At 45.6% G+C, this 71,782-nt stretch overlaps 3 protein-coding genes and 1 long non-coding RNA gene across 4 annotated transcripts in view; 1 reads left to right on the top strand and 3 right to left on the bottom strand.

Moving 5' to 3' along the window:
• The window catches only part of LOC127329800 (uncharacterized), a 1,786-nt gene extending 694 nt beyond the window's left edge, over positions 1-1,092 (top strand). Inside the window, exons 1-2 of the long non-coding RNA XR_007869018.1 lie at positions 1-782; positions 884-1,092. The exon at positions 1-782 is cut by the window's left edge and continues 694 nt beyond it. This is a non-coding gene — a long non-coding RNA (uncharacterized lncRNA). The remainder of the gene's footprint in view (positions 783-883) is intronic.
• Positions 1,093-6,239: 5,147 nt separating this feature from the next.
• LOC127328281 (ricin B-like lectin R40G3) lies at positions 6,240-6,992 on the bottom strand. The gene is made up of 2 exons (XM_051354891.1): positions 6,849-6,992; positions 6,240-6,739 (listed from the first exon to the last, which is right to left on the bottom strand). Exons 1-2 carry the CDS (start codon positions 6,990-6,992, stop codon positions 6,506-6,508), a joined length of 378 nt encoding a protein of 125 aa, XP_051210851.1. The 3' UTR covers positions 6,240-6,505.
• Positions 6,993-45,370: 38,378 nt separating this feature from the next.
• Positions 45,371-46,515, bottom strand: LOC127331465 (ricin B-like lectin R40G3). The gene is made up of 3 exons (XM_051357645.2): positions 46,215-46,515; positions 45,980-46,102; positions 45,371-45,870 (listed from the first exon to the last, which is right to left on the bottom strand). Exons 1-3 carry the CDS (start codon positions 46,470-46,472, stop codon positions 45,637-45,639), a joined length of 615 nt encoding a protein of 204 aa, XP_051213605.1. The 5' UTR covers positions 46,473-46,515; the 3' UTR covers positions 45,371-45,636.
• Positions 46,516-49,322: 2,807 nt separating this feature from the next.
• LOC127331464 (ricin B-like lectin R40G2) lies at positions 49,323-51,024 on the bottom strand. Its single transcript, XM_051357644.2, has 4 exons — positions 50,661-51,024; positions 50,168-50,560; positions 49,733-50,084; positions 49,323-49,655 (listed from the first exon to the last, which is right to left on the bottom strand). Coding segments are annotated over exons 1-4 (1,026 nt in total). The 5' UTR covers positions 50,940-51,024; the 3' UTR covers positions 49,323-49,653.
• Positions 51,025-71,782: the final 20,758 nt, after the last annotated feature.

The raw sequence follows: 71,782 nt of genomic DNA, 5'->3' as shown, positions 1-71,782 counted from the left end.
AAAAAATGGCTACCACTAACCACATGGTTAGGGATATCCTCATCCCCTGAATCATATCCCCTAAACCAAACAGCCCCTAAGGAAAAAATCTGCCTAGTTGGGCCCGATGTATGATACCCACTGCCTATCCACCACGTCAGTAACTCGGCAAGGTTCGTGATAATGGTGGAGACATGCGCGGCAACATCTTAAGGGCGCGATGCAAATCTTGGCGGGTCGCCGCACGCACGAGCTCTCTTTATCATTCATTCTCCAACAATTAATTGATTCTCAAATATTTTTGAAGGAGATCAAGATGCAGATAAGCAATATCAATGAATAGATAGGCAAGAATTGATTTTTCTCCAAGATTTGACAATACAATAGTAATGCAAAAGAATTAAGGAGACAACTCCATTTTAGGCAAGACTTAATTTCCCAAGATTTTCCTTTTTCGTCTTTTTAAGGCAGGACCAAATATATAGGCAAGAATTAATTGCCCAACATTTTGTTGTCTCAGTTTTTAGGTGTAACCAAATAGGCGAGACTTAATTTCCAAAGATTTTCATTTGCCTCTATATTTATGCGGAACCAAATTAATACCAAATAATGCAAGGCTTAATTCTGCAAGATTTTCTTTTTTCCTCTATATAAATCTGAGCAAAAGGAAAAACATTATAGTAGCAAAAACTAAACAACAAGGACTAGCTAGTCTCTTCTCATGGCTCTTATGATCCACACCACAAGGAATCTAAGCATAGCAATTACGTTGGTCATTTTTACGACGATGGCATGCCACATAAGTAAGTGTTCTAGATTTAATTATCATTTTATGTATTTAACAATTTGCCTTTTGCGGTGTTCATTACTAAGTTGTGTCTATTATTATGACTCTTTTTCCTAGATACTGAGGCTTTTAATCAGGCAACTTGTTACGAGATGCCAAAATGTGAGATCGAGGAATGTCGAGCGTACTGCAAGAACAAAGGTTACAACATTAAAATCAGCCAATGTGACGAAATACATGCAACTCACTATTGTTGTTGCGACGATTAAACCATATATGTATCATCTGATGGAGCTAATAAATGAATAAACTATACTTTTGGTTCTTTTGCAACTGTCTTGTATGCATCTAGTACCTTTTCAGTCTTTGAGACTTCCAATAATTTTACACATCTTGAGACAAGGAACTTTGTTTCGTCACGCAGACTTTTGGCTCATGGGTGCCACCCTCCCTCATAAATCTATGAGAAAATTCCTTATATGACACTCCCTTAAAATCAGGTTCCTTAGGTTACTTATTTGACACCGGACCATTTTTTTCTTCCCTATATGACATCTTTCCTTACTTTGTTGAAATTTTGACAGAAAGGATCACCTGCCCAACGAAATGCTAGAAAAAAATCACCTTCGACTTTTTTTTTTTGCCAAAAAGGACCATCTCCCGGTGGCGGCAAGGTCTGCCAGGCGACACGTGGTGCTTGCCGCTGTTGCTCGTGGCGGCAGGCCCCGCCACCGTACTCTTCGGTGGCACGTTAGGGCATCTCCAGTGGCGCGACGCAAACGGACGCCGAGCGACCGTTTTCGTCCGTCGTGACCGGAAATGCGTCTGGGGCCTACTCCAGTGGGGCGACGCAAAGTGACCGGGCCATCCGCGGAGACGCAAACCTGGTCCAAATATGCGCCAGGTTTGCGTCTCCGCGGACGCTCGGCGGTCGCGGAATGTGTCCTCCTTGGGTACATCCGGGCCCGGTCGGCAGTGACTAGGTAAGCAAAAGATTTTTTCATTACTATTGATTGGCCAAAAGGACCATCTTTACAGAGATGGTTAGTCGAGTTAACCTAAAACTACAACGGCCGTACCTACTCGCCGTCGCGCAGCCTACACCGGCCTCGGTTACTCGCAGTCGCGCCCTACTACTGGCCGCCGGAAGGGCCGGCGGCGTCGTCGAAGCGGGAGCGCTTCGCGCACTCCGCGCGCCGCGCACGCCGGCGTCTGGACATCTCGTCCTGCCGCCTGCGGCGTTCGAGGGCCTCGGCCAGGGCGCTGTCCCACAGGGCCGTCGCCAGGGCCTCCTCCGCCGTCGTTCGTCCCTCCTCCTCCTCCGCCGCCGGACCGCCGCCTCCGCCGCCCGGGCCTCCTCCTCCGCCGCCGCCTGGACCGCCGCCGCGTCCTCGTTCGCCTGGACTGCCGCCTGGATCGCCGCCATGTCGGCGACGAAGCGGGCCCTGTCCCTAGCCTCCGCCGCCACCGCTTCGTCCCTGGCGGCGATGGTGGCCTCCAGCTCGCGGTTCTCCTGCTCGACCCGCGCGGGAGAAGGGCCCCTACGCTGGAGCGAGTCCAGGTCGGAGCACATTAACCCCCGAGCCATGGCCATTGATGTCTACTGGAGCTTCTATTCTTGTAGACAGTGTTGGGCCTCCAAGAGCAGAGGTTTGTAGAACAGCAGCAAGTTTCCCTTAAGTGGATCACCCAAGGTTTATCGATCTCAGGGAGGAAGAGGTCAAAGATATCCCTCTCATGCAACCCTGCAACCACAAAGCAAGAAGTCTCTTGTGTCCCCAACACACCTAATAGGTGCACTAGTTCGGCGAAGAGATAGTGAAATACAGGTGGTATGAATAAGTATGGCGCCAGAAAAGTGCTTGCTGGCGTGTAGTTGATGGTGGTAATATTGCAGGCAGTAGAAACGCAGTAAAACAGTAAACAAGCAGCGATAGCAGTATTTAGGAACAAGGCCTAGGGATCATACTTTCACTAGTGGACACTCTCAACATTGATCACATAAATAAATAGATAGATGCTAGACTCTACACCCTCTTGTTGGATGATGAACACCACTAACTGTGTAGGATTACATGAACCCTCAATGCCGGAGTTAACAAGCTCCACAATATTCGATGTTCATATTTAAATAACCTTAGAGTGCATGACAGATCAACATAACCAAACCATGTACTAACATAGCATGCACACTGTCACCTTCACGCTACGAAAGGAGGCATAGATCACATCAATACCATCATAGCAATAGTTAACTTCATAATCTACAAGAGATCACAATCATAACCTACGCCAAGTACTACACGATGCACACACTGTCACCATTACACCGTACAGGAGGAATAAACTACTTTAATAACATCACTAGAGTAGCACACAGATAAATTGTGATACAAAACACATTGCAATCATAAAGAGATATAAATAAGCACTTTACTATGCCATTCATAACAGTGAATAAGTATTCTGTGAAATATAGCCTAAGAGACCCACACGGTGCGCACACTGTCACATTTACACACGTGGGACAAGGAGTCTCCGGAGATCACATAAGTAAAATCCACTTGACTAGCATAATGACATCTAGATTACAAGCATCATCATATGAATCTCAATCATGTAAGGCAGCTCATGAGATTATTGTATTGAAGTACATAGGGAGAGAGATGAACCACATAGCTACGGTACAGCCCCGAGCCTCGATGGAGAACTACTCCCTCCTCATGGGAGACAGCAGCGGTGATGAAGATGGCGGTGGTGTCGATGGAGAAGCCTTCCGGGGGCACTTCCCCGTCCCGGCGGCGTGCCGGAACAGAGAGTTCTGTCCCCCAGATCTTGGCTTCGCGATGGCGGCGGCTCTGGAAGGTTTCTCGTACCGTGGTTTTTCCGTATCGAGGTTTTAGGTCAGGGACCTTTTTATAGGCGAAGAGGCGGAGTCGGAGGAGCGACGAGGCGGTGAGAGGGTAAGGCGGCGCGGCCAGGGCCTGGGCCGCGCCGGCCTACCTCCTGGGCCTCCTGTGGGTCCACTCTGGCGACTCTCGGGTGTTCTGGATGCTTCCGGGGATTCTAAGATGCTGGGCGTTGATTTCGTCCGATTCCGAGATATTTCCTTACTAGGATTTCTGAAACCAAAAACAGCAGAAAACAACAACTGGCCCTTCGGCATCTCGTCAATAGGTTAGTTCCGGAAAACGCATAAATATGACATAAAATATGCATAAAACATGTAGATATCATCAATAATGTGGCATGGAACATAAGAAATTATCGATACGTCGGAGACGTATCAGCCATCACATAGCTGTGGGCTTCCTCCTTCTCCACCCAAGCCTGGCGGCGCTGGGTGTCCCCAGCCATGGACTCGAAGGACGCGAGCAGAATTCGCCTCCGCCGCCGCGACCTCCAGGTCCGCCTCCGCCGCCGCCACCTCCAGGTCCAGCTGCTGGGCCTCAACGCCGTCGGTGGCTACCTCCTCCTCCTCCTCCTCCGGGTGCAGCTGGCGGCACATGTGAACAACGTGCTCCCAATTCATGTGGTCGGCCATGGATGGATGGTAGCTTGAGGTGTGCCCGTCGCCCCCGCCGGTGTCCACCATATATAGCCACGGCGGGGAGGGAAACGGCGTTGGCGCGCAGGGTGTTTCCCGCGCGCGCGAAACACCGGCGAAACTTGCCAATGTATTGGGCAAGCGCGGGAACGATCGTCGTCGCGCGGGAACAGTTAATCGCCGGCGGCAGTCCTCGACGGGACGTAAAACGCCATTAGCAAGCTTGACGCTGTCCCCGGTCAAAAAATGCGTCAGCACCGCTGGAAGTACCCAAGACGCAAACGGTCGCCCTGGGCCACATCGCGTCCACAGACTGACGCAAACGGACATTTCAGACGTCCGAAATACGTCGGCCCGCTGAAGATGCCCTTAGGCGGGCAGGCGGCCATCGTCGTCCCGTTAGCTGTTGTCGAAGCAGTGGGCTATGCCGCCAGAGCCTGGGCGGCAGGCTAACGTGGCCCCTTGCCGCCAGCTCTCGGGGCGGCACCCCTGTTCGTCTCACGCGCATGATTATGTGCAGCACTAGACCATGTATGGCCTATTAAATAATACTAGTAACTTTGGGTGGGTTGGGTCTATGTAGACCAACGAAGGCCATCAGCCTAGAGAGCACACGTGGCCCACGTGGTCACGTTCATCCATGTATCTGAAGCATGCACTCCTGGTTACCATCAATATTTTAGAGCATCTCTAATGGGGTGATGCATTTCGGACGCTCAAAATATCCGTGCGTGTCTGTTTGCGTCTGTCTAAATAGTAAAAATCGATCGCGCGTCTGTTTAGGGTTAATGATGTGCTCACAATGTCTCTTTGGTTACATAGGCTTAGGTTCCACTTGACTAGTCAAGACCATGGTTAATCTAGGTTCAACTTGTACTACCCTATTCCCTTAGCATATCATTTGCTTAAGAGAACTAGTTATTACTTCTTTATCCATCAGAACTAGTTATTAGGAATCTTCCTAGAAATGGTTTTAGTTTTATAATGGCATGTACATCTCTTAAGGTTAATGTATTTGTTCTAGTTGGTTTAGGATTATCATAAACTCACCAGCTCTAAGTTAACTTGAGTTATATCCTAGAGCTCTAACTCAAGAGTTAATAATATCTCTAGAATGTTTGGTAAAAGAATAGACTTGAATAGAGAAGGTTAGGATAAGGAAGACTTGATGACAAGACTAGTGCGGATCTTCTTGTCATGAATTCAAGAATTGAGTTTAAGATATACCATGATGATCATGGTAAGAATTAATATTGAATAAAGACATGAAAAATATATGGATAATGATTTGGTTATTCTATTTCTTCTTAGATGTTTTTCACTTCATTTGAAGCAATGAGTGGTTTCAAGGAATGTCATGTTATGTTCTTTGGAAGATCTATATTTGATCCTTCCATTATGTGTTGTTGTAAATGTTCTAGTTCCATTTGATTTACCCCTACATCAAATCATCTTTACCCTAAGCAAAATTTTAGCAAATGTCACATTGAAATTTATAGCACTCAACTTGATGATCTACTTTAGTTCCATCAACTTAAGTGAAACTTCAATCACTTTAACAAGTTTTATTTGAATGTGTGAAAATTTTCCAAATTTTCTACGCATGAATGCAATGCACATGTCCATTTCCTCTCTATTTCTAGCATCTAATGCTCAGATGTTACACTAGCCTTTTATCTTTTACATGTGACTCAGTTGCCACCGTTCCGGTCCTTGGTGTATGCTGCAGGTAGGATCGATGCTCCACGGACCGGAGCAACTGGTGGTTCCCTTCGGTGACGGCTTGGTGGGTGCGGTGCAGCGATGTCCAGTGGTTTCACAAGGAGATTTAATGTCACCTCTAGTCTATATTCAAGGGTGCTTCTTCAGTTCCGGGTGTGTCTACTCCTGTTTTATATTTTATCTTTGCTTTGGAAGGAAAGCCTGTTTGAAGGAATCACACTCAAAGTTACTTTATTGACATACTATTAACTTATTATCATTACACGTACAAGCACAACAGCCAGCGTCTGGTGCCCGCACACGAGCTCTTGTCATCCGACCTTCTGTATATCATCAGCGTGGATCGCATCATCGGAAGGCAGTAGACGACGGCTCCGTTATTCTTCAGTGTAGGGAGGCATCGCTCTGCAGTAATACGTATGCTCCGTGCGGACCAAGCATGACTGGTTCAGTCATATTCAGTGGTTCCATCAGTAGTAAGGCTGGATCTTCCAGCGCTGGTTGTCGCCCTCGCACCACTTCCAGAGCACGACCTCGGTGCCGTCGCGGACGCCGCCGTGGTACTTGTCGCCGTTGAGGGCGTCGAAGTTGAGGTAGATGTTGTTCACCATGCGCACGCACCGGAAGCCGTTGCCCACGTCCCGGCTCTCCGTCCACAGCACCGACTCGTCCAGGAAGTCAGGGTTGTACGGCACAAGCCGAACCTGGATGTGCAATATATGTTCAGTTTCAGTCACATGTAGACAGTTGTACTTTCTTTTGTTATGCCAGGTTATGAAAATCAGAAATCAAGGGAGCCGGAAACTCGATTACAGCGTGGGACTGGCCAAGGGAGTGCTTGATGGCCTCCCCTGTGGCCTTGTTCACCAGGGCGAAGGCAGGGTACCCCTCCTCGTCCTTGATGCTGGTGCTGTGCCTCATGTCCTTGAAGCCCAAACGAAACCGTACGTCACCCATCGATGGTAAGCAACCCGCCTCACGCTCTGCTCGCGCGACCAGGAACCAACTCGATCAGCGGAAAACGTACTCGCTAGCGTACGGTCAACCACACAGTCAACTCGATCCGCAAAGGTACGTTTGATCCAGCCGCGCCCGCGCGCAGGTACGTCTGATTGTGCGATCGTTGACCCATCGGGACCGCGCATATCGTTCCGTTGACCCATATTGCGTGTCTCCTCGCTCGCACATCCTAACCTTTCCGTTCCGTGAGATTTGGTACGCACGGTCCTTTCTTTTCTCGCAAACACGTAGTACAAGATGGAATTAAGGGAATCGCGCGTCATTTATATTTTCTTTGCTAAGATCATTTTCTTCGGTCGATCGGTCGGTCGGTCGGTTAAAAGCGAGCCCTTTTTCTTCTTCTTTCTTCCAATCCTTGCACTACTAGTATCTACTAGCAGTAACTAGCAGTAGTAATAAATACTACACCACTAGTAGTTTGTCTCATTTTCTCTAATATAAAACGTAGACATCACAACTAGTACGCACGCCCTACTTACTCGACGCCTCCTCGCAGCCAAGTGATTAGTTCCCGGCGGCGAGGAGGTTGCGAGTGGGGATGGGTTCTCGCAAGACAGAAGGGTTCGAGCACCTTCTCTCCATTCCTTGGCGGCGATGCTTCGAGGATGCCGGTGACCGACGACAGTGGTGCTCCAGGACTGGATTGCTTTTCCACCTTTTGTTCTGGGGTGTTCTTTGTAAAGTTCCAGGCATTATCTTCAAATACTATGTTCTTTAGGGCAAGCATTGTAAAGGACCTGTATGCATATTGTACCCGTCACGTGTTTCACTACTAATATACCACCTACTGTTTCAAAAAAACTTACTCACAGCTACTGCGTTCCATTCTACTTATGCTAAATCGCTCTGTCGCCGTCTTCATCCTCTCCACCCGGCCACTTCATCACGAGGCAGCCAGGTGCGCCGAAGGTCCTTCGGGTCGCCCCAGGTGTTAATTAGGAAATGCCCGAGCAATAATTAACCTACTCATCGTACCATATCCCGAGGCGGCGCGTCGAAATGGTGTTCGACATCTCGTCAGGTGGTCATGGGGGCAGCCAAGTTGCTGGCGGTGAGAAATACGGGGCCACAAAGAGGCGCTCCCGCGCGGAACGCCTCCGTGGCTCGTAGCACTACACCAAGTATAGGCTAATACAACCACCCGCGTTCTATTGCCGGGAGTGAAGCTTCTTCTGCGGCTTGCTGGTGGGAACCTTGGTCGACCTCGCAACGGGAGCAACACCTCAGGTCGTGACAACGTGTTACCCCTGTCGCTTGCGCCTGCCGTTGAGGAGGGCACCTTGATGGGCAGCGTAGACCGCGAGCTCCTTGGTGGCGATGGATCGAGATTCGTAAGTTACACCCAACATGTCAAGTTCGATGACGTGTGCATATATGTGACACAGTTGCAAGTTTGTGGCAGCGGGTAACACATGTGGAGCAAGCTACTACATGCGGTCACATCCATGGGTCGATTGGTAGGTTATATGCACGCACACACATTGGAGCTATATATACATTGCTAAACACGTACGAAAAAAGTCGGAGCAAAACTTGTGAGCTGTTGGATCTGAGAGAATTGAAGGGTTGAGATGTCAAGTGCCGCGGATCGCTGACTTAGCTTTAGAATAAGAACCTGACACGCATCGCGTCTCGCCCGCGCGCGCCACCGAAATAAATTTGAAGTTGAGTGGGCGCGAGACAGACGAAATTTTTTGGGTCAAAAGCGCAAACCAAACCCACCCCACCGGACCAAGAAAGAGAAATTCCCCACACCCAACTCCATCTCCATGGCCGCCTCCTCCCTCACCCAACTCCAACCATCTCCATGGCCGACTTCTCCCTCCCAGCGCCGCCTCCTCCCTCACCCAACCCCGCCCTGCGCGCCGCCTCCCCGCCGTCGACCTCTCCCCCTTGGCCGCAGAGCTCCGCCTGAACAGCAAGGCATATAACGGGCGAAGCTCACTGCAAGGCGGGCCGGCGAGGCCGCCCCCCCCGTCCCCGGCGACCGCGGTCTTCACCGTCCGTCGGCTGGGCCTCTAGATCCGGCCACCGCGGCCTCCATCAGCCACCTGCTCGCGCGCATCGGAGCTGCGGACGAAGGCGACGGCGGCCGTCGCGGTTCCGCCGCCCAAGGGGAGCCACCAGGAGGACGCCGTCGAGCTCGGCAAGTTTGCTCGCTGCTTCCCCGCGACCTAGGTCAGACTCTCTCCTCCTATCATCTTGAGTTGCTTCTCTGCTGCACTATCTCATGCCGTTTCTCTTCTCCTGCTGCGCTGCTGCTATCTACCGGAGCTACTGCCAGCGGCCACCTTTCCGTGCTCCTGTCGCCGACCACCTCCCCAATAAGCTGCTGCTGGTGAGGCCCTCTTCTCCATGTAATTTTGCTAAACAAAATCTCTTTTTTGATGTTGAATTGGTTGGGACTTGCGTGTATGGATGCCAACATGTTTGAGTCAACGAATAATGCACATGCACTAGTATATGCTAAATTGCTTTGATCTTTTGATGTTTTCTGATGCATATGCACTACTGAGAATCTTGCATATTTTTCAGGTTCAGATCATACTGGAAGAGCAGATGAGGGGTGTGAAGGGGAGGTACCAGGAGGCGGTGTCGGAGGGTAATCAGGACGAGGAGGAAGGATGGTGGGCAACATCCTCAAATGCAGCGTGGAGGCACTCAGGTGGCTGAGAATCTACTTGTATACTGATTACAATTGTTCAGTATGGAGCTTCCATTTGTTCTTCTAGGATTGATGCATGAATTTGTTCAGTTTGAATTGCTTTCTTGGATATAGTGGATGTACTTGCTTCTGTGAAATGAAGCTTGGGTTTATGTCAGGTTTTCTTGACTTGTGTACATCATGGTTGTTTGAGTAAATAATTAGTAGAGTCTTGTATTCAGGAAGCTAGAGCCCCAGGAAGCTGTCAGTTTATACTTTATAATGATTTAAGCCTCCATATACATGCAATAGTTTTGCTGTTACAAATGGCCAGCCTGTACAAGTATGTATTGCTGCTTGTTTCTCAGTATACTTGTACAGTATCAATTGCAGTTTGGAATCATGTATTGCTGCTTGTTACTTGTATAGTATCAATTGCAGTTTTTTACAAATGCACAGACTTGGTCTGCCCTTGTTTCTTTCAGTTTGCCTAGGTCCATAGCTGTTTGTTGTATATCTGGTCTGCACCATTTTGAAAGATGATGTGCTATTTCATTTCAGGTGATGAAGGAGGATGAAGACTAAGAATGACCTGCTAGATTCTTCTACTTTCTGCATTTGGGCAACCCGCTTGGGGATGGTCTTGGCCTCGTGCGTGGGGGTCTGGTCCACCGAGTCCTCTGGCTGCTTTGATCAGGCTGTGGTGGTGCACCATGGTTGTCCCTTCTTCGACTCCATGTGTTTTATGGGGAAGTTTCTTGCTCCTCTCTGTGATCTCTAAATCTTGTTTAGTATTTGGACCTCAAATATGTGTGAAGTCTGAATTGCTTTCTTGGATATAGTGGATGTACTTGCTTGTGTGAAACGAATCGTGCTTCTGCACCTAAAGAATGCGTTTTTCCGTTTGCTTGTTCTAGTTAGGTGCATATCTTGTATGTTGGACCGCAGGTTGGATCCTCCTATGCTGGTTCCGTTCCGCCATGTAGCAGTCACCAGACTTCATGATGCATCGAGTCCTTGTCTGTCTGCAATTCAGATCATGTTTCAGATGCGTACAGTTTTACTGACAAAGTGCTAGCTCACATCACCTTGTACTACTTATACCTGTAGCTGTAGCATTTACTGTATAGCCAGTGTAGTCAAACATGGGAACAAAAGCTAGAGACACTATGTACTGCTTGCGCTCAAGAGACATCAAGTGCTAAAAATGAAGGAACTTCTCTTTGAGAAGTCATCTATATACACACTTACCAAAATCGATCCCCTTGGATTCAAAAGGTTTTATTTCAAATCCCCTGTCTATCCTAAGGGATTGCGCCGGGTTGCAGGCGAGCCTTCTGCAATTTTCTTGAGGCATCGTTCACTATATTTACAATTAGAGCTCCCCTGTTAATTCCTGAAGGTGCGCACTGAGAAATGATAATCCCCCTAGAGCTCATCTAGATACACACTTGCCCAACTCGAACATGCCAGATTTGATATTCCTGTATAAGCTACCTTGCTGTGATGTAAGTGTGCTCTACCTCTGAGCGAGATTGAAAAGTATGTTCTGGTTGCATCATACGTACTCAATATTTGATAGTTGTTGTCCACTAAAAATGATTTATTTGTTTCAATGGTGAATTGATTGGTATATAGACATGTTCATTGGTTGGGACTTCATGTTTTAGTAGTTGTCATATACTTTTGTTGGAGCACGCTGAACATTGGCCAACAATATAAGCTCATGTTGGGTTGGTCGTTGTGCTTTGTTTGCATATTTTGAGTATTATCCTCCTTTGTGATTTACTGCAGGAGGAGAGCTTGAGGATGAGCACAAGCTGCTGGCACAAAGGCAGGTAGTCTCAAGGTATTTTTCTTGCTGGGTAATGAATGAGGCATACACTTGTGTTTATTAGCAGCTGGCTTTAAGTGGTTGCTTTCCTGACCTTGTGATGGCTTGTTCTTGTTTGAAGATAATGACGACTAAACAGTGGCAGCGGTGGCCTTTTTCTTGGACTCCATTTGTCCCAATCACCGAAAATATTTTCCTTGTGGCTTTTTATGCTGGGATTGAACTTTGAACATAGTTGTTTAGAGCATTCAGTGTGAAATTCATATCTGCATCTAAGGAGCACTCACAGTATTGTTGCTGTTTGTCATTTCTCAGGTTTTTCTTCACTAATCATATCAATGTTAGATCTGGAGAGTTCTTTCAACCTTCTATGCATCGATTTTTATTTGATACCTGAACTTTTAAATATGCGCAAATACAATGATGACAAGTGCGTGTTATTTGAGAACCCGCAGCAGCACCTGTGCTTTCAGAACTACTGCTGCATGCATGTCTCGTTTTTTGGTTGATGTTTCAAAGCCGACGTGTGGCTGCTTGAGGCACCCTACTTTGTTTTGCAATTACACGCATAGTTGATAATAGGTTGGTTTTCTTCTTACCGGATAATGCTAGCGGTACCTTGTGTTGTGATGAAGTGGTTTTCTTCTTTACCGTGCATATTGAAACTGCTAGGGTTGGCTGTCATACTCTTCTTGATAGTTTATCAAGGTTGGTGGTGAAACTGTTGCATGTGTGTGTGTGTGGCTTTAGTAGGTACCAAGCTAAGTATCTGAATCCCATGTGCATAGGGAAATTACAGGAGCTTGTGTACATTGTTATTTGATGCCTAAGCATAGTTGCTGAACCACTTGCGTTTATGTGGTGATTGCTTCCCTGGGTGCTCTCTGATATATATGGTGTGACAATGCATTGGGATTTCAGATCCAATAACACAAGCATCTGTCTGTTGATGTCTTTTATTTAACTGTCTTGGGATGGATTTGCGTTGCTGTTTTGCATCAGAATTCGGTGATGTTTGTTGTTTTTGTTGGTGTGAAAACTTTTGTTCATGTTTTGGGTTGTGCTGCACGAGTATAGTTGTATTAATGTGTGAATTGAAGGATATATATGTTCGCTCTGCAGGTTGAATGACTACAAAAGGGGCATGGTCATGCCGACATTTTCCATTACATGCAGGTTGTTTTCTCATTATTTGCTATTTTTCTTGGTGGTATTATTGGTCCTGATTATTAAAAGCTGAAGAAACTTTGTTGATCTGGTGATGTGCAGAGGGAGATGACTAATCGTGGCCGCACAGTCTGGATCAAGGAGTGGCTGGAGCTGGGCAAGGGTGGCACGCCACTGATCCCGAGGCAGGTTTTCTCTATCTCTTGTGTTCCATGTGATGTTTACGAGTGGCTGAACTCTTGTGGTTCCAATCATTAGATATATACTGGCATGTTGTTTCTAGGGACATGGTTCTTGAGTAATTCGAAGTAATTAGCCTCGTGGATGGGCTTGTTGTGTGAATTCGAATTTTCTAGCATTTTTCCTCATCATCTTGCTTTAGTTGATGAGCTAGGCTGGTAGTTTGAATGTCTCTAGAGGTTTGCTGGTATGCATTTGAATGTCTCTAGAGGTTTTTGAGGTTTGATCTGCCATGCTATTGTGTTATAGGTAGCTTGGTTCAAGTCGGTGCTTTGGAGGATGAGATGACTGTGTGGGTTAATTAAGCAGCGAGGACAGGGGAGCAACTCCCTCCCCGCCCCCTTCTTTGCTGCATGTGCTGCTTTGGCCGTGGCTAAAAAATATCTTGGTCCTCTTGTGATGTCTAGCAGTCCGTTGACATGGTAGGCATTCTTGTGATGCTCCAGGTTGAGGAGCTTGTAATAGCAGTAGCACTGCGTGTCCTTTCCTTGGTTGCAATGTTTGATTCTTATGTAGCACTGTGCACTTGTATATTGTTTGCCATGTGCTCCGGAAAGTCCAAAATATATTAAAGGTCATGGCCAAATTTTCTGTAATTGGTAATGTTATCTGATCATGGATTTCTGTTGTGCATTTTCAGACCTGTTGCTGTGTGACGAAAACGTTTAAAAACCTGTGTCCAAATTTCGAGGACACATGGAACTATCTAGGCTGAGTTATTGGGTTGAATGAATTGACTGTTTTCTTCCATGAGAGAGCTCTGAAATCTTCTTTCTCTTAATTCTTCGGTAATATAGCAGTCGACAGAAACGGAGGCCTGCTACCCCACCGCGACTTGGGCTACGGCAAAGTCGGGCTGGTTTACTCCATCCAGCCCAGGAGAACGACCCTTGTCTGATATTTTTGACTAGATTTAGCCCAGCGCCTTCCTTTCCCATTTTGAAACATAGATTGGTTCCGTACCAGCTCGACCTCTAATAAGCTAGCCAATTCATGAAGTTAATAATGCTCCTCCCTCGCAACGATGAGAGCCACATGAAGTCAAAGGTGGCGTGCCAAATGATCTGACAAGAGGGTGCGTGGAACAACGTCCCTTATCAATCCTTGAAACTTTTGAGAAAAAAACTAGCCACTTAGTGCAAATGAAATCCCTCCACGTGTTATGCGTGGAAAGCCCAAAAATAGCAAGTCTGGTGATTCCGTAAAATCCAAACTTCTTGAGACAATTCCGACGGCTGGTCGCACACCCAAATCAGAGGTAGTGTGCAATATGTATGGCCGCAAAAGTGACATCTTAACGTGAATTGTTGAGTCAAAAACTAGGGCGAGAAAATGCGGCACCTTGATTTCTGGCGGGAAAAAGGCTCAAAACCTCCGTGTCGCCGTTGCCTCCTAGAATTTGGGCGGAAGGAGCATCGAACCTTCGGAACAACCCATAACCCTATTAGGAGGCTTCTGTGTAGCTGAGGTGGCGCATGGAACTCCAGGCATGAGGTAGTAGCATTCCGCGACTTGAACAATGCCCAAGAATCACGAAAAGTAGCCACCTTTGCGCATTCGCGAAGGGCATCCACCCCGAGGAGGCACATAAAGTGATACGTACCCACTTTCCCCACGCACCAAATAAGGTCACCGAGGACGCACAAAGGAGATGTGGCGCGTGGAATGAAAAGTGTGACGCCACCAATTCATGTAGTTCATAACACCCCTTGCAGCGTGACATGCACATGAAATCATAGGTGATGCGCAAAATGGTTAGACAAGAGAGTTGTGGCTTTAAAAAGTCTTCGTTATCTTGTGATATCGATAAGTCGTTTCCTTAGCCGCAGCTTTTGGTTTTCTTACCTGGCCGTGTGCACTTTGTATATTGTATGCCCTGTGCTCTCGAATGTCCGAAAAGTATTAAAGGTCCTGGCCACATTTTCTGTGACTGCTAATGTTATATCATAATGGACTGCTGTTGTTAGCTTTTAGATCTATTTTGTTGTGTGATGAAAGCATCTGAAAACAAGTGCTTGGAAACCTAGAGATATCTTGCCTGATTTATTGGGTTAAATGAATTGTCTCTTTTCTGCCATGGCGCACAATGCCGAGGCCGGCGGCGTACTCCGCTCAGTGCAGCTCACATACTGGCAGCGCATCCCCGTGCCGCTGCAGTTGAAGCTATCACATGGGTGGCACGTGGCGAAAGCCGGCTACGCCGTGCCACCTCCACCTCCTCCTGGGCCGGAGACGCGCGCCCTCATCGCCGAGCGGCGGGCGCACATGTCGCCGTCCGACTGAAGCCAGTCGTTGGACGCGCCGCCGGGGTGTTTCGAAGCGCAGCGCGCCATCGAGCTCATAGGTTCGGGCGGCCGCGACGCCGGCCGTTTCAACCGCGTCGGCCACGGGGCCTGGTGGCAAGGCTGGCCACGACGTCGACGCAACACTGGCGGAGTACGGCTACCACCTGCGCTTCCACGGTGACACCCCACGCGACCCGCTCTACTACCCCTAGGCGCAGTGCATGACACCAAAGGCGTCGCCTCTACAGAGGCCGCCAGCAAGAACCACGTCGGCCCACCTCGGCCACGCCTCCTTCTGCCAGCATCGTCATCCACGACAACCAACGCCGCATGGCTTTCGCCCCGGATTAGAGGACACCGGGGGCATCTGTCCAATGCCGGAAGGAGGAGGACGCTGGAACCTCAGCGCCACCTCCGCCGGTGAAGAGGCGATGGTGGGAGATGGAAGCGGAGGCGCAGGCGGCCCTCTGGGGCGGCGACGACCCGGAGGAATTCCCCGGGCAGCACTTCATCGTCGGCCCCTCCGTCGACGAGTACTACCAGCAGATGACGCTCGACCCAACGCAGGCGGCGGTGTGGTACGCCATGGACCACTGCGAGAACTTCGTCAACCTCGCCGCTCCTTCTGAGCCACCGGCGCCAAAGGAGGAGGAGGTCTCCTTGTCCGGCGACAACGATGGCGACGATGTGGACAACCTCGACTTTAGCGCCTTTGACGCACACCACCACTAGTTTTATTTTTGGTTTTTAGTTCAAATTCGAGTCACTTTTGTATAAAACTTGTCTAAATTCTTATGAATTTCACCATTTTTTTACATTTGAATTATATCGGGGCTGTTGTATGGGGGGCACCGGTGTGGGATGCCTCAAATGATCCGACAAGAGGGCACATGGAACAACGTGATGTATCGCACATGTTGCCTATATCAATCCTTCAAAATCTTGAGAAACAAATTTACCCATTTAGTGCAAATGGAATCTCTCGATGTGTTAATCACGAAAATCCTGAAAATCGCAAGTACGGGGATTCCGAAAATCATAACTTCTCGAGATGATTTCAACAGCGGGTTAAACGTCCAAATCGGAGCTCGTACGCAATAGATACGACCCCACCAAAACGACAACTTAACATGAAATGTTGAGACAAAAACTAGGGCGGGAAAAGGCCGGGACCCTAATTTCTGGCGGGAAAGCCCCAAAACCTCCCTGTCGCCGTAGCCTCCTCGAATCTAGGCGGGAAGAGCGCTAAATCTTCAAAACAACATGTAACCCTATTACGACATTGTCGGGTTATCGAGGCGTCGCGTGGAAATCCATGCATGAGGTAGTAGCGCTCTGATGACTTGAACATGTCCCCGAGGAAGCACGAAGGAGATGTGGCACGTGGAACGATGAGTCTCGCGTCACCAATTCATGTAGTTAGTAACGCCCCTCGCAACGTGAGAGGCACATGAAATCATAGGTGATGCATAAAATGATCTGACAAGAGGACGCATAGAACAACATGATGTAGTGTACTTGTCACGGAAAAGCCGTCGTTGAACCGGCGGGCATGTGCACCTGCCGGAAAGCGGGCTCCCATTGGTCCAGGGGGGCGGTGGGCCCCACAGAGCAGTAGAATACATAGGACTGGTCCACACTAATTAAAGAGAGAGAGGAATCTCCGGTGAGCAAACCGCCCCCACTCCGATCTTGTTTCCGCGCTGCCCCGCTCCGATCTTGTTTCCGCGCCGCCCCTGAGCTCATGCGCACCGCGGGGCCGTCCGCCGCCATCATGCTACCGCCGCTGGTCGCGGCTCCCTCCGCCGCCAACCTCCACCACGCGGAGGCGAGCGCCATGGCGGGGACAGGGGCCTTGTCGAGGTGGCGTCGGGGACGGGGCGACGTCGGCGTGGCGCGGCCGAGCTCGGGATGGGGCCGGCGTCGGGGACAGGGCGTCGTCGAGGTGGCGTTGGGGACGGGGCGTCCTCGAGGTCCGGGCTAGCTCGGGACGAGGCCGGCCGTTGGGGACAGGGCCTCGTCGTGGCCGGGCGTTGGGGACGGGGCGGCGTCGAGCCGGCGAGCTCGGGCGTGGCCGGCATCGCGGACAGGGCGGCGTCGACGTGGCGTCGAGGTTCGGGCGAGTTCGTGACGGGGCCGGCGTCGCGGACAGGGCGGCGTCGACGTGGCGTCGAGGACGGGCGGCGTCGACATGGCGTCGGGGACAGGCGGCGCTGAGGATCGGCGGCGGCCAGGTCCCAGGCGGCGGCGCGGCGAAAGTTTGAGGAGAGGATGCGATGGGGGATGAGGAGGACCACATATGTATTTTACTGTGGCATATGTACAGCACACTGTAGCAGTGGACCCCACGTACATTTTTTGGACCAATCAGATGCTGAATTAAGCCAGGTTCACATGCCGCCGGGTTCTATTAGTCCACTCTCACTTGTCACCCCCTATTAAGGGAGGAGCGCTTGGGAGAACAGGAGGGAGGGGGCTTTAATGGTGAGGGGGGATTCTGTGTGGCATCCCTATTACTTTGTGTCACCATACTTTTGGTAACCCTTATTCCCGCGCATGTGAGCCCGTGTGGCACCCATCCCCGTTGTTTCATGTGCACTGTGATCATCTGTAACAATATGGTCAAGATTCCATGCATCTTGGGATGCCTATTATGCGCATCAACTCATAAAATTGAACTCGTGTGCCACACAAGAGCTAGAGGTACATGGGGTGGCTGACAATGCATGTGGCGATAGAGTCTGGCGGCATGATGGTACACCTAAGTGGTTGGAAAGCCGATGAAAGTACTGTGTCATGAAAAACTAACGTCTTGATGCCTCCGGAAACCCACGGCTTCCCTAGACCTTCTTCACGCGTGGAAATCACGCCTATCATTTCAAGTGCACTATATAGACTCATATTTCATGCGATGTGGGGATACTTCACCAAGTGCACTTTCTGCTGTAGAAACTTCTCGATAACTTTCCGATGCTACTGGAATCGCCGCGATAATAGCCCGTATGAAACTTTTAGGACGCGTGGGTGGGCCCGTGCAACTTTTGGTTGGAAATTTTGAGTTTGCCAGGCATCACCCATTATTGAAGTGCTTGTGTTGTAGCCCATGCTGGTAACGGGTGGGAAACCAAGGCGGGATAACAAATTGGTTCCAAAAAATAACTAGGTTCCCAAAGATTGGGCGGAAAAAATAGACTTTTCCACTTGTGCAGTTTCGGAATACCATTAGTCCTCTTCTCTCGACTACTCACTCATTTTCTTGACCCATCATTGGTAGTATTTTAGTCGCCATCCCCATTAATCCTCGAAAACCCACCCATGTTGTTTGTGTGTTCCGAACTCGCGGACCTGTTTTGGAGGCCAGGGCGGCTTATTTTGGGCCCGTCGACGTGTTAATCCGTGGAAATTGCAAAAGTCGCAAGTTTTGGTGTGCAATGCTTGGAATTTTGAGAGTTAAGACTATCTAGTACTTGGAATGGTCCAAACTAGTTAATTCTTTTTTTGCTATTATGGTTATTGTTATAGAAAAAATTCAGTTGGCGCTATCACTACGGGGAAAAACACGCGTTGCCGTGCAGTGTAACTTTGCGGTGTGCCCCGCACGACAAAGGTTTCTTCGCCGTGCGCATGAAAAACGCACGACAAAGATTTTGGCCACGGCAAACACAGATACGAGTGCACAGCAAAGATACGATTCATGGCAACGATGGAAGAGAGCGCACGGCAAAGAAAGCTGCATGGCAAAGGACCAACATAACGCACCGCAAAGATAGGCTGCACGACAAAGGCGATGGGCACACGGGAAAGCACAAAAGGCATCGCCTTGCATGTCTTTGCCTAGTGTTTTTAACAAACGCACGGCAAAGCAAGCCTTTGCCTAGTGTAAGCGCACGAAAAATGTGTAAAAAAGGGATTTCTTCTCGGCTCAAAAGGCGTTGCATGGTATAGTTATCAATAAACGGACACTTAACCTAGTGGCAAGGTTGTACGCTTTTCCTACTTTGCGTCCTAGGTTTGAATCCTAGACCGGCCAGTTTAGGGTTTTTTTTATAAATAAAACATGTTTGGCACACGGCAAAGAAGCGACCTTTGCCGGACGGCGTCGCACGGAAAAGGCTCCGTGCAACGTTGGCGAGGTGCACGGCAAAGAAACCTTTACCGTCGATGGCATTGCCGTGCGGCATCGCACGGTAAAGTCTTTGCCGTAGTGTATATTACCCAGGTAAAGCCTTGTTTTCACGTAGTGTATATTACCCAGAGCCGTGAATGCACTTTCAATTGTCAAATATTTCACCTAATGGTGCTTCAAGTTGAGGCAAAATCTTGTACAAGATGGTTATATACAAAATTAAAACTAGCAGTGCTTTATATACAGGAATATTTTGTTACTCGAGAAGAGCCCAAGAAGCTGCCCAGGCTAGTCGTTCCCTAGCTCAGCTACTTACCCTAGCTTCCCAAGAGCTTCCTCGGCTGCAGTGGCAATTTATGCCTATAATTACATGTGCACTATAAATCATTAGTACATGTGTGTAGACTCGTATTGCATACAAACTTATAATACCTAGCTTCGAAAGCTTTGCAATGCCGCTGGTATCGCCGCGATGATAATCCGTAGGAAAAGGTTAGGGCATGTGGGTGGGCCGGTGCAACCTTTTTGCGGGAAACCAAGCCACGGCAACAATTTGGTCTCGGAAAACAACGAGGTCTCAAAGTTTGGACGGGAAAACAAACTTTTCCTCATCTGCAGTTCTGTAATACCATTACTCGTCATTCTCTCGACTACCCCCTCATTTCCTTGACCCATCATTGCTAATACCTTAGTTGTAGACCCCATTAACACTAGTAGAGAACATGTCTTTAGTCCCGACTGATTAAAGTCTTTAGTCCCACTTTTGCAACCGGGACTACGGAATCGCGACTAAAAGGTCATCCACGTGGGCTGCGGACGCGCGCCAGGACAAGGGACCTTTATTCCCGGTTTGTAACACCAACCGGAACTAAAGGCTATTCCGTTTATTTTTTATCCAATTTTTTCTAATTTTTTTCTACTCCATCTTTATTTTTAATTTTTTCTTCAAAATTTCTACTATTTTAGTTATTTGACAAGTTTAGTCTCTCTAACACTTAATCTCTAGTCAAATTACTTACTCGGTCACCCATCCTCTCACTACTCCGGTACTAGCGTGCTTAACTTCCCAATTCCTTCCCGTCCAGCACGGCGCATGCATGCATCAAGCTTAGTAAACTAGCTAGAAGTAATTTGCTAGTATTTTTGCAGGGAGGAGGGTGGTGGTGGCATCATAGTCACCAGCCTCATCCGGACGGAGGAGGGAGGTGTTTATGCTGTGGAAAATATAGAACCCTAGAATATTATGTGTTGTATTGCCATGACCCTTTGGGGGTTTATATAGAGGTACAAAGGGAGGGGGTAGACTTGTAGTACAAGATGATCAATCCTAGTTTTACGTATACACCCCTACATGTTATACATCTAACATCCCCCCTCAGTCGTAGCGGGAGTGAAGCGGACGCTTGCGACTGAATTTGAAGTCTCGCGCTTCCATCATCTTCTCCTCCTTTCATCACCGGCGTCCCCTTCTGGTACCTCCTCTTCCCTCCCGCAGTCACAGCGGGAGTGTCGTGGACGCAAGTGACGACGCAGATGCTGTTGACTGGAGTTCTTGAGTTGCCGTAGATGTTTCGTTGATGTCGATGTCGAGGTAGCCGAGCGTGATGTAGCCGTGGTCGAAGTATGGTCGATGTCGTAGTCGTCATATGTGGTGTAGCTGTATTCGCCGAAAGCGCAAAAAAATTGCGCGTTTTTGGTCTTGGGGTTTTAGGTTTTGCGCGGCGGCGGCAATAATCTGTGGCGGCGGTGGGGTTTTTTTTTCGTAGCACGGCGGCGGCAGCGGGTCTGCGGCTGAAAGATCATATCTCATATTATATGTAGTTTTGGTGTTGATGACAATGATAATATATGAACATTTCGGTTTATAAGATTTGTAGGTCATTACAATCTCTAGATGCTCAAAAAGTGAAGAGTATGCAAGATATTGGAAGAGAAAAGAAAGAGAAGAAGAAAGAAAGAAAAGAGAAGGAGAAGAGAAAGAGAAAAGGAAAGGAAGAGAAGAAGGAGCGGGGGCCCTGGGCGGTACCGCCGGCCTGGCCACGGCCGGAGGCTCCGGCCATGGTACCGCCCATGGTACCGGGGGCGCGGCGAGCAGCACTGGAAACATCCAGGGGGGTTGGGGCACCCGGCGGTACCTCGGCCGGTACCCCGGGCCGGAGGCTCCGGCCTCCCCCCCGGACCGAGCCCTCCAGGCCACGTGGCGTTCTCCTGGTGGCCTCGCGCGCGCGCCTAGGACCGGTAGTACCGGCCCAAGCTCGCCGGTACTACCGGCCACCCCTCCCCAAGTCTCCAACGGCCGAATCAGCTGCCCCTTTTTAAGGGCTTCTTCTCCATTGAGCTAGGGTTGCTCATTCCCCCTTCTAAAAAGAGATACACCATTGTTGAGCCACCAAGAACTTCGAATCCATCGGATCTCCTTCCTCAACCACCCAAATCCCTTGTGCTTTGGAGAATCGACGGAGAAGACCCCGATCTACATCCTCACCGAAGCGTTTTTCATTTCCCCCTCTTATGCTTGAGGGCCCCCTTGCTAGTGTTCCTCTTTGGATCCCTAGTGGTTGTTGTTGATGTATGCTTGTTGATTTGTTGTGTTGTAACAGATTTGGGAGCCTCCAATTTGGTTGTGGATGTGTGCCCCAAGAACCTTGTAAAGGCCCGGTTTCCGCCTCGAGGAAATCCCTTAGTGGAAGTGGGCTAGGCCTTCGTGGCGTTGCTCACCGGAGATCTGAGTGAAGCCTTCGTGGCTGTTGGTTTGGCTTTCGTAGCAACCACACTCCTCCAAACGTAGACGTACCTTCTTGCAAAGGAAGGGAACTACGGGAATCATCTCCGTGTCATCGCGTGCTCCACTCTCGGTTACCTCTATCCCACTCTATCTCTTATATATTGCGTAGCTATATCTTGCCTAGTTGGTAACCGTGTCATATAGGTAAATTCACTTAGTTGCATATCTAGAGAATTTACCTTTTGTGTCAAGCCTAAATTGAAAAAGAACTAAAAATTGGTTAGCACCTATTCACCCCCCCCCCCTCTAGGTGCGGCATACGATCCTTTCAATTGGTATCAGAGCCTCGGCTCTTATTTCGGGCTTAACCGCCTAAGAGTATGCCGGACGAGGAGTCCTCGGAAGGGGCCGCCAAGATGGTCTCCGTGGAAGACTTCAATTCGTTGAAGTCCTCCGTGGAAGCCCAAATGGAAAGCATGAAAAAGATGATTGCCGAGCTTTTGGCTCCGGCCCTTCCCAAGGCTCCTAGTGTAGAGGTTAAAGACACGGGTGTGTTACATGAGGGAGAGGCTTCGGACTTACCCTCATCTACCAAACCCGTGGAAGGTGATAACTTAAACACTATCAAATCCCCCATTGCATCTCCCAAGGGAACTAGTGAAAGTGAGAGCTACAATCGAGTACCTCCACCTTTCCAATCACCTGATATACCGGTTCCCCATCCTCATTTGAACATTAGGGGCGACCCACCTAAGTTTTCTATTGAGGATTTCGATACTTGGCAATTTGAGTTCCGCTCTCATGTTTGTAGTGCCTCCAATGAATTATGGAGAATCATCAAGGTGGGCTTCAAGCCATACAACCCCGACAATTTGACTAGAAGAGAAGCCGTTGATAGTCAACTCAACAACACCGCCTTGCACATGATTCAATCAAGTGTGGGGACAAAGGAATTGCATCGTGTCCGGAACTACACCACCGCCAAGGAAGCTTGGGATGGTTTGACCGCGAGTTGCATTGGAAGTGAGAGCACACGGAGGAACAAGTATAATGCTCTCAAGAATAAAGCCGAAGGGTTCTTGAGGCTACCGGATGAAGATCATGAAGATATGTATGGAAGACTTCTCACCGTTGCCGATGCCTTCCGGCTTATTGGTGCCACCCACATAAATGACTCTTGGATCAAGGAGAAGTACATTGAATGCATGATGCCATTTGTACCCATCGATGTCAAGACTCTTGTGGGGAGGGAATGCTATTCCTCTCTCACCTCTCAACAAGTCGTGCACGAGATGCAAGCTCTCAAGGTGCTTGAGGAAGCCTCTCATGATTCTCGCAATCGTGCTCTTGGGATGGCAAAAGGTTCCAACCTTGCCTTGGTGGTCAACTCCGTCGATGAAGTGACCCCTCAAGAATCTTATAGGGCATCTTGGAGCATGACCTATCCGGAAGATTTGCAATGCCACTACCATGACCACATGGCCTTCCATGCAAAGTCGTTTTGGATTGATCCCTCCAAGGCCAAGGAAGACAACATCAAGAGGAACAACAAAAGTGGGTTCACAAGCTTTGGTCCAAAGACAAGATCATGCTACAATTGTGATGACAAGCGCCACTTCATTGCCGAATGCCCCTATGAGAATAGAGAGCTTCATAATGGGAGGCTCATTCCCAAGGACAAGAGCAAAGATTCAAAGGGCAAATATTCAAAGCCCCTCAACAAGAAGTTCTACAACAACAAGACCAAGAAGGGCAAGAGGCCCTCAAGAGTTGTGCTAGTAACAAGGGAAGAATATTCTACCGATGAAGTGGAAAGTTCTAGTGGTGATGAAGATGAAGAAAGCTCAAAGGAATTGGCCGCCATCGCCACCACCAACACACCCTCTTCATCTCTCTTTGAATCTCCCAATGAGAACCCTCATATCAAGAATGCACATTGCTTCATGGCAAGGTCCTCCTTGGACACACCTATTGTGCTATCAACTCAAGAAGAGTATACCTCCGGAGATGATGATGTTGATGATGAAGAAGATGCAACCTCTAATGGATTGGTCGCTCTCGCCTCCCTCTCCACTAACTCTTCATCACCAAGTGAATCCCCCAATGAGGTCATTCATGTGGAGGAAGAAAGTTGCCTTATGGCTAAATCCTCCGAGGTATCATCCCCTAACCCCTCTATGCCTAACTTATCTAGTGATCTAGGGGTTGATGATGATAGTCTAAAAGTGAAACAAGAAATGCTAGAGTTTGATGATTTCATTCTTAACCTACAAGGTAACACTAAGAAGCATGTTTCTAGCCTCATGGTTCGTATAGCTCAACAAGGCGATATGCTTGAGAAAAAGGGTCAAATAGAGAGAGAAGACTCTCTTGAAATCCATGCTCTTAAAAATGCTCTTGAGGAAAGTCAAGAAACTATAGCCTCTCTTGAGGAGAGGCTAGAAACTCTTGAAGAGCCTCAAGATAAAATTAACAAGCTCACAAAAGCTAGAGATCTTGCTAGGGCTAAGTCTAAAGTGCTTAAAAAGGAAAAGGCCCAATTTGAGGTTGATCATGAGAAACTTGTGAAAGGTCTAGATGAACTAGACAAAGCTCACAAAGCTTTGAAGAGTGAATACACTCTCTTATCCAAGTCTTATGAGCAACTTCAAATTAGGCTTGCCTCATATGATGTGCCTAGCTTCTCTACTCCTTCATGTGATCATGCAAATGTTATTGAGGAAAATGCTAGGTTGAAAGATGAACTTGCTAGGACCTCCTCTCCCCAAAGTAAACTTTCCTTGGATGATCTTTTGAGTAAGCAAAGGTCAAACAATGGGAAGGAGGGACTTGGTTTCAATGCCAAGGCTAAAAAGGCAAACAAGAAAAAGACCAAGCCCGCACATGAGAAAGCTAATGGTGAACCCCGAAAGGGCAACACCATTAATGATGATGGTGCGGGAATAGATAATCCTCACTATGTTCTCTTTAAAGATTATTATGGTGATGTTTATGCTAAGTATGTTGGTCCATATGATGGTTATGTTGCTTGGTCTATTTGGGTCCCAAAGACCCTTGTTGCTAACAAAAGAGGACCCATTGAAAAATGGGTACCTAAATCCAAGAATTGATCTCATGTAGGACTATGCCGCCGGAGGTTCAAAATGGGTACTTGATAGTGGATGTACAAGTCATATGACCGGCGGCAAGAACCTCGTCAAGGAGTTGAGGCCTAACATAAATGATATCACCGTCTCCTTTGGCGATAATTCTACATCCGAGGTATTGGGTTTTGGCAAGGTTGTGGTTGCACACAACATTACTCTTGTGGATGTCATGCTTGTCAAAACCCTTGGTTACAATTTGCTTTCCGTTTCCGCCCTTGGCAAGATGGGTTTCGCCGTCTTTATTGATAATGATATTGTGGTCCTCTTGTGGAGCAAGACTCTAAAAGTCGCATTCGTTGGGTATCGCGAACACAACTTGTATGTGGTGGACTTTTCGGGGACCACCACGTCAAGTGCGATGTGCCTATTCGGAAAGGCGGACGTGGGTTGGTTGTGGCATCGCCGCCTAGCCCATGTCAACATGAGAACTTTGCAAAGTCTTCACAAGGGGAACCATATTGTGGGACTAATGGAAAATGTGTCTTTTGCCAAAGATCGTGTTTGTAGGGCTTGTGTTGAAGGCAAAATGCATGACTCTCCGCATCCAAGCAAGACCATCATCTCTTCCAAGAGGATCTTGGAGCTCCTTCATGTGGATCTCTTTGGTCCCGTTACTCATGCAAGTCTTGGTGCGAAGAAACATTGCTTGGTGATTGTCGATGATTACTCAAGATACACTTGGGTCTACTTTCTCAAGACGAAAGATGAGACTCAACAAATATTCATTGACTTTGCTACCGAGGTGCAACGCCAACACAACCTCCTCATTATGGCAATAAGAAGTGACAACGGCTCCGAGTTCAAGAACTACACACTCAATGATTTTCTTAGTGATGAGGGGATTCGTCATCAATATTCCGCTGCTTACACCCCTCAACAAAATGGTGTTGCGGAGAGGAAGAACCGGACTCTTATGGATATGGCAAGGTCTATGATGGCGGAGTATAAATCCCGCTATAACTTTTGGGCCGAAGCCATCTCCACCGCTTGTCACTCCTCCAACCGGCTCTATCTCCGCAAGGGCTTGAACAAGACTCCATATGAAATACTCACCGGGAACAAGCCTAATATCTCATACTTCAAGGTGTTCGGGTGTAAGTGTTTCTACAAAATCAAAGGGGTTCGTTTGTCTAAATTTGCTCCTAAAGCTTTGGAGGGTATATTTGTTGGTTACGGTGCCGAATCTCACACTTATAGAATCTTTGATGTATCCTCCGGGATTATCATTGAATCTTGTAGTGTGAAGTTCGAAGAAAATGATGGCTCCCAAGTGGGGCAAGTTGATGTTTGTGCAGGTGATGAAATACCTCAAGATGCCATAGTAAGAATGGGTGTGGGATTTTTCCGCCCCATTGAGGGACACGGTGTGGCGTCTCGGGAAGGACTATGCTCTACCACGGTGGAGCCCTCATCTTCTCAACATCAACAAACCCCATCAAGTGAAGCAAATGATGCACCAACCCAAGAACAAGAACAAAACCCTTCCTCTAGTGTGCAAGATCAAGGACAAGATCAAGGACAAGATCAAGGACAAGATCAAGGTCATGATCAACCAAGAATTCATGATGGTTCCGACGAGTATCCATTTGATATTTGCTCCGCACCAAATGATGTCCAAGATCAAGCACATGATGTTGAGCACCCACAAGAGATTGTAGTTGCTCAAGTTGAAGGTCAAGACGGGGACCCAAATGATCAAGTTGATCAAGTGACACCTCCAAGGCCAAGAAGAACCAAGGAGGAGATCGAGGCCCGCTGCTTGGCAAGAAGAGAAAGGACCCTTGAAATTCGTGGACACACTCATGATAAGGTCCTCGGTGATGTTCGAGCAAAAGTCTCCACAAGAAGGCAATTGGCTAACTTTAGCAATCATCATGCCTATATCTCCGTAGTGGAACCCAAGAAAGTGTTTGAAGCTCTTGAAGATTTGGATTGGGTGGAAGCTATGCATGAGGAACTCAACAACTTCAAGCGCAACAAAGTGTGGACCCTAGTAGAGAAGCCAAAGGAGTGCCGCAATGTTATAGGCACTAAATGGATATTCAAGAACAAGTAAGATGAGTTTGGAAATATTGTGAGGAACAAGGCAAGATTGGTGGCTCAAGGTTTCTCTCAAGTTGAAGGGATTGACTTTGGAGAGACCTATGCTCCCGTGGCTCGTCTTGAGTCCATCCGTATCCTTCTTGCTTATGCATCGCATCATAACTTTAAGTTACAACAAATGGATGTGAAAAGTGCATTTCTTAATGGTCCTTTACATGAAGAGGTTTATGTTAAGCAACCCCCGGGGTTCGAGGATCTCAACTTTCCTAACCATGTCTACAAGCTCGATAAAGCTCTTTATGGTCTCAAACAAGCTCCTAGAGCTTGGTATGAGCACCTTAAGGAATTGTTGGTAGACCGTGGGTTTGATGTTGGGCTAATCGACCCCACTCTTTTTACTAAGAGGGTCAATGGGGAGCTTTTCGTTTGCCAATTATATGTTGATGATATTATATTTGGCTCTACTAACAAAGCTTTCAATGATGAATTCTCAAAGCTTATGACCGATAGGTTTGAGATGTCTATGATGGGAGAGATGAAGTTTTTCCTTGGTTTTGAGATCAAGCAATTGAGAGAAGGAACCTTCATCAATCAAGCAAAATATCTCCAAGACATGCTCAAGAGGTTCAAGATGACCGAGATGAAAGGTGTTGCTACTCCTATGGTCACCAAATGTCATCTTGCACTTGATCCCAATGGTAAAGAGGTGGATCAAAAGGTATATCGCTCCATGATTGGATCCTTGCTTTACCTTTGTGCATCTAGACCGGACATAGTGTTGAGTGTTGGTGTGTGTGCAAGGTATCAAGCTTCTCCTAAGGAGAGCCACATGATTGCTCTCAAGAGAATCTTTCGATATTTGGTTGATACCCCAAGATATGGTATTTGGTACCCCAAAGGCTCAAGTTTTATTCTCAATGGGTACACCGATGCGGATTGGGCGGGTGACAAGGATGATAGGAAATCAACTTCCGGGGCTTGCCAATTCCTTGGTAGGTCCTTGGTGTGTTGGTCTTCTAAGAAGCAAAATTGCATATCTCTCTCCACCGCCGAAGCCGAATATGTTGCCGCCGCAAGTGGATGCACTCAATTGTTATGGATGAGGCAAACTTTAAAGGAATACGGTGTCATTTGTGACAAAGTGCCTCTATTGTGTGACAATGAAAGTGCTATCAAGATTGCCTATAATCCGGTGCAACATTCAAGAACGAAGCATATTGAGATCCGGAATCATTTCATTAGGGATCATGTTGCCCGTGGTGATATTGAGCTTATCTATGTTCCTACCAAAGACCAACTTGCCGATATATTCACGAAGCCCCTTGATGAAGCAAGGTTCACTTATTTGAGGAATGAGCTAAATATCATCGATTCAAGGAGTATAGCTTGACCATCTTGCAAACACACCTTCGTCTCAAAACTTTATTTGGTTTAGATGTGGGCATGGAAATAGGGGGAGTGCGGTTTAAATTATTGAGCTATCCCTCCCCCCATAATGCCAACATTAAGAAATCATTCTCTTTATATCATATGATGATATGTGAGCTTCAATGATGAGTAGTGGTTTTTGGGCCCAAGATATATCTTCGCGGTGCCATGCCATAACACTCATATATGGTGGCCTAGGCCACCACACTCTTCTCTATGAAGAGTTGGAGTAATTTGGATCTTTATTGGACTTCATTTGCCTATCTTTTGTTTTTAGGGGAATTGGCTCAATGTTTGGTTTCTATTGATTTGCTCCTTGCAAACTTGAGTTCATATTACCTTACCTCTCTTTGTGTCCAACCTAAGCCATTCTCTCACCTCTAAAACATTCTATATCTTGCACAAGCTCGTCTCAAAAAAAAAAACATATCAAAATTGTTTGTTTTAAAGAGAGTGTCTTTACAAAAAAAAGGGGAGGATTTTGTTTAAAACAGCCTACAAAAAAAGGGGAGGATTTTGTTTAAAACAGCCTACAAAAAAAAAAAAAAAATCGGGGGCGGAGGCTGGCCGACCCGGGCCTGACCAGGCCGGTAGTACCGCCTGGGGCCTGGCCGGTACTACCGCCGGCCTCGGGCCGGTGCCTCCTTGTGCGGGCGGGTCGAGCCACGCTCCCCACCCTCCCCACTCGCCCCCTCTCCCAGCAGACCAAACACACCAGCCGCCGGCCGCCCCTGCCGCCTCCCCGTGCTCCCCCGGCCTCTCTCCGGCCATCTCCGGCCGGATCGGCTCCGTGGGAGCCTTCCCCCACCCCTCCTCCCCCATGGCTCCCGGTATTAGCCTCTCCCCCCATGTATTTTGCTCGTATTTTTGGCTCACATGTGTGGTGGTTAGTGGTTCTACATGCTTAGATTTTTGGCTAAATCATACTCTTAGAGGTTGTATCTATTGCTAATCTATGCCCTCTAGTATGTAGCACCGTTAACCTCTACTTTGTAGCATTTTTTTTACCCATTGTGTGTGGCCTTATTTTTTTTTTTCATCATGCTTGTGTATTTTGGGTCAAAATTTTGTTAAGTTGAGATGAGCTTGTGCCCTTATCCCAAATTTCCCTCGGCTCTGTTCGTCTATTTCACAGGTGCTAGTCGGAAGAGGAGAGGGGATCTGCCCCTTGAGGATGATTTTGTTGAACAAGATGAAGTGTTACCCCGTGCCACTACTGCGCGTGGTGCTTCTTTGGCAAATAAGAAGAAAGGGAAAAAGGCTATTGAGTCCTATGGCAGCGTCCGCCTTCATGCATACATGGCTATTCGCACCGCTAACCCCTATTTGGGGCCTCGGTCTTCTCGCACCCACAACCGCCACTTCTACACCGAGGTTCAAGAACGCATATTCAATGAAGTCTATCCTCCCAACAAGGTGAAGGTGGTTGATCAACGGTATATCAACATTGACCATTTGAAGAAGGATGCCTACTTTCATGAAGCTCTTGGTATTTGCGAGGAGTTTGGGTTGCTTCCCATTATGACTTTCCAATGCAACTATGATCCTTACCTTGTGACTCAGTTCTTTGCCACAGTTTTTTTTCATGAGGATGATGCTCGCTCCATCACTTGGATGACTCGTGATGTGGTACTCACTACCACTTGGAGCACATTTGGACAGATTCTTGGCTATCCTCTTCCGGAAGATTGTGAACATGACACTGATAGTGGTTGGAGGTTTCATGGGCAGACTAATGCAAGCACCAAAGATGTTCTTGAGCCGCTCTATATGCCCGGTCGATGCAAGCTTGGATTCACTTCCGGTCTCCAACCCGTCTATGATATTATGCTTCGCATCTACCGTGAGACTGTTGCCGTCAAAGTGGGTAATGTTGATGAGATCCATTCTTTTGTCATTGACTTGATGCTTCAAACTCATCTCCGCAAGGGCAAGGGTGTGAAGATGGATGTCATGGATTGCCTGTGGAACCAGATTTTCCTGCGTATGGTTGAGAAGAGGTCTCCTGCCTTTGGTCCTTTCATCATGAAGCTTATTTCTGAGGTGTGGCGTCAGAAGTTTGAGGGTGCCATTCTGGAACCATTTTCCACACTCACTGTTCATAAACGCAAGAACCTTCTTATCAAAGATAATGAGCTCCTAGCTTCTACCTCAGCCCCAGCAGCTCCTTCTGCCTCAGCAGCACCTTCTGCCTCAGCACCTCCTTCAGCAGGTCCTGCAGATCCTCCCACTGATCGCCGGTTTGCTCACATTAGACTCATTGATGGTTTTACTCCTCATATGGCCCTTGGGGGGCCTCCGGCTCACTCCGCATATGATCCCATGCTCGAGCCCTCTTGGTACACCAAACTCAAGATCAAGGTAAAGAAGACCTTCTGTCTCCAGCTGGATATTCAGGAGCGCATGTATGACGCCTATGTAGCAGAAAAGAAAGCTCGACGCCGTCAGAAGAGCATCATGGCAAAGCTTGGTGTGGAAGTGTCTCCTCCAGGATCTGAAGAGAATATCCTTCCGAAGCCTCAGTGGATTTCTGCTCATAGCCAGTGGTCTGATGGCGAGGATGGTCCCTCCTATGATGTCGACTCCGATGTTGCCGGGGACTTCCTTGATGGCTAGGGACGGTAGCATCGCTCTTCCACCTTTTTGGCATCTTGATGTCAAAGGGGGAGAAGAGTTCTATTAGGTTCGGGATTTGCATGGGAAGTCACAAGCTTGCGTTTTTCTTTGACTTTTTATGCTTGTGACTTATGGTTATCTATTGTTGAGAACTACTTATCATATTTTATGCACCTTATCTATGTGTGTGAGACATAGGGGCTATCTATTTATGTATGAGACATTATCTATCTATCTATCTATGGTAAAGACTAAGTGAACTTCATGTGGTATGATCTCTAAACTCAACACTTGTCTTTACTCACATATGGTTGTCTCTCCTCTATACAAGTGATGAATTTATTTGCTTACTAAGCATCTTTGCACTTGTTGGTGATTCATATTTTCTTGAGTAGTTTGATCCTAGATTATGTGCCTATCATTCATATGTTAATTCTATTATATGCACATGTCTAGGGGGAGCCTTTTATGCAAATCTTATACTCTCTCTGCTCAAATACTCTCATCTTTTGCAAATCTTATATTGTCATCAAGAAACCAAAAAGGGGGAGATTGAAAGATCATATCTCATATTATATGTAGTTTTGGTGTTGATGACAATGATAATATATGAACATTTCGGTTTATAAGATTTGTAGGTCATTACAATCTCTAGATGCTCAAAAAGTGAAGAGTATGCAAGATATTGGAAGAGAAAAGAAAGAGAAGAAGAAAGAAAGAAAAGAGAAGGAGAAGAGAAAGAGAAAAGGAAAGGAAGAGAAGAAGGAGCGGGGGCCACAGGCGGTACCGCCGGCCTGGCCACGGCCGGAGGCTCCGGCCATGGTACCGCCCATGGTACCGGGGCGCGGCGAGCAAGACTGAAACATCCAGGGGGGTTGGGGCACCCGGCGGTACCTCGGCCGGTACCCTGGGCCGGAGGCTCCGGCCTCCCCCCCGGACCGAGCCCTCCAGGCCACGTGGCGTTCTCCTGGTGGCCTCGCGCGCGCGCCTAGGACCGGTAGTACCGGTCCAAGCTCGCCGGTACTACCGGCCACCCCTCCCCAAGTCTCCAACGGTCGAATCAGCTGCCCCTTTTTAAGGGCTTCTTCTCCATTGAGCTAGGGTTGCTCATTCCCCCTTCTAAAAAGAGATACACCATTGTTGAGCCACCAAGAACTTCGAATCCATCGGATCTCCTTCCTCAACCACCCAAATCCCTTGTGCTTTGGAGAATCGACGGAGAAGACCCCGATCTACATCCTCACCGAAGCGTTTTTCATTTCCCCCTCTTATGCTTGAGGGCCCCCTTGCTAGTGTTCCTCTTTGGATCCCTAGTGGTTGTTGTTGATGTATGCTTGTTGATTTGTTGTGTTGTAACAGATTTGGGAGCCTCCAATTTGGTTGTGGATGTGTGCCCCAAGAACCTTGTAAAGGCCCGGTTTCCGCCTCGAGGAAATCCCTTAGTGGAAGTGGGCTAGGCCTTCGTGGCGTTGCTCACCGGAGATCTGAGTGAAGCCTTCGTGGCTGTTGGTTTGGCTTTCGTAGCAACCACACTCCTCCAAACGTAGACGTACCTTCTTGCAAAGGAAGGGAACTACGGGAATCATCTCCGTGTCATCGCGTGCTCCACTCTCGGTTACCTCTATCCCACTCTATCTTTTATATATTGCGTAGCTATATCTTGCCTAGTTGGTAACCGTGTCATATAGGTAAATTCACTTAGTTGCATATCTAGAGAATTTACCTTTTGTGTCAAGCCTAAATTGAAAAAGAACTAAAAATTGGTTAGCACCTATTCACCCCCCCCCCTCTAGGTGCGGCATACGATCCTTTCAGCGGCGGCGGCGGGTTTTTGTCGTAGCGCGGTGGCGGCAGCGGTTCTGCGGCGGCGGCGGGTTTTGTTGTAGCGCGGCGGCGGCAGTGGGTCTACGGCGGCGGCGGGGTTTTTGTGTCGTAGGCGGCGACGACAGTGTTGACGAGGATGTCGGCGGAGACCATGTTGATGTAGACCTTAGCGATATATTTGGCGATGTAGAATTCACTTATTTGAGGAATCGACCTTCTTTTTTGAACATGCCAGATTTAATATTCCTGTATAAGCTACCTTGCTGTGATGTAAGTGTGCTCCACCTCTGAGCAAGATTATAATATTTGTCTCATTTGTGTATTTCCTGTTTAAATATGAAATTCATTTCCTATAATGATCGTCAAGGTGTTCGACGACACAGACACTACCACACTGACGACTCCGGCTCCGACACCGATAGTTAGAACGTTGAGTGTTCTTTCTTTGCAGCGAATCTGACTACGGGCCAGACGAAGCCAGTAGTCGAGGTTTCTGGATGTTCGCTTCATCGGTAGAACCAACAAGGGCACCATCTCCTCCCGCTGGATTTTCCAGTTTGGGTGAGTGGGTGCCCTTGAATGTTCTTTCTTCACAGCGAACATACGAAAATCAACACAACTGGCTTCTATTTTTTAAAATTTTATATTTGTGTCAACCATGGTTCAAACTATGTGTTAGTTTGTGTAAACCATGTTCCAAACTATGTGTTAGTTTGTGTAAAATCATGTTTCAAAATGTGTTAGTTTGTGTAAAATCATGTTTCAAAACTATGTGGTAGAAAAAACCACCTTCGATTTTTTCTTTCCAAAAAGGACCATCTCCCGGTGGCGGCAAGGTCCGCCAGGCAACACATGGTACTTGGCGCCGTTTCTTGTGGCGGCAGCCCCCCCCCCCCCCCCCCGCCGTACTCTGCGGCGGCACACGTTAGGTGGCCATGTTCGTCCCGTTAGCTGTTGTCGAACCCGTGGCCCACGGTTAAATGTCTCTTTGGTTATATAGGCTTAGGTTCCACTTGGCTAGTCAAGACCATGGTTAATCTAGGTTCAACTTGTACTACCCTATTCCCTTAGCATATCATTTTCTTAAGAGAACTTAGTTATTACTTCTTTATCCATCAGAACTAGTTATTAGGAATCTTCCTAGAAATGGTTTTAGTTTTATAATGGCATGTATATCTCTTAAGGTTAATGTATGTGTTCTAGTTGGTTTAGGATTATCATAAACTCACCAGTTCTAAGTTAACTTGAGTTATATCCTAGAGCTCTAACTCAAGAGTTAATAATATCTCTAGAATGTTTGGTAAAAGAATATACTTGAATAGAGAAGGTTAGAATAAGGAAGACTTGATGACAAGACTAGTGCGGATCTCCTTGTCATGAATTCAAGAATTGAATTTAAGATATACCATGATGATCATGGTAAGAATGAATATTGAATAAAGACATGAAAAATATATGGATGAGTATTTGGTTATTCTATTTCTTCTTAGATTTTTTTACTTCATTTGTAGCAATGAGTAGTTTCAAGGAATGTCATGTTATGTTCTTTGGAAGATCTATATTCGATCCTTCCATTATGTGTTGTTGTAAAAGTTCTAGTTCCATTTGATCTGCCCCTAGATCAAATCATTTTTACCCTAAACAAAGTTTTAGCAAATGTCACATTGAAGTTTATAGCACCCAACTTGATGATCTACTTTAGTTCCATCAACTTAAGTGAAACTTCAATCACTTTAACAAGTTTTATTTGAAAGCGTGAAAATTTTCCAAATTTTCTACGCATGAATGCAATGCACATGTCCATTTCCTCTCTATTTCTAGCATCTAATGCTCGGATGTTACACCAGCCTTTTATCTTTTACATGTCACTCAGTTGCCACCGTTCCGGTCCTTGGTGTACGCTGCAGGCAGGATCGATGCTCCACGGACCGGAGCGACTGGTGGTTCTCTTCGGTGACGGCTTGGTGGGTGCGGTGCAACGATGTCCAGTGGTTTCACAAGGAGATTTAATGTTACCTCTAGTCTATATTCAAGGGTTTCCTCGTCGACGCATGGTGGGCGGCGGCCGGATCTCCCTCCTTCGAGCATGGCGGACGCGCGGATGGGCTGGGCGGCGACGGCCTGCGCTGCGCCCCCTTCTCCCGTCGGCTCTGTAGGATAACGTTGCATAGAAAACAAAAATTTTCCTACGGCGAACACACAATCCAAGCCAAGATGCAATCTAGAAGACGGTAGCAACGAGGGGGTATCGAGTCTCACCCTTGAAGAGATTCCAAAGCCTACAAGATGAGGCTCTTGTTGCTGCGGTAGACGATCACTTGCCGCTTGCAAAAGCGCGTAGAAGATCTTGATCACGATCGGTTCCGGCGCCACGAACGGGCAGCACCTCCGTACTCGGTCACACGTTCGGTTGTTGATGAAGACGACGTCCACCTCCCCGTTCCAGCGGGCAGCGGAAGTAGTAGCTCCTCTTGAATCCGATAGCACGACGGCGTGGTGTCGGTGGCGGTGAAGAAGTGCGGCGGAGCTTCGCTAAGCTACGCGGGAGATATGGAGGAGAGGGGCGGCTAGGGTTTGGGAGGGGGCGGCTAGGGTTTGGGAGGGGGTGGCCGGCCACTTCAATGGGGCGGCCAGCTTGTGGTCTTATGGTGGCCGGCCCCCTCCCTTGGCCCCTCATTATATAGGTGGATCCCCAAGTGTTGGTGTACAAGTCTTCGAATAAGACCCGAACCAAAACCTTCCATAAGAGGGGAAACCTAGCCCAACTAGGACTCCCACCAAACGGTGGGATTTCCACCTCCCATGTGGGGTTGGCCGGCCCCCTATGGAGGAGTCCACTTGGGACTCCTCCCCATCTAGGGTTGGCCGGCCATGGAGGTGGAGTCCCATGTGGACTCCACCTTCCTTGGTGGTTTCTTCCGGACTTTTCTAGAACCTTCTAGAACCTTCCATAGAACCTTCCGCGACATTTTATTTCACATAAAATGACATCCTATATATGAATCTTATTCTCCGGACCATTCCGGAACTCCTCGTGATGTCCGGGATCTCATCCGGGACTCCGAACAAATATTCGAACTCCATTCCATATTCAAGTACTACCATTTCAACATCCAACTTTAAGTGTGTCACCCTACGGTTCGTGAACTATGCGGACATGGTTGAGTACTTACTCCGACCAATAACCAATAGCGGGATCTGGAGATCCATAATGGCTCCCACATATTCAACGATGACTTTAGTGATCGAATGAACCATTCACATACATTACCAATTCCCTTTGTCTCGCGATATTTTACTTGTCCGAGGTTTGATCTTCGGTATCACTCTATACCTTGTTCAACCTCGTCTCCTGACAAGTACTCTTTACTCGTACCGTGGTATGTGGTCTCTTATGAACTCATTCATATGCTTGCAAGACATTAGACGACATTCCACCGAGAGGGCCCAGAGTATATCTATCCGTCATCGGGATGGACAAATCCCACTGTTGATCCATATGCCTCAACTCATTATGCCTCAACTCATACTTTCCGGATACTTAATCCCACCTTTATAGCCACCCATTTACGCAGTGGTGTTTGGTGTAATCAAAGTACCTTTCCGGTATAAGTGATTTACATGATCTCATGGTCATAAGGACTAGGTAACTATGTATCGAAAGCTTATAGCAAATAACTTAATGACGAGATCTTATGCTACGCTTAATTGGGTGTGTCCATTACATCATTCATACAATGACATAACCTTGTTATTAATAACATCCAATGTTCATGATTATGAAACTAATCATCCATTAATCAACAAGCTAGTTTAAGAGGCATACTAGGGACTTCTTGTTTGTCTACATATCACACATGTACTAATGTTTCGGTTAATACAATTCTAGCATGATATATAAACATTTATCATAAACATAAAGATATAAATAATAACCACTTTATTATTGCCTCTAGGGCATATCTCCTTCAGTCTCCCACTTGCACTAGAGTCAATAATCTAGATTACATTGTAATATACCTAACACCCATGGCATTCTGGTGTTGGTCATGCTTTGCCCTAGGGAGAGCTTTAGTCAACGGATCTGCTACATTCAGATCAGTGTGTACTTTGCAAATCTTTACTTCTCCATCTTCGATGTACTCGCGAATCGAGTGGTAACGCAGCTTGATATGCTTTAGCCTCTTGTGTGACCTTGGCTCTTGTGCATTGGCGATGGCACCCATGTTATCACAGTAAATGATTAATGGGTCCAATGCACTAGGAACCACACCGAGCTCTACAATGAACCTCTTCATCCATACCGCTTCTGATGAAGCCTCTGAAGCCGCTATGTACTCTGATTCTGTTGAAGACTTCGCCACCGTGCACTGCTTCGAGCTTGCCCGACCATCGCAGCACCATTCAATATAAACACGTACCCGCATTGTGACTTAGAGTCATCGGGATCGGTGTTCCAACTTGCATCGGTGTAACCGTTTACAACGAGCTCTTGGTCACCTCCATAACAAAGAAACATATCCTTAGTTCTTTTCAAGTACTTCAGATATTCTTGACCGCTGTCCAGTGTTCCATTCCTGGATCACTTTGATATCTGCTAGTCAAACTAACAGCATGTGCTATATCCGGTCTAGTACATAGCATGGCATACATGATAGATCCTATTGCCGAGGCATAGGGGATACTACTCATCCTTTCTCTTTCTTCTGCCGTAGCCGGTCCTTGAGTTTTACTCAATACCTTGCCTGGTAACATAGGTAAGAACCCTTTCTTACTTTCGTCCATTCTAAACTTCTTTAGAATCTTGTCCAGATATGTACTCTGTGATAGCCCTATTAGGCGTCTTGATCTATCTCTATAAATCTTGATGCCTAATATATACGATGCTTCACCAAGGTCTTTCATTGAAAAACTATTATTCAAATAACCCTTAACACTGCTTAATAGTTCTATATCATTCCCGATCAATAATATGTCATCTACATATAATATCAGGAATGCTACAGAGCTCCCACTCACTTTCTTGTAAATACAGGCCTCTCCATGACACTGTATAAACCCGAAGTCTTTGATCACCTTATCAAAGCGTCGGTTCCAACTTCTTGATGCTTGCTTCAGTCCATAGATTGAACGTTGAAGTTTGCATACTTTGTCGACATTTTTAGGATCGACAAAACCTTTGGGTTGTACCATATACAACTCTTCCTCAATGTCTCCATTAAGGAACGCCGTTTTGACATCCATACGCCAAATCTCATAATCGAAAAATGCAGCTATTGCTAACAAAATCCTCACAGATTTTAGCTTCGCTACGGGTGAGAAAGTCTCATCGTAGTCAACTCCTTGAATTTGTCGGAAACCCTTTGCGACAAGTCGAGCTTTATAGACAGTAATATTACCATCAGCATCTGTTTTCCTTTTGAAGATCCATTTATTCTCGACAGCCTTTCGGCTATCAGGTAAGTCTACCAAAGTCCATACTTTGTTATCATACATGGATCCCATTTCGGATTTCATGGCTTCTTGCCATTTGTTGGAATCTGGGCTCATCATTGCTTCTTCATACGTCGCAGGGTCCTCATCATTGTTATCCACAATCATGACATTTAGACAAGGATCATACCAATCAGAGTGGCACGTTCCCTTGTCGATCTGCGAGGTTCGCAGTTTCCTCGTTCGAAGTTTCATGATAATTATCATTAGCTTCCTCTGTTGCCGGTGTAGGCGGTACAGTACAATTTCCGGATCGCGCTACTCTGATCAACGAGTATAGATTCATCAATCTCATCGAGTTCTACTTTTCTTCCAAGTCACTTCTTTAGTGAGAAATTCTTTCTCAAGAAAGGTTCCGTTCTTAGCAACAAAGATTTTGCCTTCGGATTTGTGATAGAAAGTGTACCCTATAGTTTCCTTAGGATAACCTATGAAGACGCATTTCTCCGCTTTGGGTTCTAGCTTGTCCGGTTGTAACTTCTTTACATAGGCTTCGCAACCCCAAACTTTCAGGAACGATGACTTAGGTTTCTTATTAAACCATAATTCATACGGTGTCGTTTCTACGGATTTTGATGGTGCTCTATTTAAAGTGAATGCGGCTGTCTCTAATGCATAACTCCAAAATGATAACGGCAAATCAGTAAGAGACATCATACTACGAACCATATCTAAGAGAGTTCGATTACGACGTTCGGACACACCGTTTCGTTGTGGTGTTCCCGGCGGTGTCAATTGTGAAAGTATTCCGCATTTCTTTAAATGCATGCCAAACTCATAACTCAGATATTCACCTCCACGATCAGATCGTAGAAATTTGATCTTCTTGTTACGTTGATTTTCTACTTCACTTTGAAATTCCTTAAACTTCTCGAAAGTTTCGGATTTATGTTTCATGAAATAGATATACCCATATCTACTCAGATCATCTGTGAAGGTTAGAACATAACGATAACCACCGCGCGATGCTACGCTCATTGGTCCACATACATCGGTATGTATGATTTCCAATAAGTCAGTAGCTCGCTCCATCATACCAGAAAATGGAGTCTTTGTCATTTTTCCCATTAGACATGCTTCGCATCTATCAAGTGACTCAAAGTCAAGTGATTCAAGTAATCCATTAGTATGGAGTTTCTTCATGCGTTTCACTCCAATATGACCAAGACGACAGTGCCACATATAAGTAGAATTATCATTTAATTTAATTCGCTTAGCATCAATGTTATGTATATGCGTATCACTACTATCGAGATCTAACAGAAATAAGCCATTCTTTTGTGGTGCTCGACCATAAAAGATATTATTCATAAAAATAGAACAACCATTATTCTCAGACTTGAATGAATAACCGTCTTGCATTAAACAAGATCCAGATATAATGTTCATGCTCAACGCGGGTACAAAATAACAATTATTTAGGCTTAAAACTAATCCCGAAGGTAGATGTAGAGGAAGTGTGCCGACAGCGATCACATCGACTTTGGATCCATTTCCAACGTGCATCGTCACTTCATCTTTCAGTAGTCTTCGTTTATTCTTTAGTTCCTGTTTCGAGTTACAGATATGAGCAACCGAACCAGTATCAAATACCCAGGTACTAGAACGAGAACCAGTGAGATAAACATCTATAACATGTATATCAGATATACCTTCTTTCTTCTTCTTGACAAGGCCGCTCTTCAGATCAGCCAGATACTTGGAGCAATTACGCTTCCAGTGTCCCTTCTCCTTGCAATAATAGCACTCAGCATCAGGCTTAGGGCCGTTCTTAGGTTTCATAGGAGGCGTGGCAGCTTTCTTGCCACCCTTCTTGAATTTTCCCTTAGACTTGCCCTGTTTCTTGAAACTGGTGGTCTTGTTGACCATCAACACTTGGTGCTCTTTCTTGATCTCAATCTCAGCAGCTTTTAGCATGCCAAAGAGTTCAGGTAACTCCTTGTTCATGTTCTGCATATTGTAGTTCATCACAAAGTTCTTGTAACTTGGTGGCAGTGATTGAAGGACACGATTAATCCCCAGTCTGTTAGGAATCACTATTCCCAAGTCACTGAGTTTCTTCGCATGCCCGGTCATGGCGAGCATGTGCTCACTAACGGAGCTGCCTTCTTCCATCATACAGCTGAAGAAATGTTTCGATGCTTCATAGCATTCCACGGCCGCATGAGTCTCGAATATAGCTTTCAGCTCATTCATCAACTCATGAGGATCATGGTGCTCAAAACGTTTTTGAAGATCGGATTCCAGGCTGCACAGGATGGCACACTGAACTTGAGAGTACCGAGTTTTCCGAGTCGCGTAAACAGCTTTTACTTCATCGGTTTCATCTTCTGCAGGAGGGTCACCTAGCGGTGCATCAAGCACAAATTGCAGATTTCCGCCAGAGAGGAAGATACTCACATGACGGAACCAGTCGGTGAAGTTGATACCGTTGCTCTTAAGTTTCTCTTTCTCTAGGAACTGATTAAAATTGATTGGGGACGCCATCTCTACAACATATATTTGCAATAGTTTAGACTAAGTTTATGACAAATTGAGTTCAAATTTTAATTCAACATAATTAAAAATCTAGGTGAACTCCCACTCAAAACAATATCCCTCGCATTGTCTTAGTGATCACACGAACCAAATCCACCGCACCTAAGCCCGATCATCACGAGAAAAGGTGTGACTTCAATGGCGAACACTCAAAGTGTTCATCATATCAACCATATGATTCATGCTCTACCTTTCGGTATCACGTGTTCCGAGACCATGTCTGTACATGCTAGGCTCGTCAAGGCCACCTTAGTATCCGCATGTGCAAAACTGTCTTGCACCCGTTGTATGCACTTGTTGATTCTATCACACCCGATCATCACGAGATGCTTCGAAACGACAAGTCTTGGCAACGGTGCTACTAAGGATGAACACTTTATTATCTTGAGATTTTAGTGAGGGATCATCTTATAATGCTACCGTTGCGATCTAAGCAAAATAAGATGCATAAAAAGGATTAACATCACATGCAGTTCATATGTGATATGATATGACCCTTTTGTCTTTGCGCCTTTGATCTTCATCTCCAAAGCATGGACATGATTTCCATCATCTTCGGGCATGATCTCCATCATCGCCGGCGTAGCGTCAAGGTCAATGGCGCCGTCTTCATGATTGTCCTCCATGTAGCAACTATTACAACTACTTTGAAATACTACTCAACATGAAATTTAAAGACAACCATAAGGCTCCTGCCGGTTGCCACAATACAATAATGATCATCTCATACATATTCATCATCACATTATGGCCATATCACATCACCAAACCCAGCAAAAACAAGTTAGACGTCTCTAATTTGGTTTGCATATTTTACGTGGTTTAGGGTTTTCGAGAGAGATCTAATCTACCTACGAACATGAACCACAACGTTGATACTAATGTTTTCAATAGAAGAGTAAATTGAATCTTTACTATAGTAGGAGAGACAGACACCCGCAAAGCCTCTTATGCAATACAAGTTGCATGTCGAACGAGGAACAAGTCTCATGAACGCGGTCATGTAAAGTTAGTCCGAGCCGCTTCATCCCACTATGCCATAAAGATGCAAAGTACTCAAACTAAAGATAACAAGAGCATCAACGCCCACAAACCATTGTGTTCTACTCGTGCAACCATCTATGCATAGACACGGCTCTGATACCACTGTAGGATAACGTTGCATAGAAAACAAAAATTTTCCTACGGCGAACACACAATCCAAGCCAAGATGCAATCTAGAAGACGGTAGCAACGAGGGGGTATCGAGTCTCACCCTTGAAGAGATTCCAAAGCCTACAAGATGAGGCTCTTGTTGCTGCGGTAGACGATCACTTGCCGCTTGCAAAAGCGCGTAGAAGATCTTGATCACGATCGGTTCCGGCGCCACGAACGGGCAGCACCTCCGTACTCGGTCACACGTTCGGTTGTTGATGAAGACGACGTCCACCTCCCCGTTCCAGCGGGCAGCGGAAGTAGTAGCTCCTCTTGAATCCGACAGCACGACGGCGTGGTGTCGGTGGCGGTGAAGAAGTCCGGCGGAGCTTCGCTAAGCTACGCGGGAGATATGGAGGAGAGGGGCGGCTAGGGTTTGGGAGGGGGTGGCCGGCCACTTCAATGGGGCGGCCAGCTTGTGGTCTTATGGTGGCCGGCCCCCTCCCTTGGCCCCTCATTATATAGGTGGATCCCCAAGTGTTGGTGTCCAAGTCTTCGAATAAGACCCGAACCAAAACCTTCCATAAGAGGGGAAACCTAGCCCAACTAGGACTCCCACCAAAAGGTGGGATTTCCATCTCCCATGTGGGGTTGGCCGGCCCCCTATGGAGGAGTCCACTTGGGACTCCTCCCCATCTAGGGTTGGCCGGCCATGGAGGTGGAGTCCGGAGTCCACACCTTCCTTGGTGGTTTCTTCCGGACTTTTCTAGAACCTTCTAGAACCTTCCATAGAACCTTCCGCGACATTTTATTTCACATAAAATGACATCCTATATATGAATCTTATTCTCCGGACCATTCCGGAACTCCTCGTGATGTCCGGGATCTCATCCGGGACTCCGAACAAATATTCGAACTCCATTCCATATTCAAGTACTACCATTTCAACATCCAACTTTAAGTGTGTCACCCTACGGTTCGTGAACTATGCGGACATGGTTGAGTACTTACTCCGACCAATAACCAATAGCGGGATCTGGAGATCCATAATGGCTCCCACATATTCAACGATGACTTTAGTGATCGAATGAACCATTCACATACATTACCAATTCCCTTTGTCTCGCGATATTTTACTTGTCCGAGGTTTGATCTTCGGTATCACTCTATACCTTGTTCAACCTCGTCTCCTGACAAGTACTCTTTACTCGTACCGTGGTATGTGGTCTCTTATGAACTCATTCATATGCTTGCAAGACATTAGACGACATTCCACCGAGAGGGCCCAGAGTATATCTATCCGTCATCGGGATGGACAAATCCCACTGTTGATCCATATGCCTCAACTCATACTTTCCGGATACTTAATCCCACCTTTATAGCCACCCATTTACGCAGTGGTGTTTGGTGTAATCAAAGTACCTTTCCAGTATAAGTGATTTACATGATCTCATGGTCATAAGGACTAGGTAACTATGTATCGAAAGCTTATAGCAAATAACTTAATGACGAGATCTTATGCTACGCTTAATTGGGTGTGTCCATTACATCATTCATACAATGACATAACCTTGTTATTAATAACATCCAATGTTCATGATTATGAAACTAATCATCCATTAATCAACAAGCTAGTTTAAGAGGCATACTAGGGACTTCTTGTTTGTCTACATATCACACATGTACTAATGTTTCGGTTAATACAATTCTAGCATGATATATAAACATTTATCATAAACATAAAGATATAAATAATAACCACTTTATTATTGCCTCTAGGGCATATCTTCTTCAGGCTCTCCCCTGGTGGATCGGCCGGCGCGGTTGGGATGGGCGGCGGCGGCCTGCCTGCGCCCTCCTCCCGTCGGCTCTCCGCAGCACTCCGGCAGGGGCTGATGGTGGGCGGCGGCCAGGCCCATGGCCTGCGCCATTTTCCCCCCGCCTCTCGCCGGTGAGTGGAGGCGATCTCGGGCTTCACCCGCGACACGAGGTCGCCCGGGGCAGCAGCCTTGGGTATGACGGTGGAGGTGACCCTCTTCTTCGCCGGAGAGGGTCGGCCTGCGGTTGGTGGTGGTGGATCTATCGATCTATCACCGCGTTCCAGCGGCGAGATGGAGATGCATGGAAGCCGGTGACGGAGTCGCCGGTGGAGGGTTGGAGTGGCCAGCCCAGGATGGTCGCCGACGTGGGGGTCCGACCTGAATAAAGGCGGTGGTCCTAGGGTCTCTCTTGCGTGAAGAGGAAGACCTACCGGAGGCCTGGACTCGTGATCTAGCCGGAGTGTTGAGTTCCGGAAGGCTCCGCCGGCGAATGTAACAGTGCTTTTTGCCTGGAGTTTGCTGGATCGGTGGTATTCGGTCGTGCGCACCCATGCTTTTATTCCGACCGATTGGTTCTGGAGGGAGCGGCGCGAAGCTCTTTTTCTGTGTTGACATCAAGTGACTATGGATCCATGATGAAAGTCGGAAGAAGAGAAGTTCATGAAGGCCGGAGGGGAGGACTAGCTAAGGGAGGTTCAAGTCTCCGCGCTGTTGAGGGACTTGCTTGGTGTTCCGGCCTTCACAGCAGCGGTATGAAAGTGGGGGCGACAACACAGGTGAAGTTCAGAGTCCTACCTTTCAGGGTGAAAACCCAAGGTCTGACCTTAACTGGTTGTGCCTGGCAATGACCTTGTTGGAGGCATTGTTTTGAGAGCGGGGACTATCTTCAGGGTGATAACCTAAGATCGTTGATCGGGCGACGACGGTGTTAGAGCACTGTTCCCTTCTTAGAGGCGTCGTTTTTGGAGAGTCTGTATTTCAAGTGTTGTTTTGGCGGTGGATGTATTGCTGTTGTTAGGCCCGAGATACTGTAGCGGGACTTTTGTTTCTTAGTTTTCTTTTCCTTTTTTTGGCTGTGTGCATCCGTAGTGCCATTAGGGTGGTGCGTTGTTGCAGAGGCTGGGTGTAATTGGTATCTTTTTGATATTAATATATTCCCTTTATCGAAAAATATTCAAGGGTGTTTCTTCTGGGTGTCTCTACTCCTGTTTTCTTTTATTTCCTTTTATCTTTGCTTTGGAAGGAAAGCCTGTTTGGAGGAATCACACTCAAAGTTACTTTATTGACATACTATTAACTTATTATCATTACACGTACAAGCACAACAGCCAGCGTCTGGTGCCCGCACACGAGCTCTTGTCATCCGACCTTCTGTATATCATCAGCGTGGATCGCATCATCGGAAGGCAGTAGACGACGGCTCCGTTATTCTTCAGTGTAGGGAGGCATCGCTCTGCAGTAATACGTATGCTCCGTGCGGACCAAGCATGACTGGTTCAGTCATATTCAGTGGTTCCATCAGTAGTAAGGCTGGATCTTCCAGCGCTGGTTGTCGCCCTCGCACCACTTCCAGAGCACGACCTCGGTGCCGTCGCGGACGCCGCCGTGGTACTTGTCGCCGTTGAGGGCGTCGAAGTTGAGGTAGATGTTGTTCACCATGCGCACGCACCGGAAGCCGTTGCCCACGTCCCGGCTCTCCGTCCACAGCACCGACTCGTCCAGGAAGTCAGGGTTGTACGGCACAAGCCGAACCTGGATGTGCAATATATGTTCAGTTTCAGTCACATGTAGACAGTTGTACTTTCTTTTGTTATGCCAGGTTATGAAAATCAGAAATCAAGGGAGCCGGAAACTCGATTACAGCGTGGGACTGGCCAAGGGAGTGCTTGATGGCCTCCCCTGTGGCCTTGTTCACCAGGGCGAAGGCAGGGTACCCCTCCTCGTCCTTGATGCTGGTGCTGTGCCTCATGTCCTTGATCCAGTGCTGCAAGCAGTTAACCCACACACACAAAGGTCAAACTGATCAGTAAACAGTGACTCAGGATGAAACCTTGGTAAATCTGATGTCCTAGCTAGCTATAGTTAATTAGGCTTGCCTGGTACTCGTCCTTGGGGTTGGCCGGCGCGAGCACAACCTTGCCGTTCCGGACGGACATGGCATAGTTGGGGTTGGCCCGGCAGTACACCTTCACCGTGGGCTGCGGCGGCAGGGTACGGCCACCGTAGTTGCCCTCGATGTTCACCTGAGACATGCCGTATGGCACCGGCGGCGCGTACCCCGGAGTTGCCATCCCGTACCCCGGTGTTGCCATTCCATACCCACCGTAGTTCTCGTGGCGACGGTAGTAATCCATGGCTAGATAGCTGCTCGATCTGCACAAAGCATGGCGACCGACGGGACGGGGGATTTATAGGAGACGGCCCGGCCGGCCGGTACATCCATTGCTGTACATGGCGTTAGCCTTACGCTGTCAGGTGATAAGCGAATGAGGACGATGTCGATGTGCATGGTGGGATTCGATTGGATAGGTGATGCCATGCCACACTAGGTACGATCGAGAAGTTGAAGTCGTGATGCTATGCCACACTAGCTAGCTACGAGTAGCTTTGCGTGATGCGATCGATTTCTGGTAGTTTTGGTAAGAATCTCTGTCTATTATTGCTGGAGAGATAGGGAAGTAGCTAGTGGGTTCCACGAGGCAGCCATCTTGTATGGGCTCCTGCTGATCTAGTACGATTTATCACTGCTGATCTAGTGGATGCTAGAACTACTTTTGTACTGGGAAATTCGGGTGACAGTGCCCGTTCATAATGTAAAAGGATGATCGCGCTAAAATTGGCAAAGCACAGTCCAAATGAAACGGCCCATTATTCACAAAAAATGAAATGAAACAGCCCGTTTAAAGAATCTGGATCCCATATGGGGCTCCGGCCCAACATGGAGGAATTTCTGATTTTATTTTTATATTTCTTCTTTTTCTTTTTTCGTTTCATTTCGTTTTTTCTGTTGTTTCTCTTTTGTTTCTTTTTTATAATCTGCTATTTTTTATGGAATAACCTATTTTTACACGTTTTCCTTCAAAAATTTGAATATTTTTTAATCTAAATATTTTAAAAATCAGAGCATTTTTCAAAGTTGAATGTTTTTTCAAAAAATGAACTTTTTCTAAAAATTTGAAATTTCAAAATCTGATTTTTCAAAAACTAAAATAATATAAAAATAGATTGTTAAAAGTAAAAAAACAAAAAAGAATCAGAAAAAACAAAGAAACAAGTAAGAGAATAAAAACAAAAGGAACAAAAAGGCCAGAAACTGGGCAAGGCCCATCAACCGTGTGGGGTGTGGGGTGTGTGGCTGTTGGTGGGCATCGAACTGGTCGACATATAGGATTTGCCTATTAGGAGGGCCTGACTCGATTATTTATAAACTACGATATAGGTCATCGGTGATAGAATTCAAAGCTAGATATGTTCGCCAAATAAACTTAGTAAAGTTGATAACCCTAACTTTGTCTTACTAACCTTGGGCTTTCACCCGAAAATCAGATAATCCTCTTTGGAACATTCATATATTTGTATGTTATTTGCTATACTGCATTGTACATCGTATGTGGACGACATTTCAGAGAATCGTATTCTTATCCCTTAGGTTCGCTAAAGTGTTATATAGATTCATCAAAATGGATTCGGAACTGGATTCAACAAGCAAATTATCCTAGCTATTTACATACACATGACCTAATTTGGGTTATATCATTTTTATGTCATATTTTAGTGTGTGTATTTTGTACAATCTAAGCAACTTCTTGATGGTACACTTGGGTACATGAGCCCATAATGTGAGGGTAATACTCTCTCATTGCCACAATATAGTGTATATAATTTTTTTAAAGCTAAACGATGTAAATTTTATTGAGGAAATCATGTTCATATTTTCGTATAACACTTAGACATGTTCATAGTTATCGTTTTTCTTTTTGAAAAATTACAATTCTTGTGCGAGCATCAAGCAATCCTGAGCTCTCCTAGGTGGTACCGGGTAACAAAAAACCGAAATCTTTGCTGAATGGCAATCATTCTCATGCACAAATGTAACATTTTATTGTTTTAGTATCTAAAGAACAATATGTTGGACATCTTCTTTTTTTCCCTATAAATTCTTTTTCGATAAAGAAAATATATTAATATCGAGAAGATATCAATTGCATCCAGCCTCTGCAACAACGCAATACCCTAGTGCTAGTACGAATGCACACAAATAAAAATATAAGAAGCTAAAAAATAAAAGTCCCGCTACAGATAGCGTGTCACCTCCAAAATGGAAACAGTGCACAAGCGGTGTCGTCATCCTATTATACATCATAGGTTTTCACCATCAAGAAAGTCTCCACACTCAAAACAATACCTTTAATAAGGTCATTGCTAAGCACAAAAAATTAAGGCCAGACCTTGGAATTTCATCCTAAAAGATTGTCGACCACACTTGCATATTGCTGCTACCAATCCCGAAACACCAAGAAAATACCTCATCACCGCAAAGACTCAAACCACCTTTAGTACTCCCTCTATCCCAAAATTGGATGTCTACAATATTTGGATAGAGTCAAACTTCTTAATGTTTGACCAATTATATAGAAAAAGGGTCAACATTTATAATCCCAAACCATCATGAAATATATTTTCATATTATGTGCGCTTAAAATTTAGATGTTGATATTTTCTTATAAAGATACTCAAACTTAAGTTTGGTTTTGATTGAATACTATAGGCATCCTAATTTGCGAAGTAAGGAATAGTCCACATATCTCGGCTTCCAACCCACCGCGCGAGCGACCCGGGTGCTCAACCTCTTCTGTTCTAGAAAACATTTTTTTTTCTCTTTCCTCTATAAATAGTTCAAACTAAGAAAAGAAATATTTGGCCATAACAATTGACGACCACGACAAGATTTCGTTGTCACATAAGCACAGGCCTCAGGGTGCTTAGTCGTTTTCGCGTAGGGAACAAGTGCCATCAGTCACACCTTCATGAATCATGATACTGACAAAGAAATAGCAATGCAAAGAGATCCACCTAGCAATGCTCAGGTGGATCTCTTTGCATTGCTATTTGGCCGAAATAGCAATGCAAATGAAAATCCAGCCGAATTGATCTAAGAAATTTGGCAGCAGATGACCAAGCAAGCGAACAACAAACGTACGACAAAGGTGCAAGATAGGTGAGCCCATTCATTGATTAGATCGAAGAAAAATAAAACAGACAATGCAGGTCACAGAGCAGTACAGGTCCCAGTACTAGAAACAGAGACGAGTTACATCGGAGTACAGATCAGGGCCCTCTCCTCTCTCAGAAATGCCGTTTCAGCACAACTCGACACTCACTCAGACACCATTGCCATACATCGCACACGGTTTTATTTCGACAGCAACATTATTAGCTAGCAGAAGCAGAGGATTACGACGACGATGGGGAGGGACTTGTCCCCAGACTTAACTCATGGCGATCGATGGCAATGCAGCTCTCCCGGTGCAACATCTCTGCAAGCAACATCTTAATCATCAGAAAAGAAATTCAAGAACGGATGAATGCTATCAACATGATCTCTGCCACTTACACCAGGGGAGGATCTTCCAGCGCTGGTTGTCACCCTCGCACCACTTCCAGAGCACGATCTCGGTACCGTCGTGGACGCCGCCGTGGGCCTTGTCGCCGTGGAAGGCGTCGAAGTTGAGGTAGATGTTGTTCACCATGCGCACGCAGCGGAAGCCCTTGCCGACGTCGCGGCTCTCCGTCCACAGCACCGACTCGTCCTGGTACGCCGGGTTGTACGGCACCAGCTTCACCGGGTGGCCCTGGCCGGTGGAGTGCTTGATGCACTCGCCGGTGACCTTGTTCACTATGGCGAACGCGGGGTACCCTTCCTCGTCCCTGATCTTGCTGCCGTGCCTCATGTCCTTGATCCAGTGCTGCTCATACAGATCCAGTAAATAAATTCAGAGAAAACACAACTGAAGAAAATAAAAATGATGTTTTGGTGCTGGCACAGTACCTGGTACTCGTCTCTGGGGTTGGTGGGCGCGAGGACGACGGTGCCGTTGCGGGCGGTGAGGCTGTACTCCTCGCTGGCCTTGGAGAAGATGCGCACGGCGTGCACGGGTGGCCCTCCGCCGTTGCCGGCACAGGCACCGGAGTCGACGGCGGCGTGCGCCTCGGCCCACGGCAGGATCTTCCAGCACTGGTTGTCCCCCTTGCACCACTCCCAGAGCACGATGGTGGTGCCGTCGTGAACGCCGCCGTGGTCCTTGTCGCCGTTGAGGGCGTCGAAGCCGAGGCGGTAGTTGTTCACCATGCGGATGCAGCGGAACCCCTTGCCCACGTCCTTGCTCTCCGTCCACAGCACCGACGCGTCCTCGTACGCCGGGTTGAACGGCACCAGCTTCACCTGCACATCCATCCATGTCGTCAAGTCAAGAACTCGAGATCAATCAAAATCTTTCGCCGGATGTGTGTGTGCTTGATTAATTCGACTGAAGGAGACTTACGGGGTGGGACTTGCCGATGGAGTGCTTGACGGCGAGGCCGGTGCCCTTGTTGACGAGCGCGAACGCCGGCATGCCCTCCTCGTCCTTCACGGTGGTGCTGAACCGCATGTCCTTGAGCCAGTGCTGGGTGTCGTCCTTGGGGTTAACGGGGGCGAGCACGACCTCGCCGTCGCGGACGGCCAGGACATAGTCCTCGGAGGCGCGGCAGAAGATCTTGAAGATCTGGTTCGGGCCGGACGACGGCGGCGCCTGGCTGTGGTGGTGCCCGAAGCCGAACATCTTCTTTCTTGGGCTTAACGACGACGCGTGTGGTGTGATCGACTCAAATGGCTTGGTCGCAAGCTGCGATGAGAGGAGCTGCACCATGGTGCCATTTTATACAGAAAAATGGACCAGATCAACGAAGGTCCGTTTGGTGACGTGGCACTGTGTCACCAAACGTAAATCTTCGGAGTATCTCCTGTGTAAATGGCAGGTAGTAATTACGGATACACCCATTGATTTTTATACTGGAGTATACAGATTTTAGGTGAGATTTTGCATTTTTTGCATTTATAGCCGTTTGGTATGAGTGTACTGGAAGATCTTCTTTTTGAGGGAAATGTACTGGAAGATTTGGTAAGATATTGACCAGTACTCCATGGTTTGATCGGCATTAACATTGCATTAGCTGTATATGTATGGGTGTTAATGTGCAATGGACACTACTGCAGCAGTGTGAATTTGATTAGTGGAGCACAGTTAGTGTTGTTTGTAGTTTTCCCCGCAACAAAGTGCCGTTGTTTGTATCTTGTGCTCCGATCCTTTGTCTCATCCGAGCAGTGTTTTCCTCCATACAATCACCATGCTTACAGATTAAGTATCCTCTAATAAAGTATAATTTGTGTTTTGTCCGGGGTTGTTTTGCGTATTCTCATCCTAGCAGTGTTTTTTTTTTAAATATAAACAGCATGCTTATAGGCTAAGTATCTTTCTAGTAAAGCATAATATTTTGCTATGTTTGAGTTTGTTTTGGTCAAAAGAAATCTTAACCTAACAAAGTCATCAGAAAATAAAACAAACTAACGTTCGTTGTGAGTCTTACTGAGAGAACACTATATCCCAAAAATATGATGTTGAGCATAGGAGGAATGAAGGAGAGGACACTGCAGAAAGGATGGGAGGATGGGGCATTATATGTCTCGCTTTTTTGTTCATATTTTTCATACAAAAAGGCAAAAACTTTGCAAATTTTTGTTGAATAAGAAGAGAGTTCTTTAAAGAGAAGGTATGCTCTCCAACATAGAAATCCCTAAATGTGTGGCCCCAACCATAACTTAAATTTCGCCTCATCTTTTGTTTAGGTGAATACAAGTAGGCATAGTGGTAACGTTCCGAAGACCCCACATTCTTTCATTCCTAAAGATGCCATGAGAGAGAAGAAACACTCAAACCATCGCCTTCCTTAGAACACCAACCTAAAAATAGTGCACCCAACCACTGATATTTGGCATCCTCAATCCCATTCCATTGCTCTGGGTTCATGTCGATTGAAATCCATGAGCGCCCATTTTTCAAATACAAATGGAGTAGCGGCATCTAAAAAGAAGGCGAGTCGCTATTTTGTGGGCACGTTACACATCTGACAAGTTGCACAATTGGCCAACCGTGACGAGCTACGTCCCCTATTATGGATAATCAACCATGCAAACAATATAATTTGCATTGTGGAGGTGCCCAATGCTTCGAACAATGAGCATTAGAATTCATGGTGACTGTTCCATAAAATTGTGCTTTTTTAGGAGAATCTTTGGCTTGGAGGTTGACCGAATCGATCATGACGACCATTGTTGATTAACCGTGGCAAGCGATCGGCGTAATCTAGCATTCCAAAAAAATAGTTGAGATGAAAAAATGGAAATGAAATGGTGGCCATCTAACGAGGATCCCCCTGCCCCAAAAAATTGATCGCGTCATCGTCAATGGTGATATTAGTATATGTGTGAAGAGGTTCATATAAGTCACATCACATGGGTTACTACACTCCGCCTAACTTTTCTCTAAAGCAATCTATTCAAAGCAAGGTCACCGAAGGCGAACATAACACACGGACTTATCCAAATACAACAACAACCACCGAGCTATGTAGGGTGGCAAACCACATCCTAGTCGACTTTGCATTTTTCTCCACATATTTCACTTGTGCCTGCCCAAAGAAAGTCTTGAATGAGTTTTGATACACTAGTATTAGCTCGAGCGGCGACATCGAGTGAAATGGGGTGGTAGGTAGCTTGAGAGATGAGGACTCAGCTAACCAGCACACGACCGTAGTATTCTCTTGAGCAACATACTTTGTTTGTTACAAGAATTTAGTACTCTACTTGTTTTTAACATGGTCACAATACTTGTTTTGTCCTTTCTCCATCTCTGAAAAAGCTGCTCAACTTTGTTAAGATACGGATGCATATAGATATATTTTAGTTATAGATACATTTGTATCTAAAAATTGTTAAGCAACTTTTATTTTAGAACGGAGGAAGTATGACTTTTTGTAACAATGTGGCTAGTTCTCGATCAACCTAGAAGTAACTTAATTGCCGGTCATCTAATTTTCCGTTCAATTAATGTGTAGTTAGAAGAAAAAAAATGTGCAATCGGAAATAAAATTGCATCAGCCAGGGCGCTGTCTCCTTTTTGAAAAATATGCAATTTTCATTTGCACGAATCACAATGTAAATCTAACTTAGAATTAATTTAGAACTAACTTAATTCTCTATTAACCTAGCAAAAGTTTGTTGTAAATGTCTGAAACACAAGAGCATGCACCTAAATTACCCCTCTCAAAAGATAAAACGCGTGCCATATTTCTGAACCAAAAAAGCATAAAAAAGAGAAGCATCTTTTAGCCACCAACGGCCTTGGTTTGAAGCGTGCACCCGACGCTGCATGATTCTCCCACAAAACAAGGTGGGATTCCAAGCTCGGATGCCCCCTGTGACGGATGGGTCATGTCGTCTCCTCTGCTTCGGCCGACTAGAATTATAGAAACAGAACGCTGTATCATGGATTCTTCTTTTGCATTCTTTTCCTCTAGTCACTGCCGCTGTCGTGTCTTCATCTCCATGCCTCACTTAAGCAGCTTATCGTGCACACTAATTACAAAGTACTCAAGAACTTACATCCTGACAGTTTTCTCCGTCTTATTTTCCGGCAGAAATTACGATGCATGCATAGCTTCCGGTCCTGCATTTTTTTTATCTTCTCGGTGGAAACTTGCACTGTTTCTCTCTCAGCGCTGAACTACACTACTCTTCTCGGAGTAAGACTTTTTCAAAAGCTAGTTTAGCATTATAAAAAGATATATTATAGAAAAAGTTTTTTTTTTTTGAATGACAGCAGGAGAACTGCTGTGTTCATTGCATTAGAGGAAAAAAAGACACAGAGACCTGAACTGCTCAGTTTATTGGAGGAAAACCGGACGAAAACCTTTACATCAACCGGAGCACGGCTAGACATACAGAGCGCCGGGAGGGCCAACAATGACGCAAACAAAGAAGCACACCACCGGAGCAAGCGGCGTCACCGAACAAGCACCAAGGTCACCCCAATCAAGTCGCATCGATACGTCTGCCACGAGCTTGTTCACCACCTTCAACAACACCGGAGAGAGAAGACATAGCCGAAGGGAGGCGGCATGTGCCGCTCCGGTCTTGAGAGGGCAAAAGACATGGCTCGTCTGACGCTGCCCGCATGTCAAGAATGCTCTTGCTTCCACCACCGCGAGCCAATCCCCACAAGACCCAGCACCATAGACTCCAAGAATTACCGCCATTGACAATGCCCGGCCAGCCGCTTGACCACAGCCCAGGTGCTCCCTTCGAAGGGCCGAGTCTCGAAAACGATGCTTCCATCGAAGTAACGACATTAAGGATGCCGCCATCGCCAATCTGATATGCAGATTTAGGTTTTCACCCAAAGACAAGATCCAAGAACGGGAGAGGTGTTAGATCTCCTCGGTGGCGCCTTCATCAAGGCAAACAACACCGAATGGTGATGTCGTCACCGGCATCGACGGAAGTCGAGCAGGATTTTCATCCGGAGAATCGCAAACCTCACCGGAGACAGAGTCCCAAGCACACCTCAGTCACACCATACAGCACCATACAACCCGCGCCGCAGCACCATCAATGACATAGACCAACACACTCGCCGGCCTCGAGGAGACTATGCGCATCCAACCTGCATCCAGCCGCGAGCCCAGCAACCACCAAATACCCCAGCCGCCAGAGCCTCTGATCTGGAGAAGGGGCAAAACCATCACGGCCGCTTGGCCATTTCCAAGAACAGGCGCTTGCCCATCCGCTCGAGCAGGCGCTTGCCTGTCGCCTTGGCCGGCACTGAAACTGCGAGGCCCCTTCGCGCGTGGACAACCAAACAAGCAGCGCTTGCCACGGAGCAAAGGCCGCGACCCACGCAGCCAAGCGCCAGGCAGCACGCCGGCTCGCTGCACCTTTCGATCTCCGCTGCCCCGCCTGGATCCGCAGCTTCCCAGCCCGCCACCGCACCTCGAACGCTCCCTCATGCCGCCTGCACGCACGCGCATCTCCGCGCCGACCCAGGTCGGCACCACCAGGTCGCGAGGCCAAGGCCGCAGCCGCACGCGCCGGATCCGCCGCCAAAAGCGCCAGTTCCACCGCCTCCCGCGCCGGCCGCTACCCCACCTCGACGGCCGCCATAACCTCAACTCGGAGCCGCCGCTCCGACGCCCAACCGCCAGATCCGCCACGCCTGTGCCAGCAGCACGTGACCGGAGAAGGCCCGCCGCCGCCGGACACCACACGGGCTTTGCCCAGTGGCGCTCACCGACGGCGGCAGGGGTGAACTGGGAAGTAGGAGGCTAGAGAGGGGAAGGCTGGGAGGGCCGCCCGTGCCGCCCGAGCGGGGCGACGCGGGGGCAGAGAGGGAGAGTTCCGCAGTTTTTTTTTTTTTTTGAACAGAGGTAATATAGGAATGCTACGAAGCATTTGGATTGTTTTCCGCAAGCATTGGCAGGATGAAAGCTGTTGGCGCGTGCATCCATCGTGGGGTGTGCCGTAATAAGCTTGGCTGGTGCAGGTGGAGTAGGTGAAACTTGTCATTCGTGATCTATTTCGAGGCAAAATTTGTCTTGTATGAGTAACATTTGTTAAATGAGTAGTGATTCGAATGACGATCCACGGTGGTCGTGCCATGTGTGCCTTGCCCCGTGAACATTGAGGAGGGCACAACACTAGTGAACTACGGAGTAGTATATCATGGGTGTGACTTCGGCTCGTTCCTATGTGATTGTAGTCGTACCTAGGTGCTCCAAAAATTACTTTTGCAATTTTTAGTTTTTAAAATTTTATACTTATGTTAATGATTATGAATAGATCGATGGAATTTTTGTAAAATAATTACTTGAAATCTAATAAATAATTCTTATTTTTTTTAAAAAATGACCTAAGTAAATTTTAACTAAACCTTTAGAAACAACTATAGTATCATATAGATAGCATATGAAAATACATTTATGTACGCAACAATATTAATTTTATATTATACAAATTAATAATTTATTCTAAAAACTTAGTTAAACTGTACATAGATTGATTTTTTTTCTTTAATACAAATCTTATTTATTAGAGTGGAGGTAGTAATAAAAAATCTTTGTTGTCTTGGAGTGGTTGGCTGTCAAGGATGTGACCATTTGCTACGAGACTTGGATTTGGTGAGCCAACTACCATTTTGACTTGATAAAATAAGCTGCGTTGCGCTGATCTGTCTGCGGAGCTTGGCAGATTTTTCATGGATTTGTTCCACACAACTACAATTTCTAGGTATATTATTATTATTATTATTATTATTATTTTGTGAGGGTTCTAGCTATATTCTTTTTTTCTCGAATGAACAACTGTCTTCATTAAGAAACTCCCAAACCAATAAATAAATTAGTAAATAAATAAAGTCCAACATTAGAAAAAAAATACTAGCAAAAATAAGAGAATACAACAAGATCCTTGGGAAACTCTTGCCTTCTTCCACCACCATTCACTAGTAGAAAACATGGCTTTCGTCCAGCATCACTGAGAGCTTTAGTTCCGGTTTAAATAGGAACCAGGACTAACGGGTTGTATTAGTCCCGGTTCAACCTAGATAGCCCTTAGTCCCGGTTCGTTTGGAACCTTTAGTCTCGATTGGTATTACCAAATGAGACTAAAGTGGTGGCGGCAGATTGTTATCAACGCGACTAGTCCTAGTTCGCTTTACCAACCGGGACTAGAAGTTTTTTAGGTTTTTTTTTTGGCTTCTCACGCACCTCCACCCCCCTTGATCGCCTTTTTTTAGCTTAGTAAAATACAAAAGAAAATGACAGAAAATTCAGAAAATAAAATATTTTGAGATTCCTATATGTTACACAACCTACTATTAGGGGAAATTAATAAATTTGAATTTCAACATTTTTTTGCAATTTTTTTTAGAAAAACGGAAAACTGCTTTTCTAGTTGCATACAAAGTCAGAAAAAATGGTATAATATATCAAAATGATCGTGGAAAAGTTACATCAGAATTCCAAATTTTTAGATTCTCAAAATTTTCATATTCTTCAAATTCCAAATGAAAATATGAAAACAAGAATATTTTAGTTTTTGCAAGAAAAATTCAGGATTTTATATTTTCCAAAATTTTAAATTAATAATTGCATCCTGCATAATGATTACTATTACTTAACCATAAATTAGCCAATTTTTTTGATTTTCAAAATTTCAAGTTTTAGGTTTGGAAAAAAATATTAAATTTTTAAAAATTAATTTTAATAAAAAAATAAAAAATTAATATTTATTTATTTATTCAAGATTATTATTACATCATTACTTTTGTTTATTAAAAGAATTATTTAGAATTCAAATAATAAAGAAGTGTGACATCGACCAATATGTTAATAGGATTGATATGATACTAGTATCAATAACATGCGCGCGAAGCACTTGGAAGTGGGACGGGAAGAAACTCGGAAGTTAAACGTGCTAGTGCTGGATTAGTGGGAGGATGGGTGACCGAGCCGGAAGTTTGACCACGGGTAAAAATTTGACTAGAGATTGAGTGTAGTTAGAGACTAAACTTGTCAAATAACTGAAATAATAGAAATTTTGCAGGAAAAATAGAAAAAGAGGGACTGCAAATAATTAGAAAAAAATGGACAAAAATATTAACAAAATAGCCTTTAGTCCTAGTTGGTGTTACAAAGCGGGACTAAAGGTCCTTCGCCGCGGCGCGCGCCCGCAGCCCACGTGGCAGGGCCTTTAGTCCCGGTTTGTATTACAACCGGGACTAAAGTGAAGGGCCTTTAGTCCAGGATAACTAGTCCTGATTGCAAAACCGGGACTAAAGCTCCTTTTTCTACTAGTGATGGTTCGTTATTATGTCATGCGGTCGCATCTTTGTCAGAGCCCCCCATATTCAAGGTCTCCCCTCCTTGTTTTCGAAGGACCGTAGGATGCAAGGGAGGCAATTAGGATTCACTCATAACCACGAAATGCAATGAATAGGTGTACCATATTTCGATAAGTATTGAATGTTTGTCTTAGGAGAGATGAAGAAAAACCAATTATTCTCTAAAACCCTCTTTTGACAACTTTACCACAGGGGAATTCCCTACGGTGTGATTTTACATATTAAGAGGTAAAATTGTACAAGCTCAAAAGTCCAGAAATAACATCAAGGAGGGAAGGAATGGAGTCAAGACACCGCACTTAAACAAAGGTGTTAACCAGTGCATAAGAGGTTGAAATAGGGCTGCTTCGACCTTGAATTTGATGGAGCATCAAATGACTCTGGAAACAAACTTTCCAACATCCAAAGGATGGGGCATGCTCTTGGAAAATCAAACCATTCGCATTTTCCCGACATTTCGCGCAACACAAGCCACCACCTCAATAAATATGGGCCAAAAGTCATGCCGTAACGCGAAACGTTACGAGACCCAAGGAGGAGACTGGATCTCATCCTCGTGCCTCCTGCCAGCGCTGGCGCTGATCACCTCGTCTCTGTGGCCTTTGGGCCATGGAGGCGCGGTGGATCTCGACCCTCGTCGGTGGGAGGGCTCCGCTCCCTATTTTGAGGGGTTCGTTCTTCGTTTTTAGGGTTAAGGTTTGTAGGGGCGGCGCTCAGGTGGTGGTGGCGGCGTCTCGTGCAATAAGGTTTCCCCGACATCAAACCCATCTCGGTGGCAATGTCGATAGGCTTGTGGAAGTGGTGTCGTCTTCGAGGATTTTGTCTGGCTGTGGAGATCTTCGGATCATCAACGAGCTTCATCAGCAGTTCTTCTTCTTCGTCTCTGGGACGGATGTGGTCTTTTTGACCCGTTCGGCGACTTCCCGTCCGCAACCAACAACGTCATGCCGACTCAGGGAGGAGCGGTGGCGCGCCGTCGACACGGTCTGGAGGTTGAAGATGAAGGGCTTCTCAAGGATCTCGTTGTAATTTTCGTTTTTCTCTGGGTGCTTTGTAATGTTCCTTGTTTCTTTTAATGCCAAAGTCCTATTCGCAAAAAAAAGGGCCAACAAAACCTTGCCTGGCCCTCAATAAACGCAGAGAGATTGATGTTTGTTTTTGGAAAAGAGCATTTAAAAAATAAATGATATTTCATTTCCCTCTAATGGGAAGTACATAAAACACATTCTAGGCCAAAGTTCAAGTGCCATTCCTCTCCATTAAACCGGGCGCGTTCAGACGATCATGAATCAAAAGCCAAGAGGAAACCTTGAGTTTAGGGAGGAATTTAGATTTCCAAATAACATTATAATCATAAATAATAAACATGGTAGCAATTCTTATTTTTACTACAAGACGGATGAGGTACTACTTAGTTAGTAAGACTTAATCTATGACAACTAACTAGAGAGCAAATGAGAGGGAGCGAGCAAGAGACTTTGTGAAAGTCGGAACAAGCGCATGAGCAAGTGGTTACCAACATGAGAAATGTTTTCGGAAATTTGTTATTTCATACGATTCAACTACCTTTAAGTAAAGCACAAATAAAAGCTAAATGACAGAGTGCCAACATTGATTCACATGGTTAGTGCACCTTATCATCAACAACACTAGGTGCATTCGCACCTCATGACATAGGTAGACAATGCATTAAGAATAAAGAACTTGATTATAACCCCCACGCGCCACACATATGCATTCAAGAAATTTAATAAGGCGGAGCGTAACCACTACATTAGCTTTAAAAGATAGTATATGGTTGTTTCTAATGAGAAGACATATGTATGTACATACAACCATATTTATGCACAATTACAACTCTAGTAATTGACTTCCCGACCACATACATGAGAAAACAAGAGAATTATTAAGAGATAAATTTCCAACGACCGCCTACATTTCATGGTTCTCCTATTACCCCACTACAACACACATCCAAGATTTAGACCTCGGATTCTAGCACTCCAGCGAGCCTTCCTCAATTCAAAGTGCTATAGTGACACCTTTCTTTGATCCCTTGGCATACATGTGCATTTGTATATCAGAACATCATAGAAAATAACATGTATGTACGCAACCAACATATCAAACTATTTCACCATTACCATGAACAAGTTACTACTCAAAACAAGATAGAGATACACAATTACATTATTATGGGGAAATAACATACTGGGCCACTCCTCATCTACGCTAATAGGTTGCAAGGGAGAGATGACAGAGAAGTTATTTAGAAGTTGATGGAGATGAAGAAGATCGTGATGGCAGAATAGGAGATGCCACCGGAGGCAATGTCTATAGTGTTTGCCCCTCCAATATCATCCAACGGCAACATCCGATCCCACAATCCATGTTTTGTTATCTTTCCTTGTGTGGCTCAGTGTGTCATGAGAAAATTCCTCGAGGCCTTATATAGAGGGTTTTAGGGCAAAACAAAGCCAATGTCTGTATATTCATCGGCATTTCAACAAATGTGCACAATGGGAAGTAGTATTATGCCGTTCCACCTTCTGGACATGCCAAGGCCGTTGAATCCTTTGGAACACCAGATTTTTTCCCAAAATAATTGTGTTTTGTAGAAGATTTCTAAAATGCAAAATAATAAAATAGGGGTTTCTTACCTTGAAGCAATTTAGCTCTAACATTGTAAAAATTTCACATTATTGGTTTATGAAATGTTTTTCAATTTTTAAAATTTTAAATAAGTATATATAATGCCTATATCTTAACAACCTTTTCTTAAATAATGAGATTTCATAGAAAATTCTGAAAATCATCTTTATTTGGTTTTGCTTCCTCTCTTTTTTAAATAATGAGATTTCATAGAAAATTCTGAAAATCATTAAAAGATTAAATAAAACATAATAGTCATTGGAAATACTAATGAAAACAACATAACAAACTTCAAGAGCCATTGATATGTTTTGTATATATCTGTCGCCAGCAGAATGGCTCGGATGAGACGGTGGCGGCTAGGGCTGGTGAGTTTTGAGAGGTCTCCAGGGGTACGGTTTGAGAGGTCTTGAACATTTTAAATAGAGTATCAACAATTTTGGTTTTTCACGAGATTTGTTTTTGTTTTGACATGTTTTGTTTTGTTTAATATACATGTAAAGACATTTTTTGCACTACAATAAAAATTACAAAGATGCCTATTGATAGAAGTCTTTGTTCTGTTTTCAAAACCCCTAAAGGACAGGGACCTTTGACAACAAGGGTCCTCGTGTCGTTGTGTCGTCTTTGCACCCTATTGGCTGATGAAGTAGATCAAGTGTGACCCGCTAAAAGAGAGAAAAATAAACCATGCTGGATTACTAAAGTTTTTCTTTGCACCCTGTCGAGTGGAAAAAAGATTAGGCGCGCTCATCCTCGGTTCTTCTTCCTGACTTGGTGGTTTGGCGCCCCAGGGTTTGGGGAGCTCGTTAAGATGAAACGTCAGAGCTTCATCAATGAGCTTGGGCCACATAGGTGCTGCATTGAGTTGTGGTAATGTGTGGCTCGCAATTCACGTCAGTTCCTCAAACGGTGGGGAGCTAACTTGGGTAAGGAAAAAAAGGACTTCCGAGCCAACCTCCTCCTCTAGGTAGCAGACCTTGATAGAGTAAAAGACTCTTCAGGTTTGATGAGGAGGGTTGGGCTCACAGGTATCACCTTAAGGACCAACTCTTGTCTTTGGATAGGGCCAATGAGAAGTACTGGCGTCAGCGTAGCCATGTGCAATTGATGCTCAGGGGAGAGTCCTGCACTGCCTACTTTCACGCCATTGCGAATGGGCGTAGGAGGAAATGCTCGATTCCTAGGCTCATCACGGACAAAGGGAAGGTCCATGAGCAACGGGGATCTGATGGAACATATTTATCAGTTCTACGAGGGCCTGATGGGATCAGAGAGAGAAACTAGGAGGTTTGCCCTAGCTCAACACCTTTGGGAGGTTAACCAGCATGCATTAGAAGAGGAGAACCATGACCTAGATATTGGAGATGTGCCCGAGAGGCAATAATAAAGTAGTTATTCTATAATTGTATTAAACGGAAACATTAATACATGTGTGTTGTGTAAACAACCAGAGTCCCAGTAAACCTCTCGTTTAACTAGCTTGTTGATTAATAGATGATCATGGTTTCCTGATCATGAACATTGGATGTTATTAATAACAAGATCATATCATTAGGTGAATGATGTGATGGACACACGCCCATAGTAAGCATAGCATAAGATCAAGTCATTAAGTTAACTTGCTATAAGCTTTCGATACATAGTAACCTAGTCCTTCGACCATGAGATCATGTAAATCACTTACACCGGATGGGTACTTTGATTATATCAAACACCACTGCGTAAATGGGTGGTTATAAAGATGGGATTGAGTATTCGGAAAGTATGAGTTGAGGCATATGGATCAAGAGTGGGATTTGTCCATCCTGATGATGGATAGATATACTCTGGGCCCTCTTGGTGGAATGTCGTCTAATTAGCTTGCAAGCATGTGACAAGGTCACAAGAGATGACATACCACGGTACGAGTAAAGAGTGCTTATCGATAACGAGGTTGAACTAGGTATGGAGATACCGATGATCAAACCTCGGACAAGTAAAGTATCGCGTGACAAAGGGAATCAGTATCATACGTTAATGGTTCAATCGATCATTGAGTTATCGCTGAATTTGTGGGAGCCATTATCGATCTCCATGTCCCGCTATTGGTTATTGATCGGAGAGGAGTCTCTATCATGTCCGCATAGTTCACGAACCGTAGGGTGACGCGCTTAATGTTCGATGTTGTATAGTAGCTTCAGAATATGAGATGGAGACCGAATGTTTTTTGGAGTCTCGGATGGGATCCATGACATCACGAGGAGGCCTGGAATGGTCCGGAGAACAAGATTCATATAAGGGAAGTTGATTTATGGGGTTCGGAAAAGTTCAGAATTTTTCCGGTGGAAGACCGGGAAGGTTCTAGAAGGTTCCGGGGGGGTCCACCAGTGGGCCCACGACCCTAGGAGGGCCAACACAAGCCGAGGGGTGCATCCCAGTCCTAATGGGCTAGGCGCACAAGCCCCTCAAGGCCCAGCCGGCCAACCCTTAGGGTTTCCCCAAAACCCTAGGGGGGAAAGACTTGGGGGGAAGAAAACTCCCCCTTCTTTGGCCGCCGGCTCTAGATGGGCTTGGGGCGTGGGGGGCCACCCCAACCGACCCTCCCCCCTATATCAAGAGGGGAGGGGGCAGGGGGCGCATCACCCCTTCATACCCTAACCCTGGCCGCCCCCTCTCTCCTCCACCACAATCCTGCTCCGGCTTATGCGAAGTCCTGCAGGTTTTCTCCTCCACCACCACCACCACGCAGTCGTGCTGCTGGGATTCCGAGGAGATCTACCACACCTCCGCTGCCCGCTGGAACGGGGAGAGAATGGACTTCATCGACACAGTACGTGCGACCGAGTACGGAAGTACTGCCGGATTGCAGCACCGGAACGATCGTCTACATCAACCACGAGACGTGGTCTCGTTAAGGCTTTGGATCTACAAGGCTTAGTTCTCATCTATCTCGTTGCTCTGATCTCATAGATTAGATCTTGGTTTTTCCATAGATTGGATCTTGGATTTATTCGTCTTTGCGATAGTATATTTTTTGTTTTCCATGCATCGAACCCATCAGTGGTACCAGAGCCGTGTCTATGCATAGATCTGTTGCACGAGTAGAACACAATGAGTTTGTGGGCGTTGATGCTTTTGTTATCTTTTGTTATGTGTTCTTTTCATCTTGCGGGATGGTGGGATGAAGCGGTCCGGGCTAACTTTACATGACCACGTTCATGAGACTTGCTCCACGCTTGACATGCAACTTGTATTGCATAAGTGGCTTTGCAGGTCTCTGTCTCTCTCACCATAGTTAAGATTCAATTTACTATTTCAATCGACAACACTAGTGTCACCATTGTGGTTCTTGTTCGTAGGTAGATTGGATCTTACTGGAAAGCCCCAAACCACGTAAAACATGCAAACACTTTTTAGAGGCGTCTAACTTATTTTTGCAGGGGCATGTGATGTGATATGGCTATATGATTGTGACTATATTTGATGTATGAGATGAGCATTATTGTATTATGGCAACCGGCAGGAGCCTAATGGTTGTCTTTATTGTTTCATGACCTACGTGTCAATCACCATGTAATAGCTTTATTTCATTACTATGAGTTAGTAGTTGTAATAGTTGCTATGGATGGTGGACAACCATGAAGAGGCGCCATGGACCTTGGCGCAATGCTGGTGATGATGGAGATCATACTCGTGTTCTTTGGAGATGGAGATCAAAGGCACAAGAAAAAAAGGCCATATCATATCACATTATCCATGCATGTGATGTTAATCCTTTTATGCATCTTATTTTGCTTAGATCGCGACGGTAGCATTATAAGATGATCCCTCACATTAATATCAAGATAATAAAGTGTTCTCCCCTCATATGCACCGTTGCTAAAGTTTGTCGTTTTGAAGCATCTCGTGATGATCGGATGTGATAGATTCTACGTTCACATACAACGGGTGTAAGCCATGTTGCACACGCGGAAATACTTAGGTTTGCTTGACGAGCCTAGCATGTACAGACATGGCCTTGGAACACAGAAAACCGAAAGGTTGAACACGGGTCATATGGATGATATGATCAACATGTTGATGTTCACCATTGAATCTATATCATCTCACGTGATGATCGGACTTGGTGTAGTGAATATGGATCGTGTGGCACTAAACAACTATGATGGATGTCGTATTAAGTGGGATTTCATTATTAATTAGATTAAAACTTGAACTAATTATCATGAACATAGTCTGAATAGTATTTTGAATTAAATTTGTAGAATTGGCATCCGTTATCTACCATGCGCTAGTCTTGTAATTGAGATAGAAACACTGTTAAATCTGACAAGTAATTTTACGGACTGGTACTATATCGTTAAAGAATCAAGAAATGATTAAGTCCTATTGCAAACTTTTGGTAAACCTCACATTGCTGATTGAAAGAGAAATGGTTTCAATTAGTACCTAAAATTATTTTGTCTCCATGAAACTTGATGTTCAAATCCGTTTGAAAAGTAAGGAGCTGAAAAGTTAGTTTTCAGAAATAAGCAAGGTGTGAGATATATGTGATATCTAAAACCTTGTTGCAAGATGATAGAATATAATTTAGTGAGACTACATAAACTCATAAATTTTATGGGAATGTACGAAGGTTGAAGACGCTAGGCGTCCCAATCCTCCAACTAGTTGGGCACTAACGATATTCGCATATCCATGAAGTGGTCGTCCTTAGTATGCACCGTTGCTAAGACTCGTCGTTTCGAAGCATCACATGATGATTGGGTGTTATAGATTCTACGTGTGCATTGCTGCTGGCGTGTGAGGCAGCTCCTTGTGACGGTAAAGCACACGTCCGTTGGGAACCCCAAGAGGAAGGTATGATGAGTACAGCAACAAGTTATCCCTCAGTAAGAAACCAAGGTTTATCGAACCAGTAGGGGATGAAGGCCACGTGAAGGTTGTTGGTGAAGGAGTGTAGTGCGGCGCAACACCAGTGATTCCGGCGCCAACATGAAACCTGCACAACACAATCAAACTACTTTGCCCCAACTTAACAGTGAGGTTGTCAATCTCACCGGCTTGCTGAAAACAAAGGATTAAACGTATGGTGTGGAGAATGATGTTTGCTTGCAAAGAACAACAGAGTACAGTGATTGCAGTAGGTTGTATTTTAGATGTAAAGAATGGATCGGGGTCCACAGTTCACTAGTGGTGTCTCTCCAATAAGATAAATACCATGTTGGGTGAACAAATTACAGTTGAGCAATTGACAAATAGAGATGCATATACATATCATGATGACTACTATGAGATTTACTTAGGGCATTACGATAAAGAACATAGACCGCCATCCAGCATGCATCTATGCCTAAAAAGTCCACCTTCAGGTTAGCATCCGCACCCCTTCCAGTATTAAGTTGCAAACAACAGACAATTGCATTAAGTACTGTGCGTAATGTAAACAATACAAATATCCTTAGACAAAGCATTGATGTTTTATCCCTAGTGGCAACAGCACATTGATACGTCTCCGACGTATCGATAATTTCTTATGTTACATGCTACATTATTGATGATATCTACATGTTTTATACACATTATATGTTGTATTTATGCATTTTCCGGCACTAACCTATTAACGAGATGCCGAAGAGCCAGTTGCTGTTTTCTGCTGTTTTTGGTTTCAGAAATCCTAGTAAAGAAATATTCTCGGAATTGGACGAAATCAACGCCCAGGGTCCTATTTTGCCACGAAGCTTCCAGACGACCGAAGGAGAGTCGAAGTGGGGCCACGAGGTGGCCAGACACCAGGGCGGCGCGGCCCAGGCCCTGGCCGCGCCGACCTATGGTGTGGGCCCCTCGTGCCGCCTCTTTACCTGCCCTTCCGTCTACAAATAGCCTTCGTCGCGAAACCCCCAGTACCGAGAGCCACGATACGGAAAACCTTCCAGAGACGCCGCCGCCGCCAATCCCATCTCGGGGGATTCAGGAGATCGCCTCCGGCACCCTGCCGGAGAGGGGAATCATCTCCCGGAGGACTCTACGCCGCCATGGTCGCCTCCGGAGTGATGTGTGAGTAGTCTACCCCTGGACTATGGGTCCATAGCAGTAGCTAGATGGTTCTCTTCTCCCCATTGTGCTTAATTGTCGGGTCTTGTGAGCTGCCGAACATGATCAAGATCATCTATCTGTAATTCTATATGTTGTGTTTGTTGGGATCCGATGAATAGAGAATACTTGTTATGTTGATTATCAAATTATTGTCTATGTGTTGTTTATGATCTTGCATGCTCTCCGTTACTAGTAGATGCTCTGGCCAAGTAGATGCTTGTAACTCCAAGAGGGAGTATTTATGCTCGATAGTGGGTTCATGTCTCCGTGAATCTGGGGAAGTGACAGAAATCTCTAAGATTATGGATGTGCTGTTGCCACTAGGGATAAAACATTGGTGCTATGTTCGAGGATGTAGTTACTGATTACATTACGCGCAATACTTAATGCAATTGTCTGTTGTTAGCAACTTAATACTGGAAGGGGTTCGGATGATAACCTGAAGGTGGACTTTTTAGGCATAGATGCATGCTGGATAGCGGTCTATGTACTTTGTCGTAATGCCCAATTAAATCTCACAATACTCATCATGATATGTATGTGCATGGTCATGCCCTCTCTATTTGTCAATTGCCCAACTGTAATTTGTTCACCCAACATGCTGTTTATCTTATGGGAGAGACACCTCTAGTGAACTGTGGACCCCGGTCCTATTCTTTACATCGCATACAATCTACTGCAATACTTGTTTTACTGTTTTCTGCAAACAATCATCTTCCACACAATACGGTTAATCCTTTGTTACAGCAAGCCGGTGAGATTGACAACCTCACTGTTTCGTTGGGGCAAAGTACTTTGGTTGTGTTGTGCAGGTTCCACGTTGGCGCCGGAATCCCTGGTGTTGCGCCGCATTACATTCCGCCACCATCAACCTTCAACGTGCTTCTTGACTCCTACTGGTTCGATTAAACCTTGGTTTCTTACTGAGGGAAAACTTACTGTTGTGCGCATCACACCTTCCTCTTGGGGTTCCCAACGAACGTGTCAATTATACGCGCATCACACATCCACAACCTTAGGGGTTGCTGTCACTCCCCCGGATTCAATGGAGACATGAACCCACTATCGAGCATAAATACTCCCTCTTGGAGTCACAAGTATCAACTTGGCCAGAGCCTCTACTAGCAACGGAGAGCATGCAAGAACATAAATAACACATATATGATAGATCAATAATCAACTTGACATAGTATTCCATATTCATCGGATCCCAACAAACACAACATGTAGCATTACAAATAGATGATCCTGATCATGATAGGCAGCTCACAAGATCTAAACATGATAGCACAAGAGGAGAAGACAACCATTTAGCTACTGCTATGGACCCGTAGTCCAAGGATGAACTACTCACGCATCAGTCCGGAGGCGGGCATGGTGATGTAGAGCCCTCCGGTGATGATTCCCCTCTCCGGCAGGGTGCCGGAGGCGATCTTCAGAACCCCCCGAGATGGGGTTGACGGCGGCGGCGTCTCAGTAACTTTTCTCATATCGTGGCTCTCGGTACTAGGGTTTTCGCGACGGAGTGAATAAATAGGCGAAGGGGCAGAGTCGGGGGACGCCCAAGGGGCCCACCCCATAAGGCGGCGCGGCCAAGGGTGGGGCCGCGCCCCCTATGGTGTGGCTGCCTCGCGTCCCCTCTTCGTCTCCTCTTCGGTGTTCTGGAAGGCTCCGTGGAAAATAGGACCGTGGGCATTTGTTTCGTCCCATTCCGAGAATATTTCCTGTGTAGAATTTCTGAAACCAAAAACAGCAGAAAACAGGAACTGGCACTGTGGCATCTTGTTAATAGGTTAGTCTCGGAAAATGCATAAAAACATTATAAAGTATGACTAAAACATGTTGGTATTGTCATAAAACTAGCATGGAACATAAGAAATTATAGATACGTTGGAGACGTATCAAGCATCCCCAAGCTTAGTTCCTACTCACCCTCGAGTAGGTAAACGATAAAAACAATAATTTCTGAAGTGACATGCTACCAACACAATCTTGATCAATACTATTGTAAAGCATATGACATGAATGAAGTGATTCAAAGCAATGATATATAGTTTTGCTAACAAAAAGATAATGACTAAACAACTGAATCATATAGCAAAAACTTTTCATGAATAGTACTTTCAAGACAAGCATCAAAAAGACTTGCATAAGAGTTAACTCATAAAGAAATAGATTCTTAGTAGAAGGCATTGAAGCAACACAAAGGATGATTAAGTTTCAGCAATTGCTTTCAACTTTCAACATTTATATCTCATGGATAATTGTCAACACAAAGTAATATAATAAGTGCAATAAGTAAACATGTAAGAATCAGTGCACACAGTTGACACAAGTGTTTGCTTCTAAGATAGAAAGAAGTAGGTAAACCGACTCAACATAAAGTAAAAGAAAGGCCCTTCGCAGAGGGAAGCAGGGATTACTCATGTGCTAGAGCTTTTTTATTTTGAAAACATGGAAACAATTTTGTCAACGGTAGTAATAATTCATATGTGTTATGCATAAAACCTCCTATAAGTTGCAAGCCTCATGCATCGAATACCAATAGTGCCCGCACCTTGTCCTAATTAGCTCGGATTTCCATGGATTATCATTGCATTACATATGTTTCAACCAAGTGTCACAAAGGGGTACCTCTATGCCACCTGTACAAAGGTCCAAGGAGATAAATCGCATTTGATTTCTCGATTTTGATAGATCTCAACTTGAGGGCATCCATACCGGGACAACATAGAAAACAGATAATGGACTCCTCTTTTTAATGCTTTAAGCATTCAACAACAAATAATATTCTCATAAGAGATTCTGAGGATTAATGTCCAAGCTGAAACTTCCACCATGATACATGGCTTTGGTTGGCGGCCCAATGTTCTTCTCTAACAATATGCATACTCAAACCATTTAATCATGAGAAATCTCCCTTACTTCAGACAAGACGAACATGCATAGCAACTCACATGATATTCAACAAAGGTGTGACAGGTTGATGGCGTCCCCAGAAACATGGTTACCGCTCAACAAGCAACTTATAAGAACTAAGATACATAAGCAACATATTCATTACCACAATAGTTTTTAGGCTACTTTCCCATGAGCTATGTATTGCAAAGACAAGGAATGAATTTTTAAAGGTAGCACGCAAGCAATTTACTTTGGAATGGCAGAAAAATACCACATATAGGTAGTTATGGTGGACACAAATGGCATAGGTTTTGGCTCAAGGTTTTTGGATGCACGAGAAGCATTTCCTCTCAGTACAAGGCTTTGGCTAGCAAGGTTGTTTGAAGCAAACACAAGTAGGAACCGGTACAGCAAAAACTTACACAAGAACATATTGCAAGCATTATAAGACTCTACGCTGTCTTCCTTGTTGTTCAAACATTTTTACCAGAAAATATCTAGACCTTAGAGAGACCAATCATGCAAACCAAATTTCAACAAGCTCTACGGTAGTTCTCCACTAATAGATTTAAACTATATGATGCAAGAGCGTAAACATGATCTATGAGAGCTCAAAACAATTGCCAAGTATCAAATTATTCAAAACAATATGAAGCATTTTCTGTTTCCAACCAAATAACAATAAGTATAAATGCTGCGGCTTTCAGCTTTTGCCATGAATATTAAAGTAAGATGAAGAACACAAGTGTTCAAATGAAAAAGCAGAGCGTGTCTCTCTCCAACACAAGGATTGTTGGGATCCGAATTTATTCAAACATAAAAAACAAACAAACAGACGCGTCAAGTAAAGAACATAGGATGTGACGGAATAAAAATATAGTTTCACTAGAGGTGACCTGATAAGTTGTTGATGAAGAAGGGGATGCCTTGGGCATCCCCAAGCTTAGACGCTTGAGTCTTCTTGAAATATGCAGGGATGAACCACGGGGGCATCCCCAAGCTTAGACTTTTCACTCTTCTTGATCATATCATATCATCCTCCTCTCTTGATCCTTGAAAACTTCCTCCACACCAAACTCAAAACAATCTCATTAGAGGGTTAGTGCATAATCAAAAATTCACATGTTCAGCGAGGACACAATCATTCCCAACACTTCTGGACATTACCCAAGGCTACTGAAGTTAATGGAACAAAGAAATCCACTCAACACAGTAAAAGAGGCAATGCGAAATAAAAGGCAGAATCTGTCAAAACAGAACAGTCTGTAAAGACGAATTTTTTCGAGGCACTTAACAGGCTCAGATGAAAAAGCTCAAATTGAACGAAAGTTGCGTACATATCTGAGGATCACGCATGAATTTTTTTAGCATTTTACGAGTTTCCTACAGAGAGATCAACTCAAATTCGTGACAGGTAAAAATCTGTTTCTGCGCAGGAATCCAAATCTAGTATCAACTTTACTATCAAAGACTTTACTTGGCACAACAACGAAATAAACATGATAATGAGAGGTTGCTACAGTAGTAACAACTCCAAGACACAACAAAACAGTAGCAAAATAAAAACATGGGTTATCTCCCAAGAAGTGCTTTTCTTTAACGCCTTTCAGCTAGGCGCAGAAAGTGCAAATCAAGTATAATCAAGAGAAGAAGCATCAACATCATAATTTTTCATAAAAACACAACTTGTCGTAGAGGGTACCTTAGATGCTCCATTATCTAAATTCCCATAGTGGTACTAAGGGTTTTATCAATTTTAAACTCATAATGATTCTTTGGCTTTGGCATCTTAGGGACATACATGATTTTTTGCTCCTTACCCACATAAGCTTTCTCCTTAAACTTAAGAGAATAAAAAGTTGAACCCAAGGTTCCCATAGCTTCTTCAAGTTCACCAATCCTATGGGTTTGATTATCATGGATAGCACAAGTTTCTAAGACAGCAATTCTTTCATTAATTCCTCCTAGGGATTTATCAAGTTTATCAGTATTATCAAGTAATGTTCCCAATTTAGTCTCAACACTTGAAAGATTTTTCT

This window comes from Lolium perenne, chromosome 2, assembly GCF_019359855.2.
Source record: "Lolium perenne isolate Kyuss_39 chromosome 2, Kyuss_2.0, whole genome shotgun sequence".
NCBI classification, from domain to species: Eukaryota; Viridiplantae; Streptophyta; class Magnoliopsida; order Poales; family Poaceae; genus Lolium; species Lolium perenne.
This window is presented reverse-complemented; position numbering and strand designations above follow the sequence as displayed.

Bases quoted from the DNA above. Each gene is read 5' to 3' on its own strand.
- LOC127328281 (XM_051354891.1), bottom strand. From the start codon at position 6,992: ATGGGTGACGTACGGTTTCGTTTGGGCTTCAAGGACATGAGGCACAGC. The intron at 6,740-6,848 runs GTAATCGAGTTT...TTGCACATCCAG, and splicing joins CCCTTGGCCAGTCCCACGCT to GTTCGGCTTGTGCCGTACAA.
- LOC127331464 (XM_051357644.2), bottom strand. From the start codon at position 50,939: ATGTTCGGCTTCGGGCACCACCACAGCCAGGCGCCGCCGTCGTCCGGC. The intron at 50,561-50,660 runs GTAAGTCTCCTT...ATGGATGTGCAG, and splicing joins CCATCGGCAAGTCCCACCCC to GTGAAGCTGGTGCCGTTCAA. The intron at 50,085-50,167 runs GTACTGTGCCAG...CTGTATGAGCAG, and splicing joins ACCCCAGAGACGAGTACCAG to CACTGGATCAAGGACATGAG.
- LOC127331465 (XM_051357645.2), bottom strand. From the start codon at position 46,472: ATGGATTACTACCGTCGCCACGAGAACTACGGTGGGTATGGAATGGCA. The intron at 46,103-46,214 runs GCAAGCCTAATT...AACTGCTTGCAG, and splicing joins ACCCCAAGGACGAGTACCAG to CACTGGATCAAGGACATGAG. The intron at 45,871-45,979 runs GTAATCGAGTTT...TTGCACATCCAG, and splicing joins CCCTTGGCCAGTCCCACGCT to GTTCGGCTTGTGCCGTACAA.